Genomic DNA, 72,089 nt, shown 5'->3' with positions numbered 1-72,089 from the left:
CCTCACATCCTGCCTACCCAGACTTTCTGTGCAGAAGCAAGCGAAAAGACGGCAAACAAAGGGACCAAACCTGGTTTGGTGCGCAGAGTAAAACACGAGAAAGACATTTACAAAAGGAAATGGTGAATAAATCTAGCCGGAACCATAATAAAATATATACGGTCAAGCGGATTTATGTTTGAGGCTAATATAATAGCCTAAAACTATACTATGGTAATTTAAGATAACCATGGTATAATAAATAGAGTAGTTACCACTGCCATTAGCCAAGTCTTGATGTAAAGGGAGCGAAACAATGCTCCAAGAGGCACAGACAAAAAGGGATAAGAATTAACCCTTTCCAATACTCCATGTAAGATGGGGTGTACTGGGTCTGTGGTTTAAAGTGACTAAAATAAAGTTAATGGCAATTTTACCTTTTCTGGGGGACAGTAGTCCGCCCCAGAAAATGGAGTCAGTGGGAAGTCTCAAAGACAACCCTGTGTTACTGCACTGAAGGTGCTATGTAACACACATGAAAAATATGAGGCCTTGGAGTAGGTGAGGCTCCATTGCCCAAGATCACACAAAAAGTAAAAACACAAACAGCAAAACACATATAAGAGTGGAGAAAAAGGCTCACACTCTTACCAGGTGAAAAAAAAGAAACCCTAGAGATCCAGCAAAGCTGCTGAGGGACTCATTAGGTAAGGGAAATCAGCCATTTATGAGAATTCTCCCTAACACTGCCCACCCCTCCCCCCCAGACTAAGGGACAGGAGGATGTAATCCACTCCTGGATGAATCTCTACCTCTAGTCAGTTAAAAATATCCTAGAGAGACCATCAGCAATTTGGTGGTGACATCCTGCTCTGAGCTCAATGGTGAAATCAAACCCTTGCAGGCAAATTGACCATCTTAGAAGTTTTGGGTTCTCCCCTTTCATTTCCATTAACCATCTCAAGGGTTGGTGGTCTGTCTGAATCACAAAGGTAGATCGATACAAGTATGGTCTAAAGCTCTTCAGAGCCCATACAATGGCAAAACATTCACGCTCTTTGGTTGCCCACCTTGTTTCTGGTTTCTTCAGTTTCCTACTGATGAAGCAAATGGGGTGCTCCCTACCTTTCTCATTCAGTTGACTAAGGACTGCACCTATACCTATATTGGAGGCATCTGTCTGCACAATGAAGGGTTGGAGGTAATCAGGAGATCCAGTCCTAAGTTTATTGATGATGTTTTTGTAATATGGAGAGGAGAACGCACAGAACTGGATGAATTCCTACAATATATCAATTCAGCCCATGCAAGAATAAAATTTACAATGGAAGTAGGAACACCCAAATTACATTTCTTGGACGTGGAGATAGAGATTAAACTAGAAGGAATTACAACAAACATATACCACAAACCTACAGATGTAAATAATACTTTACATTTTCAAAGTCACCACCCAGAACACCTGAGAAATAATTTACCGTATAGTCAATTTCTTCGACTTAAAATGATTATTTCATCCACAGAAACACTGAAAGAGGAAAACACTTTGATGACAAAAAATGTATTTACTGATTGCTAAAAATAAATCAAAGGAAATTCTGTTCCTGTATGCATTAAGATATTCAGCCCAAAGTCACCACATAACACGAATGATTAAGAAAAATTGGAAGATCATTGAACTAGATCCTCAACTAAAAAGATTATTTCCTGACCCACCCATAATTGCTTACAAGAGAGGGCGGAATTTTAGGGACCAACTCGTGAAAGCAGAAAGACCCAGATTGGACAGTCAACGGACTCTGACAAAGATAAAAGCGGGCACCTTTGCATGCCTTAGTTATGGCAATTGCAACAACATAATGAAGGGAAATTATGTGAGACACCCAAACAATGGAAACAAAATTCCATTACATGACTTTGCAACATGCAATACTAAATCTGTCATCTACGGTCTAAGTTGCCCCTGTGGGATCTATTACATGGGACAAACCCAAAGAAAGGCGAAGGAACGCTGGAATGAGCACAAGAGCAACATCAGGACCAATAACGTACACTCACCAGTGGCTAGACATTTTGCAATGGAAAAACACAGCATAGCACAACTGAAAGTTATAATACTCGAAATTGTAAAGAAATCACCAAGAGGAGGAAATCATGGAAAAATCAAAGGGAAATCTTTTGGATCGACAAACTGAACAGTCACGTACCAAATGGAATGAATGAGGAGTATAGTCTGTCATGCTTTCTTTAAAAAAACACAATTGTAACAAATTAAAAAAAGACACAATTTCAACAAACCAATTAGGCATAAATGGGATGTCAATTAAGTATGAGGATTAGATCTTCAGCAAGAAATTACGAATCCAAGTCCATCCTCTTACCTTGGACCAAACTTCAGATACTGTTCCTCATGAGGTACTGTTATTCTTTCTGACATAACATTTTTATACTGTTCCTCTTTCTTAAAATCATGAAGTAATATGTTGTACCAAGGTTCTGTGTACTTTTTGGGATATTGTTCCTCTATTTTGACCACTACCAAGGAGAATGAAAGTGACATAAAAGATATTGGAATGTATAGTCACATCAATTCGAGAATGTGAGCATGTTACCATCATCGATAAATATTCATTGAGAAGCTATTACTGATTTTCGAAATTAGATGAGCACCACGATTCAGAATGGGGTCAGAATCAGTAATATAAAAACACTTAGTTAGTTTTTCACCTATTCCCCGCATGGTTGGCACAATGAGTAAACAGGGACACAACACAGATTTCCAATGTAACACAGGCGTTAGGCGTTACGTGCGGACGTCATTAAGACACACGCAAACGCTACGAGACTATGACGTCATCACGCCGCGACGTGATGACGTCACACTACAAACAACGGCCATTTTGGCAATGGAATAACAGCATAGAGAGGTGCAGAGCGGCTTCCCCTGAGGTTACACAAGATTCGAGCAGGAGAGGTGAGTGAAGAGGGACCTATTGAGGTCCACCTGCTGCACCATAGCTAAAAAAACTTTTAGAATTCAACATAAATGGATTTCCTAATACCCATTAGGTACACACCTAGGAGGGACTCTTATTTCGAATTAAGAACATCAGCAGTCGCTGATTACACCCATATGGCAGTGGGTAAGTGTTAACATTTAATTGTTTATCACTCAAATTACTAACATAATGGGTACAAACCGAACTTAAAATGTTAATATATGTTATAGGGGCAGCTCCTGAGCATTTGGGGATCATCTGTGATAACAGCCTTAGCCCACCCATTCTTGGACTATACTACAACATCTACTTATAATAGGCAAGGCAAGCCTCCATAGACTCCAAGGTAATTGCACTTTTTTCTTGAATCAGACTGTGCATGAATAGAAAATATCTTGTTTCTCGCTATAAGAGACATACCAAGTTCCTTATCTTTTAAACAGTTAGCTTATTTTTCAGGTTTTTAGGTTTTTGAAATGGATTACCAGTTGCAGAAAATGAACATGCTTTGTTAATAAACATTAGTCTTTTAAAAGTGAATATCCATATGATCATTAGAGTAAGGATGATTATGGTAACATGACAGAGTAGTATATATACAGAATCTATAATCTAATTATAGTATTATATGTTATAGGTGATTGCTGAAGAATAAATCAAATGAAAGAATAAGCAAACGTGGGTGACCATCTCTTGAAGAAGGGGATCAATCTAAACCCCGAAACGTGTCAAGAAAAAGTTTCCATGCTATTGACTTCTGTTTACCCACAAGAGAATACGTTTTCATGTTATTGAATTTTGTTTACCTACAAGGACCAATAGGGCTAAAGATAACTGCATTTGTTCTAGTATGCTTATAATACAGAAGTGAATGTTTTGTTACACTGTAGTGAAATGACAAAAAATGAGAGTTATAAAAACAATTTGTTTTGAATACAGAATTTTTTACTAAACACTGGTTTGGTTTTCCAAGTTATTATCTTCAACGACTACTATAAAATCAACCAAATATTGATTGTGTATGCAATAGGAAGGGTGTGCAGGGGACGGGATAGCTCCATAAGTTTATGGACATCTGTTGTAATCTATTTTAACTCAGCAGGAATAGGGCCCGACTGACAGGAGACATTAACTGCTTGGCAGATCCAAGATAAAATGAAAGATGAAACATCTTTCAAGATCATTAAAGGAATAGGATCAGAAGGAGACGCTGATTTCAGGTGTTCAATGGCCTTACTGATGGCTTCTTCAGAAAATAAAAGAAACTATACACAAGTAGAACAGGCCTCAACTGTTACCCCACATTGGAGTTTGACCAGAGTCTCAATACCAACAGAAGTTCATTGAATGTTGGAATGAATATTCTCAATTTTAATGGTAAAGAAATTAGCCAGCACGTCACAGAATTCCTTAGTCGGAATCCCTGAGTTGGCTCAATCCGATACTGAAGAGAGCAGTTTTAACACCGCAAAAAGCTCTCTAGGTTGGCTAAGTGCCTTATCGGTTTTTGATTAAGAAAAGCTTTTTTAGTTTTCCTAATTAGGACATGATAGTCCCTGGTACTGTTTGAAGGATATTTGTTATGCCTTTCTATAGGCACTGCGCCATTTTTGCTCTGCCTGCCTCAGTCCAAGGTGGGCAGACTTAAGCTCAACAGAAAACCACAGTTCAGATAGATGCTTGCGAGTCTGAACGCTCTTCAGAGGAGCCACTATATGCTGTTCTTTGCAAAGAGCTAGTCAGCACGGAGAAATAAACTTCCGGCGTGTTGCAACAACCAGTATCAACAAGGCTAACCAGTGTCTCCAGGTTGGCACCACGCCACTTCCGTCGTAGGGCTGTAGGTAAGTATATCTTAGGAGGTGCCTTAGGGATTTGAAACAGAAATTAGACCAAATAATCATCTGACCATAAGGCGGATTCAATGGACTGAATCGTCAGGCTGTCAAGTTTAGCCAACAGTAGATCTAACATATTCCCTAATCTATGAGTTCCTCCACAATTTGATGAAAGCCCATATCTAGAATGCCATCAAAAAAGTGGCTAACTATTAGAGGCCGCAGGGATTTGAATTTAACATTAAAATCACCTAAAATAACAAGGAGGGCATATTCCACCTGCAGTTCTGCAACAAGACTCACAAATGGATCAAGAAACCTGGTAACAGACCTTGGTGGTCTGTAACAAATCAAAAAATGCCATGAACAAGAGGCCGAGGCCACAAACCCTAGCAACAGTGCCTCCCTTCAACACCTTGTAATTAGCTTTAAAGATTGTTGCCACCCCTCCACCGGGATGCTAGGAGGGACGATCAAGGTGGAGTATCGTATACTCAGACAAGAGGACTTGCACTAGTGTGGTGGCTGATGATTCCGTCAGCCAGGTTTCCATTAAGAATAGAAAAGAAAATCCAGTGAGCGACTGCTCAGCACGGCATTAACGGAGACTGCATGCACCTGAAGAGATCTAGCATGGCAGTCATACCTCAATTGTCTTCATCCACGTGCTTAGGTCTAATGGTTGGCACATCCCACTCCTCCGGGAATACCGTATTAAGTGGTGCTAGTTGCAAAATAGTTTGTTGTAGAAACGCAGGCCTCAGTGCACGCCCATCCGTGACCCGGACGGTCACATATGGGCTTAACTTTGCCGCGACTTTGGCGTGTGAGGTCCACTCCTGCTGCCCCCAACCACAGTGCTGTCGGAAGATCCTTCCAGCTAAGGAGCACATGGTATTACCTTAGCCAATCTGCTGTCTTGCTTGTTAGAACTAAAAGGCAGACTGATGAAGTCAGTGCATGCGTGAGAAGGAAAAGAAAAACAACAGCACTGTCTGAGCCGAGCCTCTGCGTGCCTTGAGACCAGGCACCCTCAGCCAGCAATGCTGGTTACAAGCCACTTAAAATTTATTAAAATAAAAGAGCAAAATAAACAAGTATTAAGTGCGTGCAAGAAAGGAGGTGCCCAGTCATGCGCCAAAGCAGCGGGTAAACCCATTGCCTAAAAGGAACAGAAATAATGCTTGCTATATAAAACAATATGGAGAATAAAAGGCAGGAGCTGAGGGCACTGTACCAAAGTATCCAGCGAGTCACCAACAATGCCAGAGACTAAGCTCCTCAGTGGCCAATCTGCTGTCTTGCCTGATAGAACTAGAAGGCAGACTCAGGAAGTCAGTGCGTGCGTTAGAAGGAAAGGAAAAACAACAGCACTGTCTGAGCCGAGCCGAGGAGTGCCCTGGAGCCAGACACCCTCAGCCTGAAATTCTGGCTACAAAGAACTTAAAAGTAATTAAAATAAAAGATTAAAATAAACACATTTTTAAAATTATAGTGCGTGCAAGAAGGGTGGCGCCCAGTCGTGTGCCAAAGCAGAGGGTAAACCCGTTGCGTAAAAGGAACAGAAATAATGCTTTTTTTATAAAACAATATAAAGAATAAATGGCAGGAGCTCAGGGCACCAAAGCCAAGTATGACTAACATATCTATGTTGGTAATGAATGCATTGTAAGGTGGGCAGATTCTGCAGGTGTAATAGACCACCCTAAATCATGCCCCCAAAACACTACAGTGAGAGGGTCTGTGCTAATCTGCACCCAATTTATGTTGTTGTCATTTGGGGGGATGCCAATGGCGATTCCCACCTAGTGCACAATCTGGTATAAGACTGCCCTGCATGTTAGAGGCTATAAAATCCCTTATGCTGCTCCGCCTTTTGTAGACAATACCTGAATGTGTGGTAGCAACCAGGAGCTCAGGATGGTTATTCTCCAGGTGGCTTTTCTCGGGTGCTCGTTAGTACTGGTGCCAACTCCATTTGGGAAGGGTGTAGTATTCCACCTTCACATTGAATGATGATTGTCTCCTAGCTACGGCGTACCTGCCTGCCCGCGAGGTTAGGAATGTTTAGGTTTGAAAGGGATTCCAGCGTTAGGGAGATAGCGAGAGACATAGATGAGAGTGTGAGCGGCAGTGCAGGGCGCCGGATCAATATAAGTAAATAAACGTTGTATTTACAAATACGCTATCTCCCTGGCATACCTCATTTGGCGACGAGGATTGCCGGCGTCCTGAGAACCCACGAAGACCTCAGAGAACAGGGACCAAGAGCGGGCGCTCCGAGCCGTCGCACAGCGTTGCATTGGCTTGTGCTGTATTGGGAGAGGGAGAGCGGATGCTCCGAACTAACGTAAGATAATACGTTAGTTTGTGCTGTTTGTACGCGATATTGTAGCAAGAAGGAGAGCGAATGCTCCGAATCGACGCTTGAAGTCGCGTTGGTTTGTGCCGTGTTTTTTTTTTTGCCTCAAGCTGATCTGATTGGCTGCAGGGCCGACGAAAATACGGATAAACACTGTGTTTCCGGTGTACTGAAGAAGGGGACTGCCTCAAGGACACAGATCATGTGATCCATTCCTCCTGGAGTCAGGTAGAATGAGGAGTGAACGATAGTCTCCTCATCCTCTTCACAGTACCTTTTACACACAGTACTTGTCCAAAGAAAAAAAAAGGAATTTAAACATTCAAGGCAGTTTGAACGCTGAAATCGGAGCAATTTCATTGAAAGCTCATCTAACACATACATAGCTATACAGAGTAATGCAAGGCATTAGCATACAACCCCCAGCGAGTTTCCTTCCAACTGCAGGACAACCTGTTGTCAATTGGTTGGAATGGAAGGAATTTTGGCTGAACTATGTCCAGACAGTTGACCAGGAAGGTCTAACCCCCCCACAAGAAGAAATCGCTACTGCTTCACGCTTTGGGGTTGGAAGGACAAAGAAAATACAGAGAGTTACCAGAGTTGCCAGTAGATGAAGCTGGGGATGCTGATGAACATGAAAAGGCTATAAGACAGCTCGACAAATATTATACCCCTGAGACTAACGTAGGTATAAACAGGTATCATTTCTACACCAGAACTCAAAATGAGCATGAATCTATCGAAGATTATGTATCGGCTTTAAGAGTGTTGTCACGCACGTGTCGCTTTGGCAATGGGATCATCCTGGATAAACTTATAAGTGATCAGATTATCATACACGCAAAGGATAGCTTAGTCCAAGACAGACTTTGGATGGTGGGGAACCCATCTTTGCCGGAAACTATGGCCATTGTCAAACAAATAGAACACAGTCATTTGTGCTCCAAAGAAATGAAAAATAAAAAACAGGAGGCTGTTCTAAATATGCAGCAACATAATGACAAATCCTCATCACACTCAGGAGACCAAGGCATGGTCAACGCACTGAGGACGAGAGAACGAGCAGAAAACTACGCTGTCAAGAGTAATAGAGCTAGAGGACTTGAGAACAAAGGACACTCAGTCAGAGGGAAAGGTTGGGTGAAAGCCGAACCCAAGCCGAGTACCGCACAATCTAAAGAAGGCGACAGATGCTATAATTGTGGAAGGTTAGGACATTTTGCTTATGCCAAACATTGTCCTGCAATAGGACAAAAGTGTGGGAATTGTGGAGTTAAAGGGCACTTTGCTGTCACATGCAGACGGAAAAAGAGAATTTCTGTCATACAAGACGAAGATGAAGAATCGGATGAAGAAAGAGTATTTACCATCCGTGAACCACCTGAGGGAGAATTCAAATGCCCGAGTTGTGTCATAATAATTGACAATTGGAAACTCAAAGTGAAGGTAGACAGTTGTTCACCGTGGACGATCATCACGAAGAAAACTTGGAAAAATCTATTGGCATGCGGTCTTAAAAGCAAATTCAATGAACTAGATATAAAAAACCCTGGTGGATTTGAAGGGTCAAGGATCAAGATGATTGGCTGGTTTTCATGTATCATAGATTATAAGGACAGGAGAGCAGAAGTGAAGATCTACCTTGCAGAAAAAGGAGTTAACATCATTGGCTGGAGAGATCAAGCTGGTCTGCGGATCAGGTTAGATCCCTGTGAAAAAGAGCAAGTCTTGATTGTCAATACTAGCCACAAGTGGAGAGAAGAAGTTAAGATTGTGAACGGTACACAACAGAAGAAAATGGGACTATTAAAGGACTTTTCGCATAGGATTCGCCTGAAGGAAGGAGCTGTACCTGTCAGACATGTGAAGTCCAGACCCATACCTTTTGCCATAGTGGACAAGGTTGAACAGGAATTGGCGAAGTTGGAAGCAGAAGGAGTGATAGAAAAGATTGAATCGTCGGAGTGGGCAAGCCCCATTGTAGTTGTGATGAAGAAAAATGGGAAACTTAGAATTTGTGTAGACCTCAGAGATGTGAATAAGAACGTCATAGTTGACATTTTTCCGCTTCCTGTAACATCGGAAATGCTGAATCGCATGGGTAGTGCAAATGTGTTTTCTACTCTGGATCTCTCTAGCGCATACCATCAAATATCTCTGACAGAAGACTGTAGGGACATCACAGAATTTGTTACACCACATGGGTTATATAGATACAAGCGCACGCCGTTTGGGTTAGCATCTGCGGCAGCCGTATTTCAAAGGGTCACGGAACATGTGCTGAAGGGGTTGAATGGGATATTTGTATATCAAGACGACATCATTGTATTTGGCAAAGGTCGAGAAGAACATGACATGAGGTTAAAAGAGGTTTTGTTGAAGTTGGAGAGCGTGGGATTGAAAATTGAAAAGAGTAAATGCAAGTTTGGCATGGATGAAGTTGATTATTTGGGACACACAGTTAATGGCAAGGGATATAAACCAAAGAGTGATGCTATGAAAGCAATCAAGGAATCTCCTAATCCCCGTAATAAGGACGAGCTTAGATCATTTCTAGGGCTTTGCGAATATTATAACAAGTTTGTTGAGAAATTTGCAAATGTAACAGAACCATTAAGGAAACTGTTAAAAAAGGAGGCCAAATTTGTGTGGAGTAATGAATGTGATGAAGCAGTGAATTGCATCAATAGGCAAATCTGCAATTCCACAGAATTGGGTGGGTATGTTTTTGGCAGATTGACCAAAGTTACAGTGGATGCTAGTGGAAATGGTCTAGGAGCAGTGTTATCCCAAATTGATGAAAGTGGCAAGGAGAAGACAATCTGCTATGCCTCCAGAGCGATTTCAGACACAGAAAGCAGGTATTCCGTAATTGAAAAAGAACTATTGGCATGCTCATGGGCTGTAAACTATTTTAGGAAGTATCTGTGGGGTTGCAAGTTTATCATACAAACAGACCACACGCCGCTCATTGAGGTTTTGACTGTGAAGGGAATGTGTAAAGCATCACCTAGGTTGGCTAGATTAAGCATCAAATTACAGGACTATCATTTTGTAACAAGGTATGTACCAGGTAAGAGAAATGTTATTGCAGACTACTTGTCACGGTTACCGTTAAAGAATATGGATTTGGAATCAGAAAGTAATGAATAAATGGTGGCGGTTGTTCTTGAAGTGACCTCTAAGGAAAAGTGGCTGGATGAGATTACTAAAGACATAACACTACAAAAAATTGCAGATTTTACAATGTTGGGTTGGCCAGAAAAGAGATCAGTTGATGGAGAATGTATGAAGTTTTGGGAAGTGAAGAATGAGTTGTCCATGGAAGAAGGATTTTTGATGAGGGGGAGTAAGTTGATACCTCCGAAAGTGTTGTATGAGGAACTCATAGAGAAAGCATATCAAGGTCATCCGGGCATCACGGGGACTAAAAGTAACTTACGGTCTGTATACTGGTGGCCAGGAATGGATATTTTAATTGAGAGATTTGTTAGAAACTGCTGGCCTTGCCAAACAGTGATAAGAGTTGTAAAAGTTTCAAGTCAGAGCCTGTTGTCATAGACAAAGGAGAGGCACCCTGGATGAAGTTAGGTATTGGTATTGTGGAACCATATGCAAGACTAATAGGGGAGAAAAGGTTTTTGATAGTTATGATTGATTATTACTCAAGTTGGGTGGAATTGAAAGCTGTCAAGAAAGTTGATTCGGGAGAAATTATCAAATTCCTTAAGGAAATATTCAGGAGAGAGGGTTTTCCCAAAACCATTATCAGTGACAATGGCGTTCAATTTAAAAGCAAGGAAATTAGAGAGTTTGCCACAACTTCTGGGATTGATTGGAAGTATTCTGCTTTGTACCATCCCCAAACCAACAGGTTAGTTGAGAGATGTAACAGGATGGTTGTGGAGACAGTGGAGTTGGCTTTGAGAAACAATATGCCTGTGAATGAAGCACTTATGGAAAGCTTGTGGAGTATAAGAATGTCAGTCAAAAGGGGTATGGAGTTGTCTCCTTTTGAATTGATGAGGGGCAGAGCTCCCAACACTCTGCTCACTCCAGAGTGGGTAAATTGCAAAAGGCATCAAAAACCAGGGAAGTGAGGAATTGTAAATGCCATGAAGTTAAGAATAAGATGTCGTCAGGATTTAAGCGCAGGATTGAAATTTCACCAGGTGATATGGTAAGGATAAAACTAGGGCACAGTGTTAGGAAGGGTGATTCCAAATACAGCAAACCGGTTAAAGTTTTGCAAGTGCTCGGTAAGGCAATAAGAGTAAGTGGTGGATCAGTATGGAATATTGACAGAGTAAGCAAATGGAATTGGGAGGTGGAGCATGGTAGGGGGAGTCATCCCAGACAGGATCAAGGATTTAGTGAATGGATGAGAAATGATGTAGGATTTCAGAGTGGTAGTGAGGAGAATTTGAATGTGGATGTGAAGGAAGATGTACGTGTAAGAGAGAACTGTGATGCCATAGCTGCTAGCCAAGCTTTGGGAAGTAATCATCAGGAAGATGATCCTGGGGTAGACGGTATCCTTCAGAGAAGTAATTCTAGTACAATTGCTGGAAGCAGAAGTGTTGTTAACAGTCATGACAGTCATGTAGAATATGAGATTGTGCGCAACTCTAGAGAAAAGAGGTTACCGTTCTGGTCTAGAGACTATGTCATGGGGAAGTAGAGACATACAAATTTTATTCCCGTAGATTACTTTTATTTTTTTTTTTTCCAACTGCAAATTTGTTTCAATGTTGCATGAATTGTTTTGCATATTTTTTCATTATATAGATGTGTATTTATGCTTGTAATATTGCATTGTTAATTGGTTCTGTACCATATTCCTTAAAAAAAAATTAAAGGGGGAGGTGGTGTAGTATTCCATTGTTAATTGGTTCTGTACCATATTCCTTAAAAATTAAAAAGGGGGAGGTGATGTAGTATTCCACCTTCACATTGAATGATGATTGTCTCCTAGCAACGGCGTCCCTGCCTGCCCGCGAGGTTAGGAATGTTTAGGTTTGAAAGGGATTCCAGCGTTAGGGAGATAGGCGAGAGACATAGATGAGAGTGTGAGCGGCAGTGCAGGGCGCCGGATCAATATAAGTAAATAAACGTTGTATTTACAAATACGCTATCTCCCTGGCATACCTCAAACGGTTTCTGTGTTTCTCCTGTCCCCATGCAGTCTCTACTCACTCCCAGTTCACATTTTCTCATTCCCCAGCATTCACCATGGATCCATTGCACTTGACAGTTCAGGTCCTGGGTATCTAATTTCTGTTTAGGCCATTCCAGTCTGTGCTGCATTGCATTTGCCTGGGTCTGGTGCAGGTGTTCTTACCTGCTCAAAGCTGCACTCTGGGAGTTGGAGTCCTGCAACAGAAAATAGGTAACCATGGACGGCAAATGCGCTGGGTGGCTCTGGGTGATAGAACGTGGTCCCATTGATGACATTCATGACACTGGCCATGTCACAAAGGAAACATAAGCTTTCTAGTAAGGGGTTATGACATACTTGCATTTTGTGGAAAAAAACAAATTAGATATAAGCTTAATGCAAAAGAGCAAAGTAATGGGACGCCAGGATGGTCAGTGGTTAAATGTTAAAAAGGGAATACATGGTCGTTGTGGTTGAGGAAGTGGAGAGTAAAAGTGGGCTAATACACTACAAATGTGTTTCTTGAAGCATCCTTAAATAAATGCTGCCGCACCTGCATGTGCTCTCATGGAGTTCCAGAGGGTTTAACCTTACAGGCTGGGAAACGGGTCATTATCTCTGATAATGACCCACGCACATAAATTGGGGAAGAATCACTATCCCAAGCTCTTAGTGGCATGCCAGTCACGAGACTGCAAACAATGCCTACTAGGACTAAGAGTATAGAACCGGCCTTTGAAACCGAAAGTGCTTCTACCTCTACTTCTGCGTCTGGGCTAGCGAGTAATCATGCTGATGTTGTGGGTAGGGTGGAATTATTACCACACTCACCATCCCCGGGTCCCCATAGGAGTGGCAATTGTTTACTGGAAGTCTTAGCACGAAGTGCCAAAAGGAGACAACAGCTCCAGAAAGAACATCTACTACTCACTAAACTTTCGATTACTAATAAAGATCTTAAGAGCAATCCTAAGACTGATACCAGTGATGCATGCTCGCACTTATCCATTTCAACGCATCTACAGTCAAGGTATCTGACCCTTATGACGAGCGGCCGATGGGATCCCAGATTTTTTCAGTTCAGCAATCAACAAAGAGGAAGCTGTTACGAGATGTAACTGCAGAGAGTATTGATAGAGGACTGGGTATCCCCAAGGCACCAGTAAATTGGCTGCTCTTTAAGGAACAGATGTTGCGGGACCTTGTGGCATGTTTAAATTATGAGGAATTTCAGTCCTGGGTGGCCGCGGTAGGTCCAAACCCGATCACGTCATCTTTGTCTAACCCGCTGAAGTCTAAAGATCTTAAAGGATTGGAAAAATCCTCCTAAACCTTCCTCTTTCAGAATGGCTCTCATCAGGGCTGCCAAACAGACCCTACAGAGCCCTCCTTCATAGGTTTGTCTGTGCAGGTGATGGTAATTCCACTGGCCCCATACCCAGTGGGTGAAGTCCCATTACAGGACACCTTTACTCTTACTAAACCCGCTACCATACTGTCTCCCTCACATCCAAAGGACATTCGACAAAAAAAATCAAGGATGGCGAATGTTATGGACTCCAGCTTAAGGAGCTTTGTACTGGATACTAGAAATGTTATCATCACCAATGTGGCCAAGTCGAGACAATTGAAATCAAGGGAATCGCTCAAAAAATGTAATTCTTGCATGGCTTAGTTTAAAACTTGGCCCTAATTATGTTAGAACTCAGGACTGGAGAGCTCTGTGTAGAGTACAGATTGACAATTGCTGCTCTATGGATAATACTGACTCTATAGTTGTGGGATGTGGTTCTAGAAGCTTGCCATCGTTTTTTAACAGAATTACAAACCTGCGTGATACGACCTTGCCCTCTAAGCTAAGAATTATTTTGAATTAACCTGGTTTATGTATTGATTTTTCTGCATAATAGTTGCTGTTTTTATTTTTATGTTTTGTTTCTGATGTAATTTTATCTGTTCGTGATTTGTAGACTGTGTGCCCAGTTTCTGGGCTGTTGATTTTTGTATTTGCTTGTTTGTCGGTGCCCTCATGCCTCAGGGTCAATGGTGTGCAGTATAAATTAAATCAAATCGAAATCAAATCAAATGAAACCTCTAAACTGGAGGACCATTTTCATCTTACACAAACGATGGGAGTGATCAGCTGTTTTGCTTATCCTAAAACTATGTATGACATATAAGAGAAAGGTGAGGGGATACACATTAACACAACAGAAAAAGAGAAACCTAGCCCCATAAACATATATGTGCTATGCGTGTAATATTTTACAATCACTAGTGCAATTTCTTTTCTAGTAATTGTGTATTAGAGTGTCCCTGTCATCGTGGCGGTTTTACTATGAGAATAAAGGATTGCTTGGGAAAATTAATGATGTTTGGTTCTAGCCCCTTTTTAGACTTGGGGCAGGAGAAAAAGAAGAACTTTGACCCACACTTGTTAGCTAACAGAGATAAGTTCATAGGGAATCGGGGGTTGCATCTAAAGCCTTTAACCTGTCTTGGGCATACAGAGTGAAAATATAGTTTTGCAAAAGCCGAAGTTGAAAAATTTAAATATTTTGAAAGACCATTTGGAGAGAGCGGTCTTCCTAAATCAAACTGTCACACCTCAGCTGCATACGAGTGCGCGCAAGAGCAGACAGGCACAGCGGGAGCCAGAAGAGGAGTCGCAGGAGTCCAAGGTGAGTGAGTTATATGACTGTTAGTGTTTGTTTGTGTGTGCGCGTGTGTGTATGTGCCCATGCCCGTATGTCTGTGTGGTGGGGGAAAGGGAAAGTTTGTGATGGAGGAAGGGGGTAAATGTAACTGCATGTTTGTGTACGTTTGTGGTAGTGGAATGAGAGGGAATGCTTGAGAGGCAGCTGCTAAGGATAGGGGATCTGAGGGGTGAGACCACCAGGCTTCTAATACATCCTCCCAGCATTGGAGAGGGTAAGGGCAGGGGCATGCAGAGGAACGGCTTGTCTGGAAGTTTGGGGGGTGATGACCCCCAAAGAAATGTGGTATTTATGTTTTTTGAGGGCCAACGCAAATTAGACAAAATAAATCTGTCTTCTTGGTAGGTGACTTTCAAAAGCCAGAAAATCACATAGAACCTCATTGGGATGCCAGCAAGTTGGAAGGACAACAAATCGAATAACACTATAAAAACAAGCATCACAGGACAAATGAGATTCATGTCCAGCGGGCTTATACGCTAATTGTGTTTGTATAACAATGACTGCAAACAATTCTGGAAGTTGGTGAAGGCCAGGGTTTGAAGGGAATCCGTTCAATTATATCCCGGTTCCAAATCAATGTTGAAGATGTATATAGAGAAAATGTTTCTTTTGCCCACAAAAAAAGATGAAGGTTCTGTATTTCTTTTCTTTCCCCAACTGGATTGGATCCTTTTTCAGTTACAATTGGTGTTGAAAATGATGAAGTCATTGAAGAATTCTAAAGCACTTGGGCCAGATGAGCTTGCAAACATTGTTAGAAACCCCTATGCTTGGGTATTATCAGAAATTGTATTTACACTCTATAGAAAATTGATAACAACTTCACAGCTCCCAGGGGCCTGGAATGAAGCTTTGATCACATTGTTTTTTTTTTATAAAAGGAAACCGAGAGGATCACCACAATGACAGTCTAATTGCCATGTTACACGTAGCTCCTACAATGTTTGCATCCTTAATTACATAAGTGGGCAAAAGGAAAGGGAATGATCCCTCAATTTCAGAATGGTTCCAGAAAAGGCATGGTCAACAGTTCTATTTTAAATGTGTTAAAATAAAAAGTCCTAACCAACCAAAATACTCCTGTGTGTGATGCTGTCATAGATTATACTGCTTCCTTTGATAGAGTGGGCAGAAGAAAGTTTTTGAAAATGCTGGACATTTGGGGGTTTGGTAAAGCTTATTGAAGTTGAATGCCATTCTGCATTCAGATACTGCATTTAGAATTAGATTAGATATGTAGGCCATTTTTCCATAGAAATCGAAATTAACAGGGGAATAAAATAAGGATGTGTGCGCGCACCTAATCTTTGTAATGTTTGACTGCCAGGCTTAGCTAATGGTTTGGTAAACGTAAGGAACTATGCTCTAAAGATTGGCAAAACCCATATAAGACTGCCTATGTTGTCATTCTGGAACTAGCACACATCCGTCTGCAGACCAGTCTAAACGCAAGAAAGGAATTTTCAAAAGGAAATGTACTGGAAATAAACTTCAAGAAGACAATTATGACATTTACAATGAGGAGACGCAGGGAGAACTTATATCGGTCTTTACATAAATGTAGGCTCGACTTCATTTCTGCATTCAACTATCTAGGATTTATGGTAAATAACATGATCAGAAGTACAAACTAACCATCAGGTAGTGCATAACATACATTCCAGTATTGGCATCATTAAGACAATTAAAAAAAATGGGGCCTGGTCTCTTCAACTAATTATTCATGTGTATAATCGGAAGCTGGTCCCTTCGATTTCTTATGGCACAGAACCGTTGCTGAATCCCATTTGGGATGATCTTAAGCTCCTAGAGGGCCAGATTTGGAAAACAATTCTGGGTCTCTTTTAAAGTTATTGAACAATCCTCTGATAGTGTAAAGATGTTCGATTCATACTCATAAATGTAAGTCTCTGGTGTTTGTGGGAATGTTTAATTGTAAAATAGATTGGTCTAGTAACAGAAATGTAAATAAAAGATATATACTCATGGGATTGCTATACTAATGATAAACTTTAAGCTAAATTAAAACATATGAAAAAATATATGAAGATGTTTCAAAACTATAAGAGTACCTAAAGTCATGTAATTGAGTTCCCTAATTCAAAGACACATCATGTATTCATGTTATTTCACTTAAATAAAATGAGAATTTTTGGACTCCTAGGGGTATTTCAAGCCCACATTGGACCTGTAGGTAATGTGGAAATCAGAACTATTTGGAGATTTTCAAACATCTATATGTATTAGTGCATAATCAGCGTTGGGAACATGTTTATTTGGAATTTTCGTTAGTGATGTTAACACATAGGTCTTGCTTAATAAACGGATTTCAAATACCAAACATATTTACTACTGCTATTGGATTAAAACAGAGCAAACACTGCTTTCATTAGATCATAATGAAATTAGTTTGTATAAATTACCTTTTATATGGTTGTATAATTAATGATTTTTAGGAATGTGGCATTAATGCTTTTGTAATGTTTTGCAGAATGCACATTTAATTTTGTTGTGAAAGGTGTATAAGAAACCATATAATAATAATTATTATTTTTATTATAATAATACATTTTGCATGGACATCAACAAATGTGCTTTGAATTACCTACTTATGTAAAAAGTAACTGTGAAATTCCTAACACTTTATCATATATGGAAGCCAAAACAATGTGCAATTCAATATAGTGGACACTACCCTTTAAATGTTTTTCCTTTAATGCATATATTTCTTCACACCCAATATGCCTCCACTCTTGTTATGAAAGTGGAATCTAGCTGACCTTTTCCTGCATCTGAATACTGTGAAAATTACAGGCAAACTAAAACTACATTTCACTGGGCAGTGTGGAGTTAATACTATATGACTTTTTAGAGTAACATTGCATGGTGGTATATCAGTTTCACAAGTGGAACAAACCAAGATCATACCCTTCATGTCAGACTCTGCAAGTCTCAGAGCAGACATATCAAGCCCAGAAGTTGTAGAAATTAGCTGCAACATACAGGACCCAAATCATTGGAGATTTACAAGCATAAATAAGACTGAATGTCAGAGACCTGTGGCTAATCAAGGGAATGTGCTCCTTCTCCCCAAGGGGGAACCACTCCCTTTGAGGCTAGAGAGGTGAGCCCGCTTTGCAAGACCCTCCCTAGTGGTCTGGGCAAGTGGGACCTCACTGGGGGAGACTGTCCCTTAGGGGACAAGGACTTGCGTTCTGGTGAGGAACTCACTAATCCATTTCTCCTAGTGGCATATATGGAACTGCCAGAGATGAGAAACACTTTAGAAGCCAGAGACTTGGAACAAGACAAAACTAAAATATACATTTGCGAACAACAAAGAGGATCTGTCACTTTAGTGAGCGACCTTCATATAACTGCAATGAGTAGACTGAGGAGGGAGCATCACAAGCCGAGGAGAGGCATAAGCAAGGGAAACCCCATTAGGGCGTCACACCTGTAAGCGGTGGAGCCGAGGAGAACCAGAGGACCTGCAACTTTCAGAGGTGGCATGAACACCGACTGAAATACTGGAGTTCCAGCACTTACACCCAGTGAGAAGTCAAGAAAATGGGAATCCAAATCTCGGTGGTGGTGGGACCACAACCCTTTCGTGGTGGGCAGAGCGCCCATTCAATGACGCTGAAACCACAATGCTGAGGAAAAAGCTAAACATCCGCTTACCTGCAGTCATGGCTGTTCACAGAGAGAGAGAAATGAGAGCGGGACGCCGGGGGAGAAGCGACGCAAATAAACAGAATGCGAGCCAGTACATGCCCTGGTGACGTTCAAATGCAGAATCAAAGGTAACGGGGAGAATGGGAGAACCAGGAGGCTTTCTGGGAATTATTATGAAGCAGGAGAAACCTGTCCCAGTGGAAATGAAGAGAGATTGAATTTGAAGCTGATAAAGTAGAACTGTATTGATGTGAAAAAGAGAATCCCAAATACACCTGAAAGAAAGATTCCTGGGAATGGTGCTTAAATACCCTGGGAAGAGGGATAAACACCACATAAGTCAGAAATGACAACTGGACAGTATCAGAGAGAGAATTCTATGAATATGAAGAGAAGCCAAGTGAACCATTTAAAGAGAGGCTCCTAAATGTGGGGTCCAAATATCCTGGGAAGAGGGACACACATCCCATAATCCAATATGTAAAGAGAGAGAATATCAGAGAGAGAGAGGGGGAGAGAGAGAGAGAGAGAAAGAGAGAGAGAGAGAGAATGCTATAAACTAGGAAGGGAAGCCACGTGAAGCCCTTAAGAGAAAAGATACTTAGAGAAAACCGCCTGAGGAGAGGGGGAATCCTAGGACCCAAGAATGAATTTTCATGGCAAGGAAGATATAGGGTACCCAAAGTCACCAGGGTATTGCAACATGAATCAGAGAACAACAAATAGATCCCAAAGGCAGTATTGGAGAATTATCCCTAAGAGGAAGAAAGACCCAAAGATTTTGTGAAAGAGTGGCAGGAATTGACACAGGAAGTTACAAGAGACTATTTTAGAATAGCCTACTAAAATGAAATTGCATTGCCATAATAGAATCAGGAGAAGGAAAGCATTATCCTGATCTTATTTAAGTTGGTTAGAATAGTGGTAGGGTTAGTAGAACTAGATTTTGGACAGCAGACTGATTCATCTGAGACTTTCGGACAACTGGTGAGCACCTTAGTTAGTTAGACAGGGAGCACCCAGATAGCAATAAGGAGAGATAGGCTTCATTCTCACTATTTAATAAATAACCAGTAGAAATGCCCGCACAGTGTCTGCATCCTTCTGCTGACCTCCCACAGACCACAACATCATACAACTAACTGTACTTTTTAGTCTAGCCTAGACAGAAAGTGCATCTGACAATGCTCACCTCACCCAAACTTCTTGTTTACTCAGGGGTTGGGAATGACTTAGAATACCAACTTTATGTTGCTGTGTAAGATCATTTGTCCATTCAAGAACCCTAGAATGTCAATGGAAAAAAATAAGTTCCCCTCTCTTTATTCCCAGATGGAGCAAGATATTTCAAACCCCCATGCATGTTTATATATGGGATAAAGTACCCTCTATTGCATATTATAAGGATATTGCAAGTCACTGAGGAGTTCAGTGAACAAATAGAGGACCACAGTGACTTACAATATCTTTTTTACACACAGTAGGGGTTATTATATTACTTACAATACACAGCCACACACTGTCATCCCCTTTAATTCCTGGCTGTTTGATTAATTTATTGTAAAGGATCTTCCATTTGCTGAATCACATAATCAATGTAGAATCTGTTTGGATATAAAAAAGCAAATATGCAGCTTTTTTATTTTAACTTTTCTTTATTGGCAAGCAGCAGTGGTAGGTACACAGCACAGAACATAAACAGTAACATTCTTATATTCAGAATTTTACATTACATTTGAGGGGTATTTAGTGGGTTGGGTTATTAGTCCAGTGTGTTTCACAAAGTTCGGGGTCCAGCATCGTCTTGTACAGTTGATGCGTGGGGGGAGTCCAGTTCCATATCCTCCTTATTGTTAAGATAGCTACAAAGAGCTGTCCATACATGTCTGGGGCGAGATTGTATTGGGAGGGTATTGATATAGTCTTCCTCACAAGCCTGTGTCCATGTGAGTGCATTCAGCCACATTTCGAAAGTAGGGGGCGAATGGCGTTTCCAACATTGTAATATGCACTTTTTTGCCACCAAAGCACTTACATTTAAAATTGTTGACATTTTCTTCACTTCATCTCCGTTCCATATCCCAAAGAGTATAGCCAGTGGACCTGGGCTTACTGTGGTCCCAGCTATCTCTGAGAGGGCTTCAAGTACTGCCTTCCAGACTGTGTCAAGTGCGTTGCAGGACCAGAACATGTGTATGTGTCAGCGTTTTCAGATCTACATCTAGGACAAGTGTGTATCTGGTTACGTGCAAATTTTGCCACTTTGTAAGGTATGTAGGACAGTCGGTTAAGGAGTTTGTACTGTATGCAGCGAAATCAAAACTTTAGGGAGACCTTACCTGTGTGTAGACACATCTTTCTACATGTGTCATTCGAGATTTCCTGGCCCAGTTCCTCTGCCCATTTGTCGCATGGACCGAGAGGCGCGCCCTTGGTTTTTTCCTGTAGCTTTTTGTACAGAGTGTACAGAAAGGAGGTTACACCCCGGCTATTAGGTGAGTTGGCTATGTATTGAATCTCGGGTGAGTAAGGGGGCTCACCTGGGTAAAATGGCCACATTTCGCGGACTACAACCCTCAGTCTGAAGTACTGCAGCATCTCTAGTGCTGATCCTGTGTGGCCCGGCCTCCATGTCTGAGGGGTAATAAACATACCCTCAGCGTATAGGTCTGTCAGTGCTTGATATCCTAAGTCTAGCCAATGTTGCATAAGGAGTTTATCGTGAGTGGGAGGAAGACCTGGGAATTGCCAGATGGGCAGCCATTTGTAGTATGGTCGGTGCTCGGCTTGAGAGTGCAGTAGGCGGTTCTATGCCATAACGGTGGTAGCCATGGGGTCTGAAGGAGCATCCGTTCGGTATGTACGGTAGAGAATCAGGGACATGACATTTACTCCCTCAGTCGCTAGTTTTTTAAGTTTAACATGGGGGGGTGCAGTTGGGTGACTGTACCAATGTGAGGTGTGTTGGGCTTGTGCCGCAATCCAGTATCGGGTCAGATCCGGGGCAGGGAAGCCCCCTTTCTAATAGGGGAGGGTCATGTGTTGCTACTTCTTGCGGACATCACCAGAATGCCAACGATATTGGGCGCACGTGGAATGTAGTTTTTCAAAGTATTGTTTACCTGGCCAGAGCGGGACATTAGCAAAGATGTAGAGGAATTTAGGGACCACTATCATCTTTATTAGTGAGAGTTTCCCCAGGGACATCATGTAGGGGTCGCCAGAGGTCGCAATTGTGACCTCTAAGATCTCCCTTGTGACCTCTAAGGTCTCTCTTGCTAACCCTGGGTAATAAAAGAAACAAAAAGTGTCTTAGTCAATTTTTTACATTTTTTAAACGCAAGTTCATGGGCTGTGGCCAGCACAATGTGGCTCTTTACTTCTGGAGTGGCTGGCTTTCTTGTTCAGGCCTCTTAAAAAAAAGAAGAACAAAAAAGAACAGGGGTGCCACGCGTCTAACACTTTCAGCACTGCCTCTAAATAAGAAAGAATAGGGATACCAAATGATGTGTCTTTCTGGAATTCTATACAATAATTGCTAGACTCATTAAAGGTTTATTTCAGGCACACTTCAGGGGGTGAGTCACTGATTTAGTCTGTTCTTAAACACCTCAACTTACTTCTGAGGTTGATAAAAGAGTACCAAAACAGGTTGGGTGATGTTGGGTGTATATTTGTTCTATATAAAGCACTTAAGCGCTATATAATAACACATCATTATCATTGGGCCATGCATTCACAGTAATTTGGTAATATGGGTCTATATACACTGAGCCTAACGATACATATGGCGATCCATTCATGTAAGAAATGTACATCACATTATAGTAATATCGTAACCATATTTTCCGTAGTGTAGTTAGGATCATTGCTATGTGATGCCACTTCCTGTTTTGTTAATGGGTGAAAGGGGGTGTTGCATCGCTTCCCGCGATATCACTTTGGGGTGGGGTTAAATGACGTCACCTCCTGTGATGTCATCAGAGGTCAAGGGTTGTGTGATGTCACTCCCGCTACCCCTGGCATTTTGGAGAAATGACATCCCTGAGTTTCCCGGCTAGTGAGAGTGGGAGATTGAGCCATCTTGCAATTTTGGATTCTACAAGCTGTGCTCTAGTGGTATAGTTCTCGGCCAATAGGGCAAATGTGCAGCTTTGAATGTGTTGCAGAAAAATAGTTTCAATATTTTATTTAAAAATGTACTTTAAAATAAGCAATAACATGCTACCATAAACAGTTCCATGGCGATTAATCGCTGTAAACTGTGGCAGAAAACTATTTGACAAGCAAGGAATTTTAAAAGCTTGTAATGTTGTTAATTAACTGCCGAAGTGACAGCTCGAATTCTGACCTTTGCTGGCTCAAGCAGCAGGAATTAGGTTGTCACAACTGAAGCCTAATAACTGATTATGTAGAAGCTGCGATGTCATTTTCTTATGTGAGGGCAGTTGTGATGTCACAATTAGCCTGTCATCAGAACATTATTTCCAAGCTTTTATACGGATATTGCAGGCTGCCATGTATTATACCGCCTTACTTGTAATGCCACAAACTGGGATGCCAGCCATCCTTTTCAATATGACTGCCGCTCATTATCGGGAATACCAGTTCTTTTTTTTTATTTAATAGATTTGATACATTGTGTACCTTGACCGAAGGCATGTGGACCGCTGTAAAAGTACAATGTGAAATAGAATAAAACACAAACACAGAGCAAGGGCTGTTGTTTAAAATGAAACATTAAGCTAAGAGCACAAAAGCAAAGAATAACTTTGGGTGATCAAAAAGATATTTCGCTACTTGTAGACAGTAAGCCATCCTGAGTTGTTCATGTCATTAGAGCGCCTCGATGCCCTGGGGCTGCTAGTGCGCTTTATAAATACAAACACATAAAATACATTAGAAAAATATGTGGGTTGAAATGTCATCTTGAACATGTAGTTAGTTTGCTTGTGTAATGTCTTTGAATAGCAGCAATGCCAAATAATACAGACAAAATATGTACCAGTTCAGGCTTTATGCATTAGTGTTCCAAATTCACATTGTTGTGGTCTCGGAAAGCACGCGTCCTTAAAACAGCAAACATCGGATACATTTTTCAGGCTACCTTCAAACAGTGGATGGTATGACATGTATTTTCATTGGGTACTTGGTATTTCCATATACAATCGCACTGAAAGGTCACAGCAAAGGTGCCCTCTGGCCCCTGAAAGCCATGGTGGATGTGAAAAGGAAAAATGTAAACTGAGTTTCTTAAATGCACCAACGTGTTGCTTCGATTGATAGGCCACAAACATCTCAATAATCCAGCCTGGAGATAGGACGCAAAGTGTAACTCCACTGAGAGTTTGGATTCCTACACATTTGAAATAATACATATATGTGTTCCCACACAGAGCTTCATCCTGGATTCTTCTAGCTTCTAAACACTGTCACTGGTTTCAAACATGTGAAGTGCAGACTGCCCTCCTATCAGAGACCAGTGTGTTACGCCTGATCCATCCACCCCGGTGTGTTGCTAATTTGTACACATTGTGCCTATTTATGCTACAGCAACATTTCCGGTGGTTCCCTGACAGTTTTAAGATTTTCCTCAAGTCCCGCCTTTTAAGCCTATCATTCTGCATTCATGGAGATTACTTCAGGTGTTACTAATCCAACAGAAGCACAGAACCAATAGAAGCACAATGAAAAGCGATGGAAGTCCCATCCTAGAACTTGTTATACATCTAACACCTGACATCGGCAACTTGAGATCTATTTATGATCTGATATGGCATTTATAAAGCGCCTATACCCAAGTGTTTCATGGCGCAATATAACTATGTAACTTCTCCTCTGAGTTGTTAAGTTATCGTCTGTCAGTCAACACTTGATGCCGACATGCAGTGTGTTATGTAAGACATAAGCGACATTTTCAGTGCCACAAAACAAATCTAAACGCTTATCTTGGAAAGTGAGGGCTTTATAACGTCCTGTGGCGAGTGAGGATCATGTCCATCCAGACTCTTCTGGAGAGGAAAGCCTGCAAGCCCCCACCGAGGTGGGTACTCAGTGTATCATATGTGATTTAGCACGTTCTCTCTCACTCTCTAACTCTCTCTAACTCTCTCTGTCTCTCTCTATCACTCACTATCTCTCACTGGGTTTCACTTGTCCTTCCTTTATGTCTCTCTCTCCGGGCGAGAGTTAAGTGGTCAGGTGTTTGCTAGAGCTAACAAAGCTCTAGCTGGCAGCAGCACAAACAGAAAAATCACAGATATCTTGAAAGGGGTGCTTTGTTTATTTCAAAACTATCGATTAAAAAACGCCATTTTGTTTAAATTGTATGCACATTGTAAAGTGCCTCTTTATACACTGTAACTGTTCATTTCTAATGATACGTTCTAAGATATGCTGTGGCCATAGTAAGAAAGGAAGCTTGTTTTAGTGACAAAAGCACATTATATAATTCTAGGATAACCATAAACACTATTTTGTCACACAAAATGGACACTCTGGCACACTTCAAGTGTCCTCTTTCGAAATAGCCCTCTGAGAAAAAGGAAGGAGAAAAAAAGTAACCAATGACACTTGCTGGTTTCTTTGAGTAACATCAAAGAGCATTTTGGGAATATATAAATGACTATAGATCTTTATATGTGAAAAATATGTCTGTGAAAAAAAGGTTGTATGCATGATTGTGAAGTACCTAATGTACGCCAGGCTTATTTGCAACCATAACTCATATATAGCCATCCAGACGGCTTAAAGCTTTGGGGTTGAGGTTTCAATGGCCGCAGCGCCTGTGACTCCTTCCTTTTCCCAGGGCTGTGTTGCTTCTTGTTGCTGGGAAATCTTATAAGAGGAGACGCTGGGTCTCCAAAGCACAGACATTGTTAGCGAATTAAATATGTATAGGATAGTGTTAGAACTTATATAGGGTCCAGTTCCTGTCACGGTATGCAAAAGATGTTGGATTGCTTTGTCTTGTGTTTCAATCAGCCGTAGTAGTTGCTGTAGTATTGCCGTGCAGCTATGTTGAAATATATGACACAGGTGACCCAGGCGATGGCGCAGGCGATGCCAAGTCCCAGAGCCACATTGTTCAGTATAAGCGCCATATTAGAACTTTTGCGAGCCTGCTCTGAGTCCGCGCGATTATTGGCGTCTCGTGTCTGCAAAATAGAAAATATGGGAGAGTTAGCCAGGCAGGTCCTAGGCTATTTCGCCATGAATATAGCCACTACTCGGATGACAGCTTCCAACTACTAATGTTCACTCTCTGGAATAAAATGTTTCTGCTAGAAGATGTGAAGAACATAAATAACCAAGTGACATAACACCTTCCCCCAAAAATCCAATGGACACGTGTGCACAGTTTATATTCTAGAAAAGGAATCTGCAGTGGAGCCAGGAGATGTGGTCTACATGCCCACCATCCAGCTTCCCCGTTGGAACCCCAAGACAAGAACACCCAAGCCCACTGCACTGCTGCAATGAGTCTGCTCAGAGCAACCAATTCTTTTGTTGCTGGCAAGTGGCTTTGCGTATGCATTCTCAAGCTCTATCTGATAAAATAATATCCAAGATTTACTGTAGGCAAGGATCGTGCAATCCTGGCTCACGTGTTTTTGAGCATGAATTTGGAAATACGAACATTTGAATTAGCTGGATATGCAAAGGTAATTTGTCAGGCAGCCTTTGGAAGAGTTCTGAGAGAGTGGGCATCCAATCCAAAAGGGCCACGTTGTTTTCTTTTTTAGCTGTGTGGTGTGTAAACTGCGATCAACAACCAGCAGAAACAGTAATTCTCCATTGACCAACAACCACACGCAGACACACCCTACATTGGCACCTGGACAGCTCATGCACCCAGATAAATATATTAATGCCTAGAATACATTGACACCTACAGACACTGCTAAAACTCTAGGAAAACACCCACCTCTTATTTAATATCAAAACTGCAAAACAGGACATCAGCCCACTACAGCCATAATGAAGTTCAACACCGCTCACTGCAACGTAACCAACAGTGATATCATGTGCTTCCACCCGTAGGTTCAGAGAACCTGCAAGTTCTCCTTTTTGACTAACGCTCAACTTCTCCACCTAACTCACCACATGAAAACTCAAAATAGCTACTCACACATGGCGTTTAAAGGTCACTCTCTGCAGATTCCAAACAACACAACTGAATAACTCCAACACCAACTGACACTCAAATCCCCCAGACAACGCATGCCCACCCAGCAAGAATGAGATTCCCTCTCTCGACACAAAGACCTCAATACTGCTCAAACATCACACCTAGAAAGATGTCCTGTACACAATGCTTGGGTTACTTTCTATCTGCACTTTCAACCCAAAGGCCCACAGTCATAGTTTTGCCTCTCCTTCCATTTGAATCCAAAGTTTTCAATGGCGGAAACAGTAATAGAACAGTGTCCAAGGGAGGAGGGCCATACATGGGAGCAACATAGGTCATCGGGGCCATCAAATAGTACGACTTCAGTCTGCTCAGAGTTAAGGAATAGAGTTACTGCTCACCATTTCAAAGATGGCCAACAAGCAAGATTGAATCCAGTTGTATTTGTTTTGAGAGAAATCTGTTTATCTTTTATCTTCTTATATTTTCTTTTTTTTTTAAAGGGACTCCATTCCTGAATAACATGTCTTTCATTTTGATCTTTAAATGCCAAATTCACAAATAATTTTGGTCACTAGAATCTATTATGCAGTGGGGGCCAAACAACGCCTTAATAGGTTTCCTCGTTGTTCTAAAAGGAACAATCCTCCCAGAACCAAATGATGTGGGGAGAAGAAGTCCAGGTGCTAAATTAGAGATGGCTTAAAATCAATAGTGTTGCAAGTTAAATAACATTTGAAATTTGGAACAATTAAAATCATTATAGTTATGAATGCTTTTTTGGTAGCAAGCATGCATGATTAAGGGTAGACCCTGAAACATATAGAAACATATTGGGCGTCATGAGTTTGTTGGATTTTTGGGATGACATACTTCCAAAGGAAATTACCATCTTTGCTGGCAAAAGCTCTGAAAACCCACCCTATTTCGAGTTTACCATTGGGTCAGGTGGTATTCCCGGAATAACACCACTGGTATTTAGAAATAAAACCTCTGCCAGTGGTAATTTCTAAAATAATTTGTGGGGTTTTTATAATGTCAATTTCCATCTTCACTCTGAAGGTGGATATCGATAATGTACAGTAATGGTTCACACCTTTACTGTACATTTGGTTAATATATCAATACTCGGTCAATTCTGACTCTTTCATGCATTACATGGCTTGTGTAGTGAGAGGGGGCATCAGAGATGTCCACCTCTTAATAATCGTCCATTTTGAACATTTCAATATTTGTTTGGCATATTTGGATTTTTTTCCTTCCACCTATGAGGTAGAGGCAAAAATAGGCAGATTTTTGGGATGAAAATCTAATTTGATTTTCCCTTAGAATACAGTGTAAGGTAATTATGCCGATCAACTCTGAATTGGAAGGACTGTAAATCCAGCAATATTTTACCAATAATGTAACATGACTGTTACCTCTCAACATGTAATGACCACAGAGTCTGGAAAAGCATGTGGAAATGCTCACATTTGTGTTTCTTATGAAGGTCCAGATATAATGTTAGGTAGCTGGAACCAAGACTGAAACAAGTTGGGAAAGTGATGCTTTCATGAGCTGATTATTACATTACATTTTACAAAAATACGAAATCATAAAGATGTGTTGAATGCAGTAGGCAAGAGGTCGGCAAGAGGTTCCAGGTAGTGGTTGAAAAGCCAGGGAGAGAGGTTACACCCCTGGGGAACACCACAAGTAGAGCGAGAGATAGAAGAGACGAAAGGACACAGTTGGACCTGAGAGGATCGGTCGGTGAGAAAGGAAGTCAACCAGGCCAGGGCCTGATCAGTAATACCAAGGTTGTTGCAGAGATGATTGAGCAGGATGGCATGGTTGACCATGTCAAAAGCAGAGGATAGATGGAGGAGAATGAGGACAGAAGGGAGATTAGAGTCAAGATTCGAGAGCAAGTCTTCACGGGTATTCAGGAATACAGTTTCTGTGCTCCTGGCAGCTCTGAAGCCAGACTGGTGGTCATGGAGGCAACCAACAGATTCAGTATGTAGATTAAGCTGGGAGATGCCCAGCTTTTCCAAGAGTTTGCCCAGGAAAGGAGTGATGGAGATTGGGCGATAGTTAGCCGGAGAGCAAGGATCGGCCGAGGGCTTCATTAGAAGGGGGTGCACAAGAGAGTGCTTAAGGGGATAGGGGAAAGTTCCAGTGGCAAAGGAGTGATTACAGAAATCTGCCAAGGCTGGAGCAAGGGTGTTGAGGCGGTCCTTGATTGTTCTGAATGAGCAGGGGAGAAAATGCTTTGACAAGACTTTCTCTTCCAAAACATCTTCCTTCTCAAACTCTCCGTTCACCCACCTCGAACTCTCTGAGGGTCAGATGCTTATTCAAGCGGAGAGTTGGTGGCAGATCTATTTGCTCGGCTGAGGCCTCGCCCTGGAACAGCCTCCCACCTCTCTCAAACATGGGCAGAACCACCTCTGGTTCCGGAAGCAACTGAAGACCTTCCTTTTCATTTCCGCTTTCTCTCTTCCTCTCCCCTGCTGATTACCGAATGCTCCATGCACTGGTCACCTGGTCACCCTCTGAACTCGGGACCAGGCTCCTGCATCTCCAATTGCCCTTGCACTGCCTTCGGGCTCCCCAGCACTAAAGTGTCTGTATCTGCAACCCTACAGTCCCTTCTCTCTGCACATGTGAGCCACCTGCTGGCTGCACTTGTGAGTTAACTGCACTTCCCCCTGGCACCTCTCCCCTTCTCTCCCCTTCCCTTTTCCCTGCAATTGCGCAATCTGAATTACACAAGACCTTGTAAGATCGCGATTTTGTCCTCTCTTTGTTTACCCATCTTTAACTTGTCGTACCTAGAAACACTTCTGTACAGGCGCATTATAAATGCCACACCATATCATATCATATCACATCATAATTGTTCTGCTATCAACATGCCCACCTCCTTGGCCCTGTGGTACATCCACTGCCACTTCTGCTTCCACAACTTTTCTGTTAAATGCAGCAATGACTAGGAAGCAGACAATGGAGTACACAGTGGGAGATGGGGAGAGCAGGAACCCCATGCCGCACTCTTGTGGCATGCAGTACAAGATTAGCACAGTGTCCTTTCTCTCCTCAGCCGGTCCCTGAATGACTCCTTCCATCCAACCTCCTTCCCTGATGCTGCTGTCAATGGCAGTGAAGCCAGTGAAGCAGGTACATTGAAGAATCAGCTACTCAAGTGGCCTTGCACTTTCTGTTTCATCTCTTTCCCATGGCTAACTTCTCTAAAAAATGAACTCTGCCCTGTAGGGTGGAACCTCTGGCAGATGGAAACCTGTGTTTAATGACAAAGGGCCTCATCACGAGTTGGGCGGTAACTCTTAAATGCAGCATTAATGGTATTAGTGGCTGCAATACCGCTCTGCCCAATTACAACCCTGCAAAAATAGTGCCAGACCGAAAAGGGACCAGCTTTAATACAGTCTGCATTATTAGAGCCTGCAGTAATACAGCCGCCTAAACTGAGCGCTATCACAGACCTATCACAACTCCATGTTCAGAGGTATTGCCACCCGAAAACCGGTGATAATACAGCTGGAACTACCCCCAGACTCCAGCTGGAGGTAAATGAACCCAGGTGCCAGGAATAAAGCCACAGGTGCATATAGCGCACACCAGAGGGCTATCTAAGACCCACCCAGGCCCCAAACACACTTTCCAACACCATACTGCCATTCTCTGCTGAGAGCTTTGACATGTAGTTTCATGTGCTGTGCCTGGAGCTACAGATGAGGGACAAACAAGGCAGGGCCCAGGAAGCACAGGGGGAGGGGGTGAGGAGGAGGAGGAGGAGGAGACCTGTATTATTTATGGAGAAAGTATTCATTTCTATTGTTATCAACGATATCATCAAATGCCCCCTTACCACCCCACTTACTATCGTGTGTAGGTTGACCAAGCCCCACACTTCCCTTGGCTCCCCTCAGGATACTCTGCGATCTAGGTGGTGAAAGGGATTATTTGCATGGACAGAGTCAACAGGGTTCTGTGTGGCATTGGGTACATACATTTTACTTAAGAATGTGTCCTGCTCTGGGCACTGTATATACATTTTGCTGGATGCACCCAAATTAACACCAACTGGATAAGAAGCCTCACCCGTTGCCGGCCCTGGCAGGCTATGAGACAAAATTGGCAAGTACAGTTTCTCAAACAGTGTCTTATTAGTCTCACACTCTGTAAGAGGGACACCTACTTTGGCCAAATCTACAACCTTCCTCAAAGCATCCAGATTATTTTATTTATAACTGGTGCTGGGTTCCTACCAGTTTCCAGAACACCTGAGATGATTCCATGTCCGATCCCCATTCCATCATTAGATTCCACCTAGGACCGCACCAAAGGATCAGTTTGAATACCAATCTCAGCCCTCGTACATTGTGTCCCACGTGCAACATTCTTATCTTGAAGGTTATGATCACTAGTAGCAGGCTGCCTCTCCCCAGGACAGATGACATCCTCTACCACGTCGGATGTTCCCTCCCCGATACTTTCCTCCAAAGAAGGTATCATCACTCTATGTATACCATTGCCTCTGTTGCTACTCTTAGCCAGTGACTCTGGTATGGTGAGATTGTGAAGATATTTTTTACGTGAGGATGTATTACGTTTTTTAATGTTTTTGACATTTTTGGATTTCTTGCCTTATACCCTTTATCATGAGTGTTGTATCTATCTTCTCCCTTGGAGGCCTCATCTGTTGTTAGATCTATAATATCAGATTCAATATTAGGCACAGCTCGATCATGTGCAATTCCACCGTCAACAGAGGAGCCCACCTCGGACTGACGAACCTCAGTTTCTAGATTGCATTTACCAGCCTCTACAGGCAAACCCCCCAGAGAGGGGACGTCTACAACCACAACAGCAGATGAACGTTGTTTCACAACTGACGCACAAGTCTTTTCCAGCACTTCTAGTCTTTTGTTAGTTTCCATCAGACCTCCCTTTGTGGCAGAATCCTCAGCAGAAGTAATTCTTTGTTGCAAACTGATACACAGCTCTTTTCTAGTCTTTCAAGCCTGTTGACGATTACTGTCAAAAGTTCATTACGTGCTCTTACTTCAGCCCAGATATTATCACAAACAAACTAAGAACCATGTTTAATGCTGATACAATGGGTTGCGTTAAGTGGATTCTATCATCTGCTTTCCCGAGGGTAAGATGGACTAGAGCATCTTTAGATGTAGGGCATGCCTTGAACTACCCCTAAATACGTCCAGTACTGATTATAGCAGACAAAACAACACTGGATTGGTCTATGCTACATTGCATGTTAGATTGTCCCCCAACCCCACTGATTGGTTGGCATACTATCCCAACCATGGACTTTTGGCTCTTTAGCAGCACACATGTGAAACAAAATGTAGGTGTTTGAACCCCATCAGTCCACTCCGCATTTTCCCAATTAGCCCATCATCTCTCATCGGTAGGCCATCAGACAAAGTATTCAGTTTGTAGTTGACCTTGTTGCCTGATCACTGTCCTGGAACATTCAAGGAAGTGTTAGCATAGCACTATCTTAACTTGAGGCTATTAACCTATGTATTCGACTTCTGAGTCACATGTCAAGAGATCATGAATTTGCCAATTTCAGCCCTCTATTTACTGCTATTTGATTTAATTATGCAGGGTGCTGTTGTTCTTCTTGGCCTCTAGAGACTTGCCTACTCTATTTCATATGAACTTTGTATACTTTTAATTGACCAACAGTTTGGCTCGCCCGGATGTTTTCTTCTTCTTTCATCTATTAAGAATGCCCACATTCAGAGCATATCCATATACTCCCATTGTGCTCTGTGCTTATCCCACAAAATAGCATCCTTAACTCTGGCCCAACCTTTACTCATCGCCGAGTCTGCACACAGAGCTGTTTTTCTATGTCGCCTTTCTCTGAGGTAGCTTGGTTAAGTTCAACATGAGCCAGTGTCCATTTTTTCATTATGTCCGTCCTTGCCATGTTATATATTCCTCTATAGCAAGCTTGTATACATTTTCTTTATACCTTGCAGTACGGCATATTTACAGTTATTGGTCAGTAAGTTGCTTCATATTCTTTAGATACACAATTACTTTAGCTTTAGGTGCATGTTTCTCTTAGTGCTTCAGTTATATTGTTACTTCTAAGTATTTTCATATCGTTTCAGCATAGGTTCATATATCTTCTTTATGACATCACTTTGTCCGTCAGATTTCACTTTAACGTCCGTCCTTAATATTTATTGATGCATTCTGACATCTTGGCAGGTGACATCCTTCCATGTAGCATTCTTCCATGCAACATCCTTCCACTCTTTCTGTGCGAAGGTACATTCTTTATGGTTGTCTGAGTGCATAACGCCTATCATACACTTTATGCGGTATGGGAACAATACAGGGGTCACATTTATTGCTCTTTTCCGACTTTTCCAGTATGACAGCGGTGAGGGGGCGGGAACTGGCTAACTCATCACAGTGTATATCCCCTTCATGAACACATAAAACATATATACCAGCACATAGATAATGGGGGATTCAGACCTATACTCAACAATACCACAGCATGGGGGGCACTGTTGAGCAGCCAACAAGCATGGCTGCTTAGCTTTTGAGCTCCACTTCACGGCCCGAAACTTCGCATCAGTGTGGCAGTTACGAATTTCCAAAGACCATAATTCTGCACGCAGAGGCAGGCAAACTACGGGTGTGCATCTGGACGGAGTATCAAGCACTAGAGACCCCGCTCTGCTGAACCCCAGCTACCCACGCCGAGAGACTGCTCCTTCAGCATGGGAGGGCTGTTGCAGGCCTCCAGAGAACACAAAAAAGAGCGCGGAAAGTCCATCTCCGGACTCAGATGCCAAGCAGTGCCAAACTTATGCCAAGTTCCTCCTCCCAACACCTCCACGAGATGACCCAGAACTCAGGACCCAGCGGCGGGCGCTGGGAGCGACACAGAGCTGGCGTGGCATACTACACCAAGGGTTGGACTCTCCTACCATCCCCTAAGGCCTGTCCATGTCCAGCACTCCCAGAATGGGGTAGGAGCGGATGGAACGGCACCACTGGCCCTGGCGGTCGCCCATTCTCATAGTACACAATGCTCCAGAGCCACCAGATATGTCATGTCAGGGGAAAATAGAAACATCCCAGAAGGAGGCCGATACAGCTGGCATCGGTGAGTGGTGTCCAAGAGGTGGCTGCCCCTCCTGTCTACAGCCGGGCAACCGTCTATGACCCGGTGGCACCCCATCCCCTGCTCGGGACTAAAGCTTGCTCCAGGATCCCGTGGGGATAGCCAATGCTTTCTGCATGTTGCACCCATGACCCGGACCCCCCACCTGCCCGTGAGACTCCAACGCATCCAAACACCTCCAGACTGTGAAGAAGGGTGGGGCGACATCGCTGGTGGGCCGGCACTGTGCTGATACCCCAGTTCTGATACTGGACTGTGGCCCTGTTGGCATGCGCCCCCTAATGCCAAGGGGTGGGCCATCCGGGCTGGCAGTGAACTCTGCCTGCATCCTAGTTAGTGAGCTGGGAGGAGGTCGGCCTGTCAGACTACTCCCTGGCAAAGCCCCGCTCATCTGTGGTACCTCGGGAGGGGGCTGCTGCCCAGCCGCGCACTACTGGGACCTCCACCAGAGCCTGAAGATACACGGACAGCTGGCAGGGAGACTGTCAATGAGGTGAGAACTCCCCCTGCCCCCCTAGCAGCACTGGCCCTCCACACTATGAACTGCCTTCACCGGCACAGATACCAATAGGTTCTGGGCAAGCTTCCTGCGCCTTACTCATCCCCCGTGTGACATGCGGAAACAAGGGCCCGAACACCGTACATGCCCAGGATGGAACCCAGGGCTCACCCATCTGCTCCTGTGGTGGGCAACCAATTGCTCCCACACACAATCCGGCTTGTGGCCGCAGAGCCCTGGCTGGGGGAATCTCACCGTAAAGGAATCAAGGTGGACAATGTGAAGGGGAGGGCAGCCTGTGCGGGTCTACCTTGGTACTACAAACTTGGCACAAACACAGTGCATACAGAGGAGGAAGTCCACTGCACCTCTCATGAGTGGCCTGGGGGGGTGGACAGAGAGGACCCCGCACACAGGCTATAAACCTCAGGAGCAGTGAGCGCAGATCCCAAGGGCATACACCATATAGTACAACAAACACACCCTGGTATACCCCAGCATATGGCTGCCAAAAAATGACACACCTCTGCTGGAGGTCAGGGTCAACGGCCAACTATACTACTGGGCCAACACTGGTCTACTGCGTGGGGCAGGTCACAGTCTGTGTACCGCGGAGAACCCCTGAACCACAGTGCGACCCCGGTGCTCCCTGGAAGGACCTGTGCAGGACACCTCAGTGTTGCCACCACTCCAAGCTAGATCCCGATAATCAAAACCACCAAGCCACTGGACCCGAGATACCAAACCTATGGCCAAGCAATAATCCTGATCCACCCCACTGCAGTCAGATATGACCAAGGGATCCGGTGGCGGTAAAAAAGCGGGTGCAAATGACAAGTTCGCAAAAGCGACACCACGGGATGACCCAGATCAACAGTGACAGACCCCAATAGAACCACCTCCGACACCTCTGGTCCCCCTGCATAACCTGAGCTTTCAGGCATGATGAAAGCCATGGTGAAGGGATTTGCAGCGGTACACGGAAAACTAGATGACATAACTGCAGGTACGGCCTCTGTACGGTCCCATCCTGCCTACGAGGAAGCCGAGATCACTGAAGCAGAAGGAAGGATCTGCGCTAATGAAGATGGCGTCCGTACATTGCAGGACGCAGTAGCCACCCTCTCCAAAGTCATGGAACAGGTCAAAAGCAAGGGTGATTACCTTGAATCGCGCTCCCGGAGAAATAATATCCGGATAGTGGGTGTTCCAGGAGACTCTATAACTGGCAACATGGAACAGGCGTCTAATTGCTTTTAGAGGTTTAGGTCCATGGCGCTGCGGGATGTGGTGTTCAGAGCGGACATCAAATCCAACATTGACACCTTCTTCGCTACCAATGCACCGGACGCCACTTCTCACAGCATCAGATGGCAGGCCTTCAAGGTGCCTGGCCTGGCAATGTTGAGAGAAGCTGGTGTGCTTAAATGCATTAGGAGGGACCTTGATGTCTCCGAAAGGACACTCAAGAATCTTGAACAAGAGCACTCTTGGACCTCTGACCCTGCGTTGCAGGCTCAAATCCATTCAGAACTGGAGCACTTTGAGGGCCACGCCTTAAGAGAAACCCAATGCTTCTCCCGTCCGGCCGCGTCCAAGGAATACGGGGAAGGCGATAGACCAGGGAGGACTTTGGCGAGGGCGGTCCTTTCTGAACGAGTCAGAAACCAGGTGGACTGTATCTTAGATATGGATGGGAATAATAAATGGTTTGATGTGGATGTAGTTGCGGTATTCCACAGCTTTTACCATACGCTGTACACTGCACCAAAACCAAGTGATGAGAATGCCACTCATACACTCCTCCAGAACATTCCATTGTCCTGCCTTAGTGCTCAAACCAGAGATGAACTGGAACTCCCAATCTCCCTAGAGTAAAATGTGGCGGTCATCTCAACCATGCCCAAAAGTTAGGCCTGCGTCCTGATGGCCTGACGGCTGAGTTCTACCAGGAGTATGCCGCTATACTATTCCTGATCCTCTTGCTGGTATGAGAAGAATCCCTTCATCTTCGCATCCTGCCGGAATCCCCAAAGGAGGCCCTAATCACAGTAATGCTAAAGCCAGATCAACCTAGCAATGAATGTGGCTCATACAGACCCCTATCCCTCATTAACTGTGATACTAAAATATATGCAAAAGTTCTGGCCAACCACCTTCTTCCGCTGATGCCTCACCTGGTTCACCCTGATCAGGCTGGATTCATCCCTGCGAAGTCTGGCAATCTCAACATTAGATGGCTGTTTAACATAATGGCTAGATTAGATCCCGGAGCACAAGCAATGGCAGTAACTATAGATGACCAAAAGGCATTTGACATGGTCGGCTTGGAATACTTATTTGAAACACTAGAAAGGATGGGATTTGGCCCCAATATGCTGAGTTATATTAAACTTTTATACACACAACCACTAGCCAGGGTCCTCGTTAATGCATGCACATCCACAACATTTCAGCTTGAGAGGGAAACTCGACAGGGTTGCCCATTCTCCACTATAGCCAATGGTGGAATATATCTGGAAACATCATAGTCATCAGGGAATTTGCCTAGTCGCCTCCCCCGTATACGTTAGAGACCCCTCAATCAACTTGATACCAATACTTGAAGACATCACGTGTATAGGGGAATTCTCGGGCTTCAGGATAAACTTCTCAAAATCCAAAATATTTCACCTCAAAGATGCTACTATGGACTGCCGTGGAACTAACTCTCTACGGTGGTCCCCAGACTGCATCAAATACCTGGGGGTGTTGTTTCGCGCTCCCGCCCTGCCCTGCTACAAGACAACTATTCTTCACTCAGAGTATACACAGAGACCAAAACAAATAAATGGAAAACCCTCCCGGCCGAGAAGAGATGACATACCCTTACGACAAAGGGGGATTTACCGCTCTGAAACTAGAGCTATACTGGACATTTGCCAAGCGCAGTTTGCCACGTTTTAGTACCCTATGACATCACCCCCCTCACATGTGAAACTGGAGACACTGGCCGCAGCGGATTCTGATTTCAAAACACTAGCACTAGACCAATGTCGACTGCCCATTCGATCAGATCACCTACACACTGCGCGCGTGGCGCTCAGTTTTTGCCCATACGGGAACGGACAAACCCTACTACTGGTGGCTCCCCCTTTGGAAATTCACTGACCTACAACCCACATGGGACAAGGCTATACAGACGAGGTGGGAGCGACTGGGATACATGGCCCTAGCAGATGTCTTCCCCGAGGGCGAATTTATCACACCCTCCACTTGGAAACCGGGTCATGGAAATACTGGGGTGGACAACCTTCAGTACTACAGGTTATGTGCAGGCATATCGGCCAAATGGCCCTCTTACCCAACCAAACCCCCTGAAACCACTTGCCTGGCCTATATTGCAAACTCGGGAGACTGTAGACACACTCTCTCGAGACTATATAAAATGCTGCTGGATACCACTTCACCCCCCACCTCGGGCACTCGTAAGGGTTGGTCCCGCAAATTGGGCTCTGAACTCACGGACGACCAATGGGCCTGCATGTGTAGGCATACCAAGAAGGTCTCACTAAACTTTCGATTTAAATGCATACAATTCAAACTCCTGAATAGGCTCTATTTTTTAAAAGCCTGACCGATTGGCAATGCCAATGCATTTTTTTGTAGGCAGACAAGCCAGAAACATTCATTTTCCCCATAAGAAGCTGAAGAGGCACCACCTATTCTAACTTACTACACATCCTCTGGGATGAAGGACCGGCCCCACCGATCAAAGAACCATGTGCTGGTCACTCCTCTTCAAACAGTTGAAATACAGTAACCCATCCTCTGATTGGGCACTCTTGGCAGGTAATCATCTTCCAACTTGACACCGTCCACAAGGCACTGCAGAAAAAAACCTACATATACACATCTGTAATGACCCTCTGCAATTGGACGACTGGATGTCCACGGTACCAGTGAAATACAATTGAGTTCAGAATTGCATCATCACCCCATAAACAGCTTTAGAAGGCAGACACTACAATACCAGCAGTGCAGAAATGTAGGCCAATTGCCCTGCGTATGGAATCCAGAAATAAATGACACCCCCGATCCAGGGAAATCAAAAGCCCATGTACAAGACTCCACTTGCATTGATCATCTGTTCCTAGCACTTAGATACCTACTTCCAAGCTCAGATGAGCTCTGCAATGAATTTGTTGTTGTTTTGTTTTGCATTCAAGCACATTCAAGTGTGATTAACATTTGATGGCTGCAGGCATAGCAGTGAGTGTGTGTAGTGGCTATGGTCTGTTGCATGTCTCTTAAGTGGTACAAATGTTCTGCAATTCCGAACGGCTGAGCTGCTGAAAAATGCACGCTGTGTGAAATAGTGATTAATAGCAGGTGATCGTATTATGCATTTTCTTGTTGGTAAAGATGTAAAAGCCATACCAGATGTTGTTCGCAGGGATGGGCATCTTTGAGGGACTCAATTGGCGGTTTGACATTTTGAAGAAAAGATATGAATCAGCTTTGAGCCATTGGGCTTCCGTAAAAACAGCTAGCGAGTCAAACTGAGCTGATTGACTAGATGGCCAATTCGGTTTGAATTGGCTCGACCCAATTTGTACCAATTATGTTTCAGTATGGCTCAAACATGCGTTCGAACACTTTTAAAATCCATCTTGATTTTAAGAAAGAAATGGTCAGATTCCCAAAGCCTTTTTGTTGGCACACGTATTGGGATGCACTTGAACATCTCATCGCTGCAGCCCAAAACAGACTTTAGGCCTATTCCCAAAGGGTGGCTAAACACATGTTCACAATCAGATGTCATTTTTCACTGTCGTTGTGCATTTCCACCACAGAGAGGATGTTTCTGTGTATTGTTAATCCACAAATGGGATGCTAATTTAAATGCATGGCATATAGTCGCACTCCCCTGCGCCTGTTGGGACTAGTTGGAAAGGGATGTTGAATGCATGACAAGGTCATTGGCAAACCAGTTATGCATTTTCTTTTAAAGGGAACAAACCTGTTCTGTCCAGCCTGAATTTCTCTCCGTCTAACAGGGATAGTCATGCTTTTTGTATATTTCATAATGGTGGACCTATTTCCGTGCCTGTGTTTGTGAACTGTGCTCCCATCACCCAGGTGACAGGCCCTAGTCATACCTTAGTCTCGAGAGCGCTCTTCTGACACTAATGTAAGGGGGCTGGCCTCTGCATCATGTGTGCTGCTGCACAGCCCCCCTCAAATGCGCAGATCACCTTTCTGGATAAGGTGACCTTCTCATGTCTAAAATGAACACAGATTAAAAAAGCACATTCTCTGAACTTTTTTTTCATTTCTGTTCATTTTTGTACCCCTATTATATAATTGCTGTATTCACAAGTAATAGGGTATTTCAGGATACTGCTGCAGTATCTTAGAATTCAGTATTACCAACCAGCTGTATTCAAGCGGAGTCGAAACATCATACTCAAATCAATACGAGTGGCTCGAATTCCGGTTAGAACGTTTCGAGTCATGTTTCAGTCTCCACTCCAAATGATTCGAATATTTTTCTAGTCTGCTCGAACATCCACTGTTTAGATAAGCTTGAATCCTTTTCGCGCTGGATCTCCTATCATTAGGTTTTATGCTCACGTTATTTTGCACACTGGTAGTTTTAGGCTTCCATTCGCAATATTATATTATGTTATGTAATGTCACTAGGATTTATTCCACACACTACGCTCCACATGACACAGGATTGTGAAAAGGCTACAATTGCTGGTGCCATTTTAAGGTCAATGAGGGCCTGACACCAATCCAAGATGGCACCACTCTTCAGGCATCCCTATCACAGCAGAGTGGAGCCACTCCAGCAGCATTACCAATATCACTGATGCCACAGTAGCCACCAACAAGTAAACATCTTTTCCAGCCCCACCACACCTCTGCCCTCAACAGCCCCTCCACTAACCTCTCCATCAAAGCATTTGCAAATCTTCCCAGACCATTGAAAAGCCACGCTGGTGCCTCGGAAAACCAAGTAGACATGGCAGGGTGCAGTTACATGCCGTGATCTTGACATGCAATGATGTTAACCTCGCTCAACCAGCTTTTCAGAGGCACCGGTAAACTGGGAATATCCTATCTGTGCTCCGTGTTGACTTCTCACGCCTCCTCCCAGCCAGGATGCTTTCATTACATTCCGAGGCAATGCACATCAAATGGCCTGTTCAAAAACAGGTTTAATGACGATCTCATTGGAAACGCATTGCAGCAGTTATCACCCTACGGCCCTCAAAAGTTCAATTGGTCGACGCAGTAGGGGTACCTTCCATGTGTGGTAATTTCTAATTAGCGAAATATGAACGCCGAGAAAATCTAGGAGCACTGCCAAGTGATGTCGCACTTTCCTCACTGACTCATTTGTGAAAGAAATGCAGGGACGGCCCCATTAAGAGTTTGGTGGTATCTGGGCAGTAAATCCGTCCAGATACCACCAAACTGAATTCCACAATCTTTGCTGTGCCTGTCTTTGGCGAACGAACCCTTATACGGGCAAAAAAAACACAAAGACGCATTACACGTCAGAGCAGATATCGCTCCGTTTTGACAGATATGTAACTGCGCAGGGGCTTCACACATTCACCTGTCCGTCTGCTTGGCTGGGCGCTCCCACTCCCCAGGCGGGGCTGCCATGAAGGCAGCTTCGTCAGCTGCCAGCCATGATCCCACCCCGTTGCTCTGCCACCATCACTCCGGCCACTCTTCCCACATGCGCACACGCTCACTTCCAAGAGTACCTTATTTTCCGGTTCCAGCTCTCAATCCTACAAAACACACCCTAGTGCTCCCCTCCAGAACCCGGTGGAATGCCCACTGAAATCCCACAGAGCTCCCGAATGTTTACACTGCAACTAGTCATGCCTGCGCCATTGCACCTCATACATTGACTCATAATTATTTGAAAACGTACGTTTATGGAGAAGACGAGAGCCGCGATTCCAATGGGCAGGCAGCAGCACAGCATGGTGAATATGGAGTAGCCCAGATAGTCATTCGCGTAGGTGCCCAACTGCGTCACAAACATCGTTGGCTGGGTGGTCACCACCACGTGCTGCCCATAAGGATGGACGGCACTGTGCATTGGGTGGTTGACGGCATAGTGAGTGTAGGCAGTGTTGTACATGGTGTTGGTAGGTGGGCCGTAATTCGGCGTCGAAGCGGGGCTGTACATGGTGTTGGTAGGTGGGCCGTAATTCGGCGGTGAAGCGGGGCCAGGCATGGGTGCAAAGCCCGGGGGTGGTGCTTCTGGGTTCTCCTTGGATGGATTAAAGTCGTTCATCTTTAATGGTGGGTTGATTCGCTTTCAGTCGCCGTCAGTTGCAAATAAGTCTCGACGTTTTGTGAGTGAGGCTCTCAGTATCTGGCTAGAGCGACCCGCTTCCGTCTCTCCCGTGTTGCAGTGATGCTGTCAGAACCCTTCCCGCCAACCTTGATGACAATGTTTATGGGCTGGTAAATTCCGCCTCAAGAGGAAGTCCAGCGTCTGTTGAAGCAATGCCGTGTTTCCCCGTCGTCGCCGTTAACGCACTGTAATGTTCAAATACACCTTGTTTCTGGGAACAGGTGCGGGCCTGTAGTGTTTGCTTTCTCTCGTATTTCAGATGACACTTCAGCTATTTCCTCCGCTCCTGTTGTGGAGACCATGCCAGTGCGCACGCTGCCATTGTGCAGCACTCAATGTTCTCGGTTATTCTCAAAAGCGTTTTTGTTCTGTTGGTTTATGGGTGCAATCGATGATGCAGGTGTGGTGCGTGTTAATGACGCCGAGCCGGGAGCAGTACATCCGCATGGCCTGACAGAGTGAGAGACTTGCTAGTCCTACCCCTCCCACAAGCCCTCTGTGTTCCCTATATCCCGGTTTTCTTCTGGTTCACTCATCTATTTCCTGTTCTGCCTTGGTACGCTTTTTAAACAAAAAATCTTTTGGACTAGTTATTCTCTCTTTTAATTATTGTGCTGTCGCGATTCTCACTTTTTAGCCGGTACTTCTTGTTCTCTGTTGTATTTCTTGGCTGTGCCCCTCATTCTTCATAGCTTTCTTTGCATCTCTCTTCTAATATACAAGCCCTCCTGCCTTCGTGGTATATGTTGGGTATTTGAAGCCAGCCAGACCTAATTCACTTTGTTTTGCATTGTGAATGCGCTCGTACTCGTAGGCTCCCCTGACACCCTCAAGAAACTTAACGCCCAGTTTAGTCACTTTACCATTGACTCAATCAAAATCCCAGTACTAGACACGGTAAAAACACTAGGCGTCTATCTAGACTCCAACTTATCCATGACCAGACAAGTAAACGCCATTGCCTCCTCTGCTGCTTACCATGCAAAACTCCTCAACGCAATCAGGCCTTTTCTGTGAAAAGACACATGCACCAACATAGTCAGAGCCATTACTGGTTCACGGCTAGATTACTGTAATGTTCTTTTCCTAGGGACCTCCAACAAAAACCTTGACAAACTGCAAGTAATCCAGAACAGTGCCCTACGTGCTGCACAAGGCATTGCCAAGAGAGAGCACATCACCGCTGCCAGAAAAGCGTCCAATTGGCTCCCCATAAAGGAAAGGATCATATTCAAAGCGCTAAGCATCACCCACAAATGCATCCACCTCGCAGCCCCAGTGTACCTATCCCAGAGAATCCACCCGGTCTCCTCCACAAGACCCACTAGGTCACCCTATGCAAACATGCTTTCAGTACCTAGGGTAAAAGGAGCCAGAGCAGGGGCCTCCAGCTTCCCTTACCTTGCTGCCTTACACTGGAACACCCTTCCCACCTCCCTGCGATCTGAACTTTCACTGACTGCTTTTCGTAAAGCCATGAAAACTACCCTGTTCACCTAACCAACACCATATGTCCAAGTTCTCATGAATAACATGTATGATGTATTATGTTGTATGGTACCACCTATAGCCGATCACAGGTCCCTGCCTTACTGTAACCCAAGGCACAACCTGTACCCAGTGTAACTAAGTCTCCTTACAAGTAACAGCGCAACAATGCCCCTGGGCTGCGCGCTATATAAATGTAGTAAATAAATAAATAAATAGGTTCGACGGAACGGTGGGTATCTCTTCTTTACTTTGAGGGGCTTCCCATCAGAGCTGCTGTGCATTTTATGGCATAGCACTAGCACTTCACAGCTGTACAGCTATTCTAGCACTTCACAGCTGTACAGCAATTAATTTAATGGCGTAGCACTAGCCCTTCACAGCTGTACAGCTATTCATTTAACAGCGTAGCACTAGCACTTCACAGCTGTACAGCAATTCATTTGATGGTGTAGCACTAGCACTTCACAGCTGTGCAGCTATTCTAGCACTTCACAGCTGTACAGCAATTCATTTAATGGCGTAGCATTAGCACTTCACAGCTGTACAGCTATTCATTTAACAGCGTAGCACTAGCACTTCACCATTTAATGGCGTAGCACTAGCCCTTCACAGCTGTACAGCTATTCATTTAACAGCGTAGCACTAGCACTTCACCATTTAATGGCGTAGCATAAGCCTTCTCAGTTGTACAGCTATTCATTTAATGGCATAGCACTAGCCCTTCACAGCTGTACAGCTATTCATTTATTGGCGTAGCAATAGCTCCTCACAGCTGTAGAGCTATTCATTTAATGGCTTAGCACTAGCACTTCACAGCTGTACAGCTATTCATTTAATGGCACAGCACTAGCCATTTACAGCTGTATAGCTACTCATTTAATGGCATAGCACTAGCCCTTCACAGCTGTACAGCTATTCATTTATTGGCGTAGCAATAGCCCTTCACAGCTGTAGAGCTATTCATTTAATGGCTTAGCACTAGCCCTTCACAGCTGTACAGCTATTCATTTAATGGCATAGCACTAGCACACCACAGCTGTACAGCTACTCATTTAATGGCGTAGCACTAGCCCTTCACAGCTGTACAGCTATTAATTTTTATGGCATAGCACTAGCCCTTCACAGCTGTACAGCTATTCATGTATTGGCGTAGCAATAGCCCTTCACAGCTGTAGAGCTATTCATTTAATGGCATAGCACTAGCAAACCACAGCTATACAGCTACTCATTTAATGGCGTAGCACTAGCCCTTCACAGCTGTACAGCTATTCATTTAATGGCATAGCACTAGCCCTTCACAGCTGAACAGCTATTCATTTATTGGCGTAGCAATAGCCCTTCACAGCTGTAGAGCTATTCATTTAATGGCTTAGCACTAGCCCTTCACAACTGTACAGCTATTGATTTAATGGCACAGCACTAGCCCTTCACAGCTGTACAGCTACTCATTTAATGGCATAGCACTCTCCCTTTGCAGCTGTACAGCTATTCATTTAATGGCTTAGCACTAGCCCTTAACAGCTGTACAGCTATTCATTTATCGGCGTAGCAATAGCCCTTCACAGCTGTAGAGCTATTCACTTAATGGCTTAGCACTAGCCCTTCACAGCTGTACAGCTATTCATTTATTGGCGTAGGACTAGCCCTTCTCAGCTGTACAGCTATTCATTTAACGGTGTAGCACTAGCACTTCACATCTGTACAGCTATTCTAGCACTTCACAGCTGTACAGCAATTAATTTAATGGCGTAGCACTAGCACTTCACAGCTGTGCAGCTATTCTAGCACGTCACAGCTTTACAGCAATTCATTTAATGGTGCAGCACTAGCCCTTCACAGCTGTACAGCTATTCATTTAACAGCGTAGCACTAGCACTTCACCATTTAATGGTGTAGCACTAGCCCTTCACAGCTGTACAGCTATTCATTTAACAGCGTAGCACTAGCACTTCACCATTTAATGGCGTAGCATAAGCCCTTCACAGCTGTAGAGCTATTCATTTAATGGCTTAGCACTAGCCCTTCACAGCTGTACAGCTATTCATTTAATGGCACAGCACTAGCCCTTCACAGCTGTACAGCTACTCATTTAATGGCGTAGCACTAGCCCTTCACAGCTGTACAGCTATTCATTTAATGGCGTAGCACAAGCCCTTCACAGCTGTAGAGCTATTCATTTTATGGCTTAGCACTAGCCCTTCACAGCTGTACAGCTATTCATTTAATGGCACAGCACTAGCACACCACAGCTGTACAGCTACTCATTTAATGGCGTAGCCCTAGCCCTTCACAGCTGTACAGCTATTCATTTAATGGCGTAGCACAAGCCCTTCACAGCTGTAGAGCTATTCATTTTATGGCTTAGCACTAGCCCTTCACAGCTGTACAGCTATTTATTTATTGGCATAGCACTAGCCCTTCTCAGCTGTACAGCTATTCATTTAATGGCGTATCAATAGCCCTTCACAGCAGTACAGCTATTTATTTAACGGTGTAGCACTAGCACTTCACATCTGTACAGCTATTCATTTAACTGCGTCGTTTGGGATATTTTGACCCATTCTTATGTGCCCCACTGCATCACTTTACAAATGGTGAAAAGAAACAGCCCAAAATGGATGTGCTGACTCCTGTGCGTGCCAAAATCTGCAAAACCGCGTTTGGGTCACAACCAAGGAAAGGCTGCACCCCTGCCAGACACAGTCAAAGTGGGGGTGAAAACAGAGTTATCACTGCAGGAGCATGCCAGTGGGCTTTGCCACATTCAATATGGAGTAAAGAAGCAGAATTGTGCTGAAAATGGAAAATGCCTTTAAAATGCTAGCTTTGCAACCTTCAAAAGTGCTCTTTTAGACACTAGATCCATTTATTTTCCATTGTATCATTGAGAGTAAAAGGGTACTGCAATCCCCAGAATCAACCAGTGTGGCTCAGAGGAACCGGGCCTCATTGACTGACAACTTTAGAAAATGTATTTATGGAAAAGCAGCCCAGGAGCATTTGTTTTCAGTTCCACGGGAAAAATGCGGCTAAAATTGCAAATGTAAAAAAATTAGCTGTGCAGACAGAAACTCCAAAGGCTGGATACATGTATCCAGATTGCAACATCCCAGCACTCAAGGGAAGACCTAATGCTGAATCAAATGTACATGTGCTGCATAGGAAAATTGGATTTAAACGGACTCAGTTTAATGTGTTTTCCCATGAAGAAAGTGCAAAATCATCTGTTTTAAAAGTATGTTTTTGATGAAAGGCCTAATTCTTCAAGAAATGTCCAAGGATTGCTAAGGTGAGAATCCATCTATAAACTGTGTTAATTTTTATATGTTTTAATGAAAGATGAAGGTGAAAACTTAAATTAACCCAGCTTGGAGTTAATTAACTATAAAAAAAAAAAACAATTCTTCTTGACAGTCCTCAGCCTGGGAAAGGGTGACACTTCAGGTTGACACTTCACTGCTGGCAGGAAGGCCTAATTGCTTCAGGGACAGACAATAGAAGGCTTGGACACCCATCCTCCCAGGGGAGGGGCAGGATGCTGGGAGAGGCTTCTTAATGAACTTCTACGGACCGGCCATTTGCTGACACTTGTGAAGTAAGAAACAAAAAACCTGACTTGTGATTTTGGAGTTAATTTGCTTATTTTGCCACAGAACGTCATGACATTTAACTTGGCAGCAAAAATAAGTAAAGGAATGAAAAGTACATACATTGAAATCTGAATTTATGATAGACATTTGAAGACTTGGTAGGATTTCTTACTGTGTAAGGAACTGAAGTTATGCAAAAAGACTAATTGCGCCAAAACTATTAATGCTGCAAATCTAATATTTGGTACCCATGTGCTAGGGGTGATTGCACATATTTGTACCAAATTAGGAATTGTTAGGCCAAACCTTTATGATAAGAATTGACCCAATTTAATCGATTTGGGAGTTGGATGTAAAGGTAACCCACAAAATATGTAATGGATGTGTCTGATTTTATTAGAGGGCATACGTATATAAATGTGTATTTTTGGGAAAGTTACATTTTGGATCAAATAACTGTGGGAAGTTCCCAAGTCACATCATAAAACATGACAACACTTTCTGTCATCCGACTAGCAAAAAGCAAGGCAGGAACTGTGGCTTTGATCAATCATAGCCTTGTGGGTGTGGTTTGTAAGTCTGCCCCTACCATAAACTGAGTGATGTCACTTGGCAGGATAAATAGAGGAACCTCACAACACACAGAAACACACTGATTTTTGACTCCATCCTGATTTCCGCATGGCGCCCTGTTCCAGAATTCTCCATCTTGTCCTGATCCAGACTACTTTGCAAAACCAAGGCCTCAGCATTTGCTGAACTCTTTGTCAGCTAGGCCCAAATCCTGAAACCATCCCAAAACCAAAGGGAAGAAATGTGGATCCAGTTTGGCTTGCTACCATTAAGGCTTGTCAGTTGAAACTCACCATCACACTGATCTACAGTGTCCAGCAACCAGAAGAGCCAATCCAATCCAATTCAGTCCAGTCTGAGGTGCCAGTCCATTGACCAGAACTGCCCAGCTGATCCAATTCCGCCAGATGTGCTCTGCTGCCTGTAGACCCAATTCGTGATGACCAGAACCTGACGGTCCAATCTTAAATTACAGTAACCCGTAGTATTGTAAGAGGATTCAATTCAGCACTACAGCCAAGTCAACGCCTAGTCTAGAATACTGAATGAAAACCCTTATTGATATATCTTTATGTGCAGTTCATGCGTTCTGGATGACTACCCCTATATAACACCCCTCTCTTGGAATCCTCCTGACCCCACTGAGCCAAGAAGTAGTTCTGTTTTGCAAGTTAAAAGGTTTAATTGATAGTTTAAACAATAGATATATATATTACACTTTAGAATAAATTAATAATTGAATAGCACACTTAATCTGATATGATAAAGATTAACAACGGAGAATCTGGCACTAGCACACTTCTTGATATCACTAAGGAGTTGACATGAAATGGATAAGATAGCAACAATACTTTTATGGTTTCAAATGGATGCAATGTGGAATGAAATGCAGTAAAGAAAATAACTTGATAGAATTTCAGCAAAGACAATGTAATCACTTTCTTGGACAATTCAGCCCCCCCTTGTATGCAATGCAAGGAAATGGAGGGAAGCACACAGTTCTCAGAAATGCAATCAAATGTGATTCAGTTCACCCCAGCAACTTAGACTACAGAAGTTGAAAACACAGGCCCAAATGCTTTTAAATGTGCTGGAAATGAAGAAAAAATATGCTAAAATGCTTTTAATTCCCTCTAGAGGTTCAGGGTGAGTGGTATCTAGTGAATATTAGTCCAGGCTCACACTAGCAATGATGCAGGGATGGTTTTTATGAGGCAAACAAATTTCTTTCAGAGGAAAGCAAAAGCAGCTATCTTTTTGCAAGTGGAGAAATTTGCAAATCGCGGTAAAATTCGCGAATGCGTCTGGTGCGATTACAGAGGAACTACAAGGGCTAGCAATATCGTTTTGGGGTCCTAGGAAAGCCTAGGATCTCAGCTTCCAGATGAAAGTTACTGCAAGTCTCTAGCACAAACGGTCACGGAGATATGAGCGATTAAATAAAGGTCGTTTTTCAGATTTGAAATTTTAAAGTTCAAAAAGACAAGTGCAGCTTGCAACTAGAAAATGACAGGTGACAGCTTTGCAAATGACAGGTGACAGTTAGGAGACAGTTCTACTTAGATTAAACTAGATTGAATTATATTATTTTAACTAGGAGATTGGTTCTGCACAGTTTTCTAGGTACTCACACTATATTCTTGAGTGAAATGGGCCTCGCCATGGATCTGGTCAGGTTTTAGACGGGACTCTGGTCTCTGCACTTCACAGTGATCTGGGTCTGCTCTCTCTCTGGATTCTGAAGATTGAGGGATTTAAAGTCTGGATCTTTCTGCACAGCTTTCTCTGGAGATTGATGGAGGCAAAGTATGGATTTTCCCGGCAGAGCTTCCAGCTGCAAATGGATTTGAAAGTCCCTATCTGTCCTGTCTCTCTGCTTTTATGTGTTTTGAAAATGGGTGTGTGTGAGCAGCATCACTAGCCAGCCCCTCTCCACTTGTCATTGGCCAAGCTTTCATTTCTCCCCTGATTGGGGGAGCTAAATTGTGTCAGAGTGATGTCATTTTACAGCCTGCAGAAAGTCCACTCCTCCTGTCAACTTACACACAAATCTAGATTTGAACCAAATACATATTTGCAGAGGTACATATTGTTTTAAAATCATCTGCACCCCTCACATATCACAGGAGGTATCTCCTGTTCAAACTCTGCTCTTCCTGGGAGCTTGCATTCAGAAATGGCACATATTTCACTTTTTTAGTGGTTTTGCAACATCAGACATTACCCCAAATTTACACACATGTGCGCAAGGAGTATGGACATTAATTGATGAAGTGTCAGATTTTTCACATGCACACATTTTGAGTAATATCCTCTTTTCCGCTAAAACCCCCCTGAACATACCACCGGTTCTAAAAACCTCTTAAAATGTGGGCAGAAAAATCACAAGAATTATGGTGTCATTTAAATAATTTTCACAAGTCCGTACTATGAGTTATTCATCTTTTTAGAGTTATGTTCTGGCCCCAAAGGGGTGTGGTTTTCCTCCAGCACAAGGTTGAATTTCTGGTTTTTCCAGTTCTGCCAAGCCAGCTTGCTCTCACAGGCAGTGCCCCTCCCCTGTGCTTCCAGGAGAAATCTCCATTTACGACTCCCGCCATAAAACATTTGCCTGAGTCAAGACAGGGCTTTGTTCAATTTCCTGCAGAGCCCAGGTAATTCAATCAGGGAAGTGTCATATCCCTTTTGGTGTGAGCAGCAAAAGGGCAGCTAGGCCTGGGAACACAGCTGTGACTCAAGTTTCACTCCTGATGGGGGTAGTTGCCAGGCAAATTGGAATCTCTTTAAGCCAGTTTTTAGCTACATGTCATTTCTGTTCCCCAGTTTCTGCATTCAAATAAACTAACAATTTCACATATGCAGCTAGAATGCTGATTCTAAGTTTAAAACTATGACATTTAAACAATTGCAACCTATGTGACACTCAAAGTAGGTCACTCATTTCTTTTAAACATTGAGATTTTTAGTGTCTTTCAGTCCACATTTACTTAAACTGCTGAAATCCACAGCTCAGCCAGTCTTGTTATAAACCTTCAAGTCACTTCAGAATATAACTTTACATTGGATCCACCTCTCAGTAAGTCTTTCTTTGGCCTGTTTTGGGTTCATTTATTCAGTTTTGCAAAAAGTAAAATCTGGTGTTGTTTTAAAATGCCGGCTTTTGGATAGTGGTGAGTACTGGTACTGCACCCATTTTTGGGATTTAAGAAATGAATTCCCCACAATTCTAGGTGGCTTTTGGCAATCAGCATTGCCATTCCCAAAGGTTTCAGGCTACTGTGTGGGTAGTCCAATGGTGGTTTTAGGCAGTGCCCTTCTGTGCCCATAACATCGGCAAAAATGAGTGGCAGCCTATTCTTCATGCATTTCCCTGTGCATTTTCTGGGAAGCTCTGGCCATCTTGATGTTTCCATGTCAGTACTGCACAGTTTTGAGGTAGGGCTCGGATGCATGGGTAAATACATCCCACAGTATATTTGCCTTGTCCTATCCCAATCTATAACCCATCCTCTCTTTAACTTAAGAACTTGTAATATTGTCACACCAGTCTTAAAACCTTGCTTTGATTCCTTGTGCTAGTGACCATTTCTTTAAAATCCATTTATCTTGTGAAATCCCAAACCCTTAAATTCTCCCACGGCTAATCAGACTGAGTCCTCCAAGGCGGACACGGAAGTGCTGGGGTTGGTTTCCGCGGACCACTCTGGAGCTTACTGTGTTTCAAACTGGTAATCATCCTGAATACTCTAGTTTAGAGCATAATTGTCATTGTAAAAACTGATTTCTGTTTTCATTTCTCGCCTTTATTTTCAAAAACACCTCTCATTAAAACTCGTATAACTTCTTCAATTTCATAGCTAGAGACCTAATTTCAACTCTGACTTAAACCTGAGACCTGTAGCTACATTCACAACCGCATCCAGAAACAGTATATTTGACCCGTTTTTCTTAAAAATCGCATAGCGAAAATTAGGCAGGAATTCGCAATTTTGCAAAGGTTTTACACGTGTGTTTTCCCAAAGTATTTCCAAACTTATATTCTGATTCAAAGTGTGTTCTGTTGCTCATATTGTAGCTTATATTTGTTAGGATCTTTGTAGTGTTGCTCCCCTAGGAATTTATATAAATGTAAGGATTTTTGCACACTTTTCATTGTTTTTCTAAGCCATTTTCGAGTGTCATTTTAAAAAGTGTAAAATTTCCAAAGCGTTTTTTCTCTTGTTTGGGGAGGGAAGATTGCATTCAAACCCTGTACACTGTTTTATATTCCTGAATACCTGCTGCTTACTTACATCTGTGTAGAATTGCTTCTTTGTGAGTTGAGAAATTTGCAGATGGAAATCTTAACTTAAGCGCTATCTTTTCCACCAGCCAAAAATGTTTTTTTTATACGTGTTTTATCTTCTGTATTGCTATAAATGAATTCAACTGCCTTACTTTCTTTCTTATTTGTATTGTCACCACATTGGTGATTGCTGTCCCATATATTAAAACTTATGTTTGATTTGAATTTTAAATAAATAAATAAATATTACCTTTACCAACCAGCCTGATTCCTGGTCCAATGTGACCTGGGGGTATTTTGAGAAGGGGTGTGATATGAGTGGTATATCACTCAGAATATTGAACCTATGAAGACAATAAATAATGATTTCATTTGTGCATTGCATGCTACGCTGAGACCCAGTTGTATTGCATGATTGAAATCCTTAACAGATTTGGGGTCTCGTCTGGGATTTTGAGTTCGAGTTACCACACGTGACAGTCTAACACAGCAGCCTAACCTGCAGGGTGCAGACACCTTGTTTGGGTGATGTACTGTGCAAGCACCTCTCAAAATAAATACTCCAAAATCGGGCCTGTTGGTGAAAGTATAAGTAAATTAACCCTAAAATAATTCATAACGAAATTGATAGTTCCAAAATGGTGATCCCAGTAGAAATCAATATGGCTAGGGAACACCCCCTTCACAAATTGTTTGTCAGGGGTGAGTGGCCCGAACAGAATGAACAGGTCTGGGTGCAAGAAATCAAAGAACAGGTCACTGCCATTGACCTGGATACATGGCAGGACAAGGGCCCATTACACCAAGCTCTTAGTGAACTACACATGGCCCCAAAAGTGAATGAGGAGCAGAGTGAAATTGCCAAAATAGCGGCCTACCTGTACCTCCACATAGGAGTAATGCATGAAAAGATTGCAGAAAACATAGTCCTGGCAAAGAATCAAGGGGAAACACTAGAGAAAATCCAGACTGATCTAGACTCAGCAGAGTAAAGACTACTTAAGAGCCAAGAATTAGAGACAGAATCTAGGCAGTATCTGACAAAATTAAAAGAAGGTCTGACTCTCCTACAGCAAGAGAATGCAGAGCAAGACACCCAATTACAGGCACTGAAAGAGGAGTGTCAGGAAAGGGTTGACTCTTTACAACAGAGTCAGCAGAAGGTGGCGCAAAAATTACATTTTAATAGAGTCTGCGCAGAACAGATGGTTGTCGTACAAGACCAGATAGACAAATTAAAAGAGGAAAACAATAAATTAATTATTAAAGACATTCACTCTCAAGAGGAATCTGATGAGGAGCACCAGAAATCCAGTGCATTCAAAAAACAAAGGGATGACCTGGCTGAACAGAGGGGCACACTAAGTCAGGAGAGGGATGCCTTAGGCCAGGAAGTAAGCCAATTAAAAACCAAGCTAGAGTAAAGAAAGCCAGCCCTCCAGGAGCTCAATGAAGTAAAAACAGAATATGAGAAGCTACTAGAGCACACTAGGTGGGTGGAGGATGCTCTGGAAAAGAACACCCATGACAATGATGCCAAAACACAGGAGGTGAGTCTCCTTCAGCAGAAATTGGCCCAGTATTTTCAAACCAGGCAGGAAGTGCAGAGAGACAATGAGGCTGTCTGTGAAAAGAATGATGTGCTTCACAAACAGATATCAAAGCAAGAGCGAATTATTGAGACCAGTAAGGCCCTGATAGAGGAACAAAACATACAGATTTTGGCATATCACCAGGGAATAGGGTCTGAAAGAGAAGAGATAGTGAGGTACAGAGAAACCCCTGAGCATCACATCAGGACCCCTGTAATCAGGGACTCTAACCCCTTCAATGCAATGAACTCTGCCACCTTCATGTCCACTGACTCATATGAACCAGGGGCCATGGGGATGGTAGACTTCAACAGAATTGGTAAGATGGGACTGACAGATCAGCACCTCCCAGAAATTGATGGAAGGGTGGCTCTGTACAGATCCCCAAACTAACAGCTTGGATCAGGAAGACCCCTATGAGGGGAGTCAGGGAATTGGGTCTTCAAAAATACTGCCTACCAAAAGATCAGTTTGTTATATTTGGTGGGGACCTCCAGGAGATAAAACCCAAAAAGAGTATCCTAAAGACCTCTTCCCAGGCAGGGCAGTGGTGGGGGGAGTGAAGGGGGTGTACTCTGCCAATCCTGGGAGCTGGGGAGAGTCAGAAGACTCTTCTGAGCACCACAGCCATCAGGAAACTAGGCCCCCACATTCTGCAAGCCCTTCTCAAGCTCGCAGAATCAGTGAGTGCCTAGAGGATCAGATAGCCACCTTCAGTAGTAGTGCCTCTGAGTCAGAGGATGAATGGACTCGGGTGACTAAGACCAAAAAGGCCAACAAAATCAAGAGGGCTATGCAAAAAGATCCCCTGAAGCAGATCAAGGCCATTAGGAGTATCATAACTCCCTATCATATAAATGCCAAGTATTCAGTCTGGGAACACCTGGAATTATACAAACAGATGATGAATACCTTTCATAGTAAAAATTGCATCCAATATGTGAAATGGACATTTTCCCCTGAGTACTCCAGCTTCCTTGCGGGACTGGAGGATCAGAACCACTCAAGATGATCTACCTACAGGGCGGCCATCTTAAAACACTTTTCTGTCCATACAAATCTCCAAGATGCCTGCAAGGAGGCCTAGAGTCTGCAGTGTGGCGAGGATCAGGCCCCACAAGAATTTGTGCAGGAACTCAAACGTGCCTTTGCGCAGACCACCAGGAGGGTGCGCACAGATAGTAGGGAGTTCATTAACACCTTCTTCCATGCACTCCCTAAATACATCATGACTCAGCTGGTGAGGGACTTTCACGAGAAGAGATCACTGGACTGGGTCATAGAACAGGCGACCCGATTCAGGAGGTGCAGAAACCTGTAGATAGTAAGAACACCAATAAAAACCCCAAGCCAGCCAACACCCTGGCTGCTGCTAAATTGGCAGAGGTGAAGGTTACCCCCATTTTAGATCTGGAGATGGCGAGGGCCCTAAAAATATATCTGCACTGAATCCTTCCAGCCAAAGAACCAGAAGGCCCTCGGGCCAATCCCAAACAGGCAGCCAGGGAGGTAATCCCACAAATGGGACCCCTAAGTCCCCTGATTACATTAGCCCCCGATACAAGGGTGACAAACCCATCCTGGGGTATGTGTGGACTCCCCCAGCCCAAGGGGAGGATCCCACCAGGTAGGTACCAACCCAGGAAACTTCCCTCTGAACTTTCCCCAGGACGGCAGCAATTCCCCAAATGCCGGGTTGAGTTTCTTTCCCCGGTACCCTCAAAACTTTAACCCACAAAATAACCCTCCTTTCTTTCCCCACTTTCCTGAGCCCATAAAGCCCAATCCGGGAGAGGGAAGGCCAAGGGTGGAGGGTTACCCAAATTATCCAAACCCAGGGTATTATGGGTGAAGGGACAGTTACCCTTCCCGTGATCCACCTAGGATGGACTAGAGACCCCGTACCAGCCAGAGCGGGTGTCACAACTAGAGCGCCAGGATCTGGGTCGCATGTTGAGGGCTCAGCAGAACCCTCAGATGAACATGGCGGCTCAGAACTCCACAAACTAAGGATCTGGTACTCCAGAGCAATGACGGGGAGAGAACCCCGACAACTCACCGGTTCCAAAGGAGAAGGCACGGGAGAAAGGGCGGTGTAAAGCCTTAGAGGAAGCTTCCTTCCGCACTTGTGAAAAGCCCCTGGATACCCAGGAACCGGAACCAAAATCTCTGGCCCCCGAAAGTCTGCAACCTAAGGAACAGAGGGCGGGTATGAGAAATAAAGGACCTAAAAAGACCCAATTTGTGGAGGAGGTTAGTGTCCTCTAATTTGAAGGAGAGGGGTCCTCAGAGGACTCAGGGAAAAAGATCTTCTCCTTCAGGGATGCGGGAACTCCTCCTTAAGGAAAATGGGTCCCGAGAGATCCTAATGAAGACTGGGTGAATGTGGGGACTGAGTTATGATCACCCACCATTGAACCCCAGAATGATCATCCAGAAAACCACCTTGCCCAAACATATTCTGGGGACTGCCTCCAGAAAGGGGGGGCAGCCCAGAATCAGAACCAGGGGAGCCCAAAACTCCCCCAATATCCAACTGTCATATTTGTTTTGCAGATCCCCAAGCCCCCACACAGAATCATGCCCAAACCTATTCTGGGGACTGCCTCCCAAAGGGGGGGGGGGGCAGCCCAGAACCAGAGAAAGAAGATTCCCTAGCTCCCCAAAGCCATTCTGGAGACTGTCTCCAAAAAGGGGGCACAGCCCCGAATCAGAAAGGGAGGAGCCTGAGACTCCTCGAATCACTGAGGGTGAAATTTCTTGCTCAGATTCCCAAACTACCCAACTCCATTCTGGGGACCACCTCTTAGTAGGGGGGGCAGCGCAGAACCAGCACAAGAGGAACCCCAAACCTCACCAACCAATTCAGTTGACTGCCTCCAAAAAGGGGGGGAGGCAGCCCAGAATCAGAAAAAGGGGAGCCCGAAACTCCCCAAATAGCGGTGTGTCAAAATACTTTGTCAGATTCCCCAACTCCAACACCGTCTCTTGACCCAACTATCCCGGTGAGAGATCCTAATGAAGACTGGGTGAATGTGGGGACTGAGTTAGGATCGCCCACCATTGAACCCTAGAATGATCAGCCAGAAAACCACCTTGTCCAAACATATTCTGGGGACTACCTCCAGAAAGGGGGGGGCGGCCCAGAATCAGAACAAGGGGAGCCCAAAACTCCCCCAATATCCAACTGTCCTATTTTTTTGCAGATCCCCAAGCTCCCACACAGAATCGTGCGCAAACCTAGTCTGGGGACTGCCTCCCAAAGGGGGGGGGGAGCGGACCAGAACCAGAGAAAGAAGATTCCCTAGCTCCCCAAAGCCATTCTGGTGAATATCTGCAAAAAGGAAAGGGGGGAGAGAGCCCCGAATAAGAAAGGGAGGAGCCCGAGACTCCTCGAATCACTCAGGGTGAAATTTCTTGCTCAGATTCCCAAACTACCCCACACCATTCTGGGGACCACCTCCTAGTGGGGGGGAGCCCAGAACCAGCACAAGACGAACCCCAAACCTCACCAACCACTTCTCTTGACTGCCTCCAAAAAGGTGAGGGCAGCCCAGAATCAGAAAAACGGGAGCCTGAAACTTCCCAAATAGCGGTGTGTCAAAATTCTTTGTCAGATTCCCCAACTCCAACACCGTCTCTTAACCCAACTATCCCAGTGTCAGAGTCAGAAATAAGTAAATTGACCACCCAGCTTACCAAGAACGCCCATTACCTTTGCCCATTGGAGGAGAAAGAAGGTAGATTCTATGCCGCCATCCACGTGCAAGGGCAATGTGCAATCCCATCACTGGTGGACACTGGATCCCAAGCAACTCTGCTACCAAAGAGGACCTTGGATCAGCTGAATTCAGGAAGGGGGAGAGATACCAAATCCCTCTCACCCCTCTTCCTGGACAACTCCAGAACTTCGACAGGAAGTAAATTCCTGTCGAGGGGTCTGCAGAGCTGGAAATTAAAATTGGGCGACACAAAATGAAGCACCCGGTCATAGTCGTGGCGCCAGAGGGAACCCCCTGTCTATTAGAGAATGACATCCTGCGAAGGTTGTCTCCCCTAATAGACTGTGTGAATAAGGTACTATGGACCCAGACTCACAGGCCAATTAAATTAAAACAGAGTGTTAACCATGTTAGTCTAAATGGCACATGCCACATGATTGAACAAAAACCAGACCAAATTAAGTTTTATCTTCAAAATAACTAAATCCCGATGTTACCATCATAGCTGTGGGACAACCAACTGGTGATGGGAACCCCTCTCCATTTCTGCAAATCAACCTTCCGTCCAGTCTCAAGTGGCATTCCATACTGGAAGGAAATACTCTAAAATATCTTACTAATTCACCATCAGAAACTCCCAATTACATAGCCAAAATTGATATCAAACCAGCGCTAAGTGTATCTGGCATTCTGAACAGGGGCAAACAGCTCTTCCTCCCGATTCAGTTAAATGACGGGAAGGAGTCGGTCCTCGCCCGAGTTGACTTGAATAGCGAAGAAAGCTTCATCAGCGAAGTATTATTCAAGAAACTCCTAAAAGACCAGAGCATGCCCGCCGTTGAGTCAATTGGTCCATGGGAATGGGGCCAGGAAATCCCCAGATCCAAACATCTTCTGCTTAGCATTTGCATGATAAAAATGTCTAGAGATGAGAAAAGCATAGTACATCATTGTTGGGTAGTGAGAGGTGTTCCTTACGCCTTTCATATGGGCAGTCACCTCCTCAACCAACTTGAGATTTATTTGGACCCCAATTAATGCCAAGCCTGCTCCCAACTGGAGAGTAAATCTCAGGGTCCTGGCAGTCCTAAAGAAAGCCTCCCGGTCAGCACTAGTGCTACGGTAGGAAATGGAATTCCAGAAATGGAGGAGAGGTCACCATCCCAGGCCTCACCTACAGAATCCGCACCCCCAGATGTGATTTGCTGAAAAAAACAAGTGGGTCCACATCAACCAGCTAAAGACTTGCCACCCCAGTCATAATTTGCAGCAAATAGAAGAGCCTACAGAAAACCCAGAGGGAGAGAATGAGGAAACCTAGGAATATTGCAAATTGTCATTGAATACATGCAGGGAATATTGTAATTTGTGACTGAATGCATATGTATATCCCACGGCTGTCATCCCTATTGTAGGCAGTAGTGGGAAAATGTTCATAACTGGGTTATTTTCTGTTTTCTACTATTGACACTGAGTATACCTAATAACCAAGGAGGACCTCCTCAGGGACCCGGGAGGAAAAACCCAAAGAGATGAGGAGTGTCGCTCCAGCTCTGAAAGAAGCATGAGAGAAGACGGGGGTATCATTCCTATTCCAAACAGAGCCGGCGAGGAGAGCGTGTCATACCAATCGCTGAGGGAAGAAGAACCTACACCCAAAGAAATCTGCGTTCTTCATGAGAAGAAAGAAAAGTCCCACGTGCCCGACTTCCCCACGACTGGAAGTCAAGCCAAAGTCAGGGGTGCAGGGGCTTCTGTGGGATATTTTGACCCATTCCTATGTGCCCCACTGCATCACTTTTCAAATGGTTAAAAGAAATGGATGCGCTGACTCCTGTGCGCGCCAAAATCTGCAAAACCGTGTTTGGGGCACAACGAAGGAAAGGCTGCACCCCTGCCACACACAGTCAAAATGAGGGTAAAAACAGAATTATCACTGCAGGAGCATGCCAGTGGGCTTTGCCACATTCAATATGGAGCAAAGAAGCAGAATTGTGCTGAAAACCGAAAATGCCTTTAAAATGCTAGCTTTGCAACCTTCAAAAGTTCTGTTTTTGGTGCTAGATCCATTTATTTTACATTGTATCATTGAGAGTAAAAGGGTACTGCAAAGCCCAGAATAATCCAGTGTGGCTCAGAGGAACCGGGCCTCATTGACTGACAGCTTTAGAAAATGTATTTATGGAAAAGCAGCCCAGGAGCATTTGTTTTCAGTTCCACAGGAAAGACGCGCCTTAAATTGCAAATGTAACTAAATTAGCTGTGCAGACAGAAACTCCAAACAAAGGCTGGATACATGTATCCAGATTGCAAACATCCCAGCGCTCAAGGGAAGACCTAATGCTGAATCAAATGTACATGTGCTGCATAGGAAAATTGGGTTTAAAAGGACTCTGTTTAATGTGTTTTTCCATGAAGAAAGTCCAAAATCGCCTGTTTTAAAAGTATGTTTTTGTTCCCAACACCCCGCAATGAGTACCAGCCCGTCAAAGAGAGGAGAGAGAGTGCTGGACATTAGACACATTCTTGCTTTTATACAATTTCGCATAATATTGTCCAGCCCCTCTTCGTGTTAATAATCTGCGGTCTATAGTTTGTGCCTAGTTCACATACAGCTTATACAATAATATGCAGACGGATTACATGAGTTTGCATTTCAATCAAGTTAAAATGGTGATGTATATTCTCGGGTCCCGCGGTAAGCCTTAGTCTATATCCCTTCATAATGCAGTTTGGCCTGTGTCCATGCTTGAGATTTACTCTGCATTGTCCCAATGTTTACACAGGGATGAATCTTATGTGTGCAGACAATACTCAGATGGCAGTTCATACAGAGCGCAAGGTCTCTTTACCTAGTCTAAACAGTCGGCTCTTAGACAGCCTAAACATTAACAGAACACAAAGGTCGACAGGGATGGTTGCAAGTTGAAAACACAGTCCACCATTTTAGAACAGAGAATATACGAACAGAAATCAAAATGGCGGATGATTCTAAAATGGCGGCGAAGTCGATCCAAAATCAGAACTTTGCAATGCGGTTTTCTTCATTGAGTGACTAGGCTTAGGCCAATATCAATCAAAAGGAGGCACAATATGATTTCCGTTTAACAAACCCTTCTTTTCCCCTAAGACAAGTGCTAAACTAAAAACTAGTCCCTTCACGAGAAACTCCACATTTCAATGTCCATACACCCTGAATCACATTCATCAGATATATCAATCGCCATAAGATCTGCGGCGGAAATTTCCTTCATCACAAATTCGTTGGTCATTCTTTCCGGTGCGTGTACCTTTGGTCCTAACGTTCCCATAGTCTGTGCACAACATCCCCCTAACATTGAACATAACAGAGTATCACCATTCTCGCCTCGCCTAGGACGAGCCCTAGAGATTTCAGTGGTACTGGCGACATATACCCCTGGTAGCAGAATTCCCAAATAGCAAGTTCCCTGCCAATCCCTAGGTAGCCATGGATAAGCCTCATTACCGCAAACGAAGTAGACAGGTTCGCCTGCATACAAAGGTCTGTCCTCACTGGTCAAGTTTGCAACACTAGTGCAACCCTTGAAATCGCCCATTGACTGAGTACCATTCCTTTGTATGCAGAAAGAAACTGAGTTGGGGCTATGGTTAACAGTATAGGAAGGTGGCGTGGCATCCCTATCACCTATAGGAGCCATCTTAAAAGAAATCAGAGATTGAAAAGGTCGGGAAAGTCTATCAGAAGGCCTAATAGAAGCAACATTAAGCTTGCTCCTATTTGCGAAGAATGAGCATCCCAGAGGCGTTAGGACTCGCCTTTCATATTCGTTCAAATTTGTCTCATCAAAGTTCCCTGAGATGCTATTATTCCATCCCCAAGATCGTAAGAAGTCCCAGAACCAAGTACTAAGATCCCAATTTCCTTCGGGAACATGAACTCCTGCACTTAGGACGTGCAGATTTTGTATTGCCTTAAAGATGGTCGGGGAGGAATCTGGTACGAAAACACAGCAAGCAGACACCACTAATTTGCATACTCCACCACACTCAGCCAAGATGACGTCTAATACCATCCGGTTTTGTAGCACCACTAATCTGATTGCCTTTTGCTCTAGAGTCATGTTATAGAGTATGTCAGTGGTCCGGTTGATGATTTTCTCCAGTACTCTTGCTATTCTCCTGATATCCTCGGAATTCATAATCTGCCCCCAAAAAAGTACAAAGGATTTTGCTACATCACCCAGAACTTGTGACAGAGTATCGCCATTCTCGCCCCCGCCTAGGACGAGCCCTAGAGATTTCAGTGGTACTGGCGACATATACCCCTGGTAGCAGAATTCCCAAATAGCAAGTTCCCTGCCAATCCCTAGGTAGCCATGGATAAGCCTCATTACCGCTACTGAAGTATACAGGTTCGCCTGCATACAAAGGTCTGTCCTCACTGATCAAGTTTGCAACACTAGTGCAACCCTTGAAATCGCCCATTGACTGAGTGCCATTCCTTTGTATGCAGAAAGAAACTGAGTTGGGGCTATGGTTAACAGTATAGGAAGGTGGCGTGGCATCCCTATCACCTATAGGAGACATCTCAAAAGAAATCAGAGATTGAAAAGGTCAGGACACTCTATCAGAAGGCCTAATAGAAGTAACATTAAGCTTGTTCCTATTTGCGAAGAGTGAGCATCCCAGAGGCGTTAGGACTCGCCTTTCATATTCGTTCAAATTTGTCCCATCAAAGTTCCCTGAGATGCTATCATTCCATCGGCCAAAGAATAGTGCCCGCAGAGAAGCATAACATGCAGTACTTAAAGGCAAAGGATGAATATACCAGCCCAACCCTTTTCCCCATGTTGCAGTAAATGGGAGCAAATCCAGCAGTTTGTCTTGTTCAAAATGGCATAAGTTGCATTCATTATAAGCAGTAATGTATTATTATGGTAACTCTATCTATGTTGAGAGTCTCTAGGAGATAGAGTGTGCAGATGCACGAAAGGTGTAGACATAGTAGGAACATTCTCAGTAGGCAAGAATGTTTCAAGTGGGCATACTTCTTCCATATACCAAAATCCAAAGGCAGCTAATACTATGAAACTGGTTAACACAATTACAAGAAGACAATACGTCTTGAAAGACCATGTATTTGATCATCCATCGTCATTGTTGTCCACACACGTGATTGTCTGTACCGCACGAGTAGGGTCGATAACAGGCATTGTTCCTTGAAGCTCTTCTCCGATAAGTTCCTGCAAAAATCTCCGTAGTCCGTTTGCTGGTGATCTCCTGATCACGTGATTTCTTAGTCTTTCCCAATCCTCAGCCACCTACTTTCCTTTATTGCAGAAAGTGGCAACGGACGTGCTCCGTAGTTGTTCCCATGTGGGCACAGTCGTATTCGTGCAGTGAGACTAGTGCCGCGGAAGCAGATTGTACCTTGTGACTCCTGGTACCTTGTGATCTGCGAACAGTGTGTTGTTGCTTCCTGATGGAAGTGATGAATTTGCAGCAGAACCAGACAAAGATGCAAAAGGATCTGCAGGAGAGTGGGGAGATGGAACTGCTGTTTCCCCAGGCCCTGCGGGCTCAGGGAGTGTCTCCGAAGCACTCTCATTGCTGCTCAATGCTGAATGATCGCTGGGAACGGAGCAAGTAAGTTTCTCCTTATCTTCTTTGTCGTGTGGCAAAGGGAAAGGTATCCTCTTGACATGCGAAGCGTGGATCCAGTGTTTCTTTCCCGCTACTCATACGGCAGTCTGTGTGGCCAATAGGACCTGATGGGCCCTCTCCACTGCGGTGCGAGACATGATGCTCTTTCAAATGACTTGGTCAGCACCCAGTCACCAGGTCGGATGCTGTGACCTGGCCCCTCGTATTTGGCTGGGAGGGCTTCTCACACCTGTTGATGACTCAAATACAGATTTTGAGTTAACCGTTCACAATATTCAGAAAGAAGTATGTGCTCTATATCCCTCAAAGCCCTTCCAAATGTTAGCTGGCCTCCCCATCACCACCTCGTACGGGGAGACCCCAGTCCTAGTCTGCGGGGTTGTGCGCATAGATATTAACACTATCGGTAAGGCATCCGGCCATTTCAAATTGGTGCTGGCACACGTCCTAGCGAGTTTGTTCTTCAAGATTCCATTGTGCAGCTCTACCAATCCAGCACTGAATGGAACCGTTTATCGATCTGTAATCCCGCACATATTTGTAGAATTACAGCAGCGATAAAATGTGGACCATTGTCTGACCAGATGACCCTCGGCCAACCAAACCTAGGAAAATATTACTTAAGTATGGTTTTTACCGTCGTCATTGCTGTGGCATCTTTTACAGGAAAGGTTTCAACCCATTAACTGAAAGCACAAATGACTATCAGGATGTATTTGAGGTTGTTACAACGCTCCTTTTCAATAAAGTCAAAGTGAATGACCTCAAAAGGGACAGAAGGTGGACCAAAACTACCCCTTGGTATCGATGTGCCCTTCCCCACATTGTGCTGTAGACAGACCATACAACTCTGGACAAAACGCTCAGCAGTTTTCTGGATGTTAACATTTACACAGACAGTTTCTAACATTTTGCAAATTTTCCTAGTGCATATGTGAGTGGGACCATGAGCCATTGAAACCATCATAGTGATGTACGCGTCTGGCAGCATCCCTTTTCCCTCTAAGTTATCCACCCAGAACCCATCATCATCCAACCTCACCAAGCCCTCAGCCAATTGCTTAGTTTCCTCTAGAGTGGCCTCGGCTTGGATATTCTTCATGGAATCAATTCCTTCGTCTATAGTACAGACATTTGTGGCTTCCCTTGTAGTATACATATCTGAATAGAGATCAGTAGCAGTCTGTTTGGCTATCTGGTCAGTGAAAGCGTTCCCTTTTCCTACATCAGTCAATGATTTTCTGATGTGCCCCGCACTTCATAATTGCTATCTGAGTGGGAAGTGCAAGCGCTGAGAGTAGCTGAACTATCAAGGTGCCATATTGGATCTTTGTTCCATGTGAAGTCAAGAAACCTTGTTCTGCCCAAAGTCTACCGAAGTTGTGAACTACCCCAAAAGCATACTGACTATCAGTATATATGTGTACTCTAAGCCCTTCGGAAAGTTCACAAGCTCGAGTCAATGCAATAATCTCTGCGGCCTGCGCGGAGTTATGCGAAATTCTTTTGGTTTCCACAATCGTGCTTAGTGTAGTGATGGCATAAGCAGCAGTGGATGTACCATCTGGAAGTTTGAAACAGGAGTCATCGCAAAACAGCTCCCCTTGCGGATCGTTCAAAGGTGTGTCTTTCAAATCAATCCTGCCTTTAGTTTCTTGCTCTGTGGTATAAAGGCAGTCATGTGACATTTCGTCACTGCAAGCAATGTCTTGCGGAAAAGGTAATAATTCAGCCGGATTCAGTACACAACATCTCTTCATTTTGATATGCGGTGCAAACAAGATCAATTTGTATCTAGTTAATCGTGCGGAAGTGAGATGTTGTGTTTGCGTTCTATTTAATAGAACGTCTACAGAGTGAGGTACCAACAAGGTTAAAGCATGGCCTAGTACCATACCCTCGCTCTGTTTTACAGACACGGCAGCAGCAGCAACAGCTCTCAGACATCTCGGCAAAGCGCATGCAACAGGATCAAGGGTGGAGGAAAAGTAACCGCACAGCCTATTCTTCCCTCCATGTTCCTGCGTTAACACAGCGAAAGCACATCCATCACGTTCATGCATATATAACTTAAAGGCCTTTTCATAATTTGGTGTGCCCAAAACCGGTGCTGAACACAGTGCGGTCTTGAGCAAATCAAAAGCTTTCTGGTGTTCCAAGTTCCACGGCAATGGCAAAGAAATGCCCTTCTTTGTGTAAGCCAACATTGGTTTGATCACTAGTGAGAAGTTCGGGATCCACTGCCTACAGTAAGAAGCCATTCTTATCAAGGCTCTGACTTCCTTCTGTGTATTCGGGACAGACATGCTAGAAATTATTTTAATGCGTTCAGGTGTCATTCTTCTTCCCTCCTTTGACAGGAGATAGCCTAAATAGGCGACCTCCAGTCGACGATATTGAAACTTTTTCAGTGAAGCTTTATGTTCATGCTTTGCTAGGTGAATAAGCAATAACACAGTGCCCTCTTTGCAAGCACTTTCTGAAACTGCAGCTAAAAGAAGGTCGTCAACATATTGAAGCAATGTACAAGTAGCAGGCAACTCAAGTGTATCAAGCTGCTCTTTCTACTGTAAATGCTCAGACTTTCTGTGTTTCCCTGTGGCGCACGCGAACAGGTATCTGCTATCCTTGTGTATGGGAATGCTAAAGAAGGCATTCTTAAGATCCACGGCACTAAAAGGAGTAGCAGAAGCTGGAATCATCGTTAATATCTCCGTTACGTCAGGCACAATAGGAAATTGTGGAGCAACAATCTTGTTGATAGCGCGTAAATCAATAATAAAACAAAAAGGAATTGCATTATCTCCTTTCTTATGCACAGGTAAAATCTATTGCACAAACTACCTGCAATTTCTTCAATTACCCCACGGTGCACAAAATCGGAAACTATACATTTCAAAGCTTGCTCACCATCAACCGAAATCTTATACTGTGGAATACGTGGCAACTTTACTCCTGGTTTCAAAATAATTTTAACAGGCTCAATCTGTAAAACACCGACATCATTGTCGTCAATCGCCCATAAACACTCCAGAACTGCACTAAATTCCAGCGCAAAGGTCTAGTCAGAAACTGTGAGGTAGAAGATTACTGTGGTGAAATCGTCATACGCACTCCATCCGAAGAACAATGAATTACCGCATGGAATTCCTTCAACAGATTCAACCACAACAAATTCTCACCACAGTTTGATGTCAAAAGAAGCAGACAATGATCCATGAATGGACCCAGTGAAATCGGTACCGGCAAAGAAACCGGACTAACCACTGACATACCAGAAAACCCTACAGAAACATTAGTTTGCCCTGACAGTGGAATGTCTGGAACTCGTGACTGGTCAATGGAACACTTCTGTGCTCCTGTATCTATCAAAAATAGATGTTTCCTATTTCCCACTATCATTTCAACGTATGGACCTTTCTGATTAACAGGAATAGGCGTTGGTTCCAAACTCTGCTTCGGGCCATCCTAGCGAAACAATATATCAGCGAAGGCAAGGTCTTCAGAGAGATAAGCAGTATAAGGATGATCAAAAATGTTTCTATTATCCATACTCGGTGGCTGATTGTCTTGCGAAAAGGATTGAGAATCCTGAGAAAACTGGCTCTACCAGGACCCCCTGCCCCAGGGCGGCCTCTGGATCGTCTACCCATGATACCAAATGTGTCATTCGACCTCTGCTGGAGGATCGGGCATTGTGCTCGCCAATGACCCTCTTATCTGCAATAATCACATTGGTTCGCATGCACAGGACCCAATAGCACATTACCTTGTGGAACATACTGACCCCTAAACTGTGTACTACCCCCTCTAGGACCTCTAACAATCTGCTGCAACAACACCCTAGTTTTCAAGTCTCCCTTTCTCTTTTCAATCCTTTCCTTCTCATTATTGACTCGGTTTTCATAATACTGAGCCATATGCAACACTTCAGACTGAGACTTAGCTTGCCAATTGCTCTCAGAAGTCATAATTTGTGACTGCATGTCAGGTAACAATCCACGCACAAATGTGTCCACAAACAATCATTTTCCAGACTCTGTGCTTAAATCTTGTCCACTAAAATCTGAAAATACTTGTTCAAACCGATTGAAGAATTCGGTAGCACCCTCAGATTTACCTTGGATACAAGCAGGAGGTTTGTCCCAAACAATCCTCTCAGGAATTAAAGGAATGGTTTGGTCAACATTTTTTATTGCCCCTACGGGTCGGCCATGTGTTTTTAAGCATAAGTCGCTCGATTTTAGAAAAATTTCCTATGGACCTTACCCGAGTTTTCGTCCATTAAACGCACACTAAAACAGGCATCAGGGAGCTGCCATTTTGTGATAATCCTATCATTTCCCCCATCGCCCTGGCTGACCTGCTTTTGCAGCACTAAATCATATCCTCCGCCCCTGAGCCTGACATTATCAAAACATTCATATTCCCCGCCTCTCTCCGTGATGTTTCTGTGCTGCATAGGCAAACGTGCCCAGTCGTCTTCTACGCGACTTCACACAGAACCAGGAAACCAACACAGATCAACTCACAACATAACGCCAAAATTCGGAATATGAAACTGTACTTTAAACTCAAACAGCAACACGGTACATTTGATAAAGTACATTTATTTGACACTAAATCTTTATAGAATATTCAGCAATTGCCATATGAACTCTGAATGCCATTTATTTTCTTTTATCTCTATCTGCTAATCCGTAAACGTTTATCGTGAGTCACGCGCTTTTCCTTTATGGTACACAGGGTGTTGGTTTTTGTTAAAAGAAGCACTTTGGTCGCACGTTGAACCGCAAGGCTGTTCCATCAAGTAGGCACTAGGCCAGCGTAAAGGTTGATATGTTGCTTGTAGCCGCTAGTACAGCGTATGGGCATATGGGCCCTTGGCGATCGTCCCATAAAATCATCAAAAATGTGCAGTTCTTTACATTAAGCTGCAGCTGGCAGTTGAAAAAACCATCTGCCGGTGTCTGAAACTGGTGGCAGAAGCAATAGGGAAGGATATACCTGTTTTTAAAACATAAAATGTATAATTAGTCTCGCCAGCCAATCTTTAATAATATTATTCATTTTATTTATTACGGCCGAGCTGAAACTATTTGCTTTCAAGGATAGTGCAATGGAGTATGTTCGGCTCTAAAATCAATGCAAAAAGTAACAAAATAAATCGAGGTTAGTACACAATGAGAAACAACTTTTTGTCTACATGCGTGTGGAATGTGGACCTGCATGCCCATGTGCCCGCTACAAGGAAGATCCCACAAACGTTTTCCAAGCTCTTCATTCATTCATTCATTTATTCATGCATCCATTCATTAATTCTTCATTCCGGTATAAAAGCGTCTAAAGAGTTACTTATATTATATTTGCAATTTCCATTGGGTCTCTGCGTAATGCAGACCATAAATCCCACTGTGCTCTTGACAACGATTTTCCGTACACTGAACTAACATGAAACTCAGTCTAGTTTCAGAATTTTCTGCCTTATCGTTTCTTACGTTATTGCACCCCCCCCTTCAAATGAAGTTCTTTCGGCATGGTCCCTGTCTCTCAAGTTCAAAAAACAATAGAACCTTATACTGCCAGTTAGAGTTGTGGGCCTCTTCAGGGCACAAGCTGAAAATCAAAGGTGCTGACCTTCACTAGAAATGAGCATACATTCTTTCTTTTTAACATCCTGTAGTAAAGCCATCTGTGAGAACTTGAAGTTTCGAATCCATCTATGTACTGCGTCTCAATGTGCAAATGCGAACTGGCTTCTCTCCCATCTGCAACTGCTCGCTTGGCGCTTTCTAAGGCCCCCAATTTTGTCCTCGTTGTCTGCGAGCTTTGAAGCCCCAAACAACCATAACTATTGAGACTTTTAATTTTTTGGGGAAGGTCAGGGAAAGTATAAAGTACCCGAGGAGTTGAGTTGAAAGTGAGATTTATTGTTAGTTTGTTTTATTATTTGCAATACGCAAGCCTCCCCCCGGTTAACAGTGCACAGCATTTACAAGAGATTGCGAAAATTAGTTACATCAACAAAAATATATACATACACATATAGACAAGTTCAGCAATATGAGGTGAATAGAGAGAGAATTCAAAGATGACACCCAGGTTGTTCGCCACCCAGGATGGTGAAGGTAGGGGTTAGGGTTATCGTACTTTGTATGCACATTGTACAATAACATTTATTTACAAAAAGACAATCATATTACAATTATTTAAACCGGGATTTATACTTCACAACCAGCTCTCCTTTGGGTGGACATGGCACAGTGGCAATGTTGGGTGGCAATGGATCAGTGCTCTGCACAGAAACGTTCAAAATTCCATATCTGTGCTTCTCTACTACAGCAACAATACGGCTTTTGACAAAGTCGAACTCCATTTCCTCATAGACTTTTTTGATCACCCATTGCTTACTTCTTTTTGAAAAGGCCTTAGTGTAGCGAGGCATCCTTACATTACCCCTAGTCCTAGATTGTTCACGGCCGAGATTCTCGTTATGGGGCAAGACGGGAAGTAGAGTCCTATGTCTCATGCCCTGTATGCTGAAATGAAAGCGCTTTGGCCTGTACTTTAGGCACATATTGTGGAACACCTCCAAGCCTCCTGTGTGACAGAATTCTGTCAGTCCCCTCAAATCTCTTGATAGAGTTTTATTGAAAACAATCTTCTCAATGGCTTTGTGTGTCGGTGAAGAAGGATTTAACCACTTCTTCTTACGTGCCTCCACTGGGGACAAAGGGCCATGTTCACATTGGTGGAAATGTTGGTTTTCTGTCCAGCGGTGAACGTTGGTACAGTGGTGCATCAGCGACCGCCATTTTTCAAGTAGTATTTTCACTGATCCTTCACAAGTTTTGGAGCTCCACTAAAGATGGTTGCTGATAGACTGGGACCACTGTGAAATACTTTCCAAACCTTTTTTTTTCCCTGCAGCCAAGATTTTCTTATTGATTGATTTAGCAAGATGCCATACGTCAAATTGATGTTTAATATGTGGGAACTGCTCTCTCATTGTCTTGGCAATTGAAACGTGTCTGTCCGTGGCTATGAGGTCGATGTGCATTCCCCTCGATTGTAGATATTCCACTGATTTTATAAATCCTAGTTTCTCCAAGGCCACTGAGGATGTACATTGTGTTACCTGCACGACCACCGAACTCACAATTTTCTTACTATCCATGTCCTGAAAGTGGTAGGTGCAGTACTTGGCAGAAAATCCAGGGCTGTCGCACTGTCCATCGCCGGCTAGCCTGAATCGTTTTCCTTCAAATGTACTTGCTAGAGACAATTGTTCAATTTTCCAAGCATCACTAATGGCCGGAAACAGATCATCATGTTGGTATTTGTAGTACTGCGTTTTTTAAATGAAATGGAGTCCCACAAACTGAAAGAAAGACTCTAACTTTCTATAACTGGAGCCACTAAAAAGTGATGCATCTGCACACAGTAGATTGCCTGCTGGCAGTTTCCCCAGCATCGGTTGTGCAGACTATGAGAACGTATGATGTAATCTACAGGCGGCATGTATTGTGACGTTACTGCCTTGTTTTTGACGAGTCACATGAATCAATGGCTTCCCACATACTTTCCCTCTGACGGAATGCCCACATTTCAGCATACTTATAATATCCATCAAACAACTGTCGAATACTATGTATTTGACCTCTTTCATTAGACTGTCATCCTGCATCAAAGTTGTTTCGGCCTGTGACGTTGAGGACATATCACCACATTTGAAAGAAATATCGCTGCTATCAAGTTCTGACGCGTCGGTGAATGCTGCTGCTGGTTCATTCTCTGTCATTTCAACATCTGCTACCTCAACATTGATGGGAGAACACAACAATGTTGACAGATTTTTTGGTGGCAATTCTTTGGCTGGTGTAGATTGTGTGAATTGATCTGCGACTACTTCAGAGCTATCTTCAATACATCCAGTTTCATGTTGTTGCGATGGTGCGTTCATACTGTAGCAATGGTCCAATACCACTTTGCTGGATTCTCCGGACACATTCATTTCGTTTTCTGGCCATTGGATATGAGCATCCCGAGTCTCAACACGCCACGTCTGAATTAATAGTTCCTCCATAGCCTCCATAGTGTAAATGGTCTGGCAAGCACCATCTCTCATTCTCTTCACTGTCTGTGTATGTATAGTTCATAGACCCATGGGTAACTAGAGGACAGATTGGAAAAGGGATGTTCAGTTTAAACACAAGATAAAGTATAGTACAATTGACTGGAAAAAACATAAAATAGTCCCCAGCACAAAAAAATGTCTAAAGGTATGAACTGTTTGTAACTAACCTTATTTTTGTTTCTTTTCTTTGCAACTTTTTTGACTCGACCTTCAACATCTGCATGCTGTTGCTCCGATTCGTATCCGCATGTCTCCCCTTCCTCTTGCGCTGCAGCGACTATATTTTCTGTATCCGCATAGACAGCACGGAATGAGGCTCCATCGACTCCCTGAAACATAGTATTTTCATTACTGTGTATCAAAAGTATTGTTAGCATAAAACACACGTGAGGACGAACACACAGGTACATCTCAAAAGCCAAACACAATTTCAACATTGTTCGGAACAATTGTAAGCGATATTCAATCAACACTAGAGCTAAGTCAATGCCTAGTTTGGGATGCTGAGGAAAACCCTTATTGATGTATTTTTATATCCAGTTCAGTACTCTGGATGACAACCCTTGTATAACACCCCCCTCTTAGAATCCCCCTGACCCCACTGAGCCAAGAAGTAGGTTTGTTTTGCAAATTAAAAGGTTTATTTGGACAATTCAACAATATATATCTATCACACTTTTATAATATATTAATATCTGATAGTACACTGAGACATATGATGTGGATCCACAATGGGTAATGTTACAGTGGTACAATTGATTACTTAGGAGTAGTATAGAGGATGAGGTAGCTGAAAATGCTTTATGGTTTCAAGGAAATGCAATGAGGAATAAAATGCAGTACAGAAATACTTGATATGATTTTAGCAAAAGATAAGATAATCACTTTTTCTCTGGCAATTCACCCCCATCCCCTATGCAATGTAAGAAATTGAAGGAGATGGAAAGAGGAGCACACAGTTCTCAGGCTCACTTTAGCAATGCTCTATGAGTTATTACCACGTCGAAAACGGATTTTAACAAAAGAAAGAATGAAGCTGCTATTTTGACAAGTGGAGAAATTGAGCCCAAATCGCGGTAAATTTCGCGAGTGCGTAAATCGTGATTGCGGAATAAGTATAAGGAGTTCCAG

General features: G+C 43.6%; 1 protein-coding gene across 1 annotated transcript; it reads right to left on the bottom strand.

Moving 5' to 3' along the window:
- Positions 1-20,372: 20,372 nt before the first annotated feature.
- Positions 20,373-42,266, bottom strand: LOC138450370 (proline rich transmembrane protein 1B-like). Its single transcript, XM_069604835.1, has 2 exons — positions 41,491-42,266; positions 20,373-25,894 (listed from the first exon to the last, which is right to left on the bottom strand). The coding sequence occupies exons 1-2, from the start codon at positions 41,857-41,859 to the stop codon at positions 25,718-25,720; spliced, it is 546 nt and encodes a 181-aa protein (XP_069460936.1). The 5' UTR covers positions 41,860-42,266; the 3' UTR covers positions 20,373-25,717.
- Between the last annotated feature and the right edge of the window lie 29,823 nt (positions 42,267-72,089).

Source organism: Ambystoma mexicanum, chromosome 1p (assembly GCF_040938575.1).
Source record: "Ambystoma mexicanum isolate Mex_15411 chromosome 1p, UKY_AmexF1_1, whole genome shotgun sequence".
Taxonomy (NCBI): Eukaryota; Metazoa; Chordata; class Amphibia; order Caudata; family Ambystomatidae; genus Ambystoma; species Ambystoma mexicanum.
The sequence above is the reverse complement of the archived record's forward strand: the minus strand, read 5'-3'. Positions and strand labels throughout refer to the sequence as shown.

What these genes read in the sequence shown, in the direction of transcription:
- LOC138450370 (XM_069604835.1), bottom strand. Translation starts at nt 41,859, where the DNA reads ATGAACGACTTTAATCCATCCAAGGAGAACCCAGAAGCACCACCCCCG. An exon ending in CTCTCGTCTTCTCCATAAAC is followed by an intron (nt 25,895 to 41,490) that starts GTACGTTTTCAA and finishes TCTATTTTGCAG; the next exon opens with ACACGAGACGCCAATAATCG.